The sequence below is a fragment of the Dromiciops gliroides genome, chromosome 6, assembly GCF_019393635.1.
Source record: "Dromiciops gliroides isolate mDroGli1 chromosome 6, mDroGli1.pri, whole genome shotgun sequence".
NCBI lineage: Eukaryota > Metazoa > Chordata > Mammalia > Microbiotheria > Microbiotheriidae > Dromiciops > Dromiciops gliroides.
This window is the reverse complement of record NC_057866.1, coordinates 7898809-7966881: the sequence shown is the minus strand read 5'-3', so window position 1 is coordinate 7966881 and position 68073 is coordinate 7898809. Positions and strand designations below refer to the sequence as shown.

At 51.9% G+C, this 68073-nt stretch overlaps 3 protein-coding genes across 8 annotated transcripts in view; all 3 read left to right on the top strand.

Moving 5' to 3' along the window:
- The window catches only part of GRK2 (G protein-coupled receptor kinase 2), a 24715-nt gene extending 4573 nt beyond the window's left edge, over positions 1-20142 (top strand). Inside the window, exons 2-21 of the mRNA XM_043971176.1 lie at positions 11171-11247; positions 12553-12626; positions 12934-13035; positions 13237-13311; positions 13532-13593; positions 13873-13924; positions 14381-14472; positions 14596-14695; positions 14788-14866; positions 14978-15108; positions 15556-15650; positions 15818-15925; positions 16439-16505; positions 17074-17174; positions 17303-17369; positions 17458-17553; positions 17793-17955; positions 18075-18211; positions 18358-18471; positions 18650-20142. Of these exons, the coding sequence (XP_043827111.1) occupies positions 11171-11247; positions 12553-12626; positions 12934-13035; positions 13237-13311; positions 13532-13593; positions 13873-13924; positions 14381-14472; positions 14596-14695; positions 14788-14866; positions 14978-15108; positions 15556-15650; positions 15818-15925; positions 16439-16505; positions 17074-17174; positions 17303-17369; positions 17458-17553; positions 17793-17955; positions 18075-18211; positions 18358-18471; positions 18650-18814 (1957 nt within the window). The 3' untranslated portion in view covers positions 18815-20142. The remainder of the gene's footprint in view (positions 1-11170; positions 11248-12552; positions 12627-12933; positions 13036-13236; positions 13312-13531; positions 13594-13872; positions 13925-14380; positions 14473-14595; positions 14696-14787; positions 14867-14977; positions 15109-15555; positions 15651-15817; positions 15926-16438; positions 16506-17073; positions 17175-17302; positions 17370-17457; positions 17554-17792; positions 17956-18074; positions 18212-18357; positions 18472-18649) is intronic.
- A 12207-nt stretch (positions 20143-32349) lies between these two features.
- Positions 32350-41229, top strand: ANKRD13D (ankyrin repeat domain 13D). Its single transcript, XM_043969504.1, has 15 exons — positions 32350-32505; positions 33017-33152; positions 33948-34072; positions 34866-34911; positions 35048-35191; positions 35342-35531; positions 36354-36420; positions 36974-37055; positions 37481-37542; positions 37852-37982; positions 38248-38405; positions 39041-39172; positions 39276-39439; positions 39900-39991; positions 40752-41229. Exons 1-15 carry the CDS (start codon positions 32416-32418, stop codon positions 40963-40965), a joined length of 1833 nt encoding a protein of 610 aa, XP_043825439.1. The 5' UTR covers positions 32350-32415; the 3' UTR covers positions 40966-41229.
- An 829-nt stretch (positions 41230-42058) lies between these two features.
- Positions 42059-51708, top strand: SSH3 (slingshot protein phosphatase 3). Of its 6 annotated transcripts, XM_043972551.1 has the most exons (15): positions 42059-42327; positions 42958-42995; positions 43272-43508; positions 43623-43671; positions 45328-45446; positions 45530-45601; positions 46043-46108; positions 46773-46967; positions 47082-47175; positions 47553-47681; positions 47775-47821; positions 49015-49161; positions 49469-49669; positions 49752-50040; positions 50617-51708. In XM_043972551.1, exons 1-15 carry the CDS (start codon positions 42262-42264, stop codon positions 50857-50859), a joined length of 1992 nt encoding a protein of 663 aa, XP_043828486.1. In that variant the 5' UTR covers positions 42059-42261; the 3' UTR covers positions 50860-51708. The 6 variants fall into 6 exon arrangements, with proteins under 6 accessions (XP_043828486.1, XP_043828487.1, XP_043828489.1 ...); XM_043972552.1 differs by lacking the exon at positions 43623-43671 and having other exon boundaries at positions 43268-43508; XM_043972556.1 differs by lacking the exons at positions 42059-42327; positions 42958-42995; positions 43272-43508; positions 43623-43671 and adding exons at positions 44493-44512; positions 44644-45149.
- Positions 51709-68073: the final 16365 nt, after the last annotated feature.

Sequence of the window (68073 nt, the reverse complement as noted above, 5' to 3'; positions counted from 1 at the left end):
TGCCAGCCTGGCTCATTCCATTCTTCCCATCACCATGCCCTTGCACTGGTTGTGCCCCACTCCTAGCATGCTCTTCCAAGCCCTGGCTCTCCCTCCCTTCAAGACTGTCATTATCCTTGTCCTGTGACTGTTGGTGCCTCCTCTTTCCAAACCTGATTTTGTGTCTGTCTGTCTGTCTGTCTGTATGTCAGTTTCCTCAGGTCAGAGACTCATTCGTGCTTTGTGGCTATAATGCTCGGTGCTTAGCGAGTGCTTAACACGTGCTGAGAGAGGGAAGGAGGGAGAAACAGGAGAGAAACTGAGGAGAGAGACAGAGACAGAAATGGGGGGAGAGATGGAGGGGCGGGGAGAGGAGGAGGCAGAGATGGAGGAGGGAGCAGAGCAGGTGCTGCTCTGGGGCCACAAGCTGGGCCCCCCTCAAGGGGAAAGGGGGTGACGGAAAGAGCCTTGGACCAGGAGTCAGATCTCAGCAGAACCACTGCTATCTCTGTGACTGAGCAAATCCCTTGCCTGGGCCTCAGTTTCCCCCTCTGCTAGAAAGTAGAGAATTGAACAGGAGCCTTTTAGATCTCTTTCTTCTCTATGAGGAGGCTCACCCTCTTTCAGTCTCAGTTTCCTTTTCTGTAAAATAAGGGGGTTTGACTAGAAGGCCTCTTAGAAGTTTTCCATAGCCCCCTCCCCAGTTTTCTGTTCCCTCGTCTCTAAAATGTAGGAATTGGAAAGGTGGTCCCTGAGGTCCCTTTCTGCGCTCAGACTCAGTTTCCTTATCTGTAAAATGGAGTCAGACTAGCTGGTCCCTGAGGTTCCTTTTCTCACTGGTTCTCCAGGCCTCATCTGGAAGAGGAGAGGTTTAAAGTGGGTGAGCTCTCTGGGCCCCCCCTTGAAGGCTCCCTCCCTCTCTGAGCTGTACCTCAGCACAGCCCTCCCTGCTTGGCAGAGGCTCCAGGTGCAGTGGGCACGGCTCCTATCTGCTCTGGTCACCTCCAGCCGAATCCAGGGCAGGCCTCATAGTCCTCCCTGTCGGGAGGGCACCAGCCCTTCTTAGTCTGCTGCAACCAGGGAGGGGTCTGCCTCTGCTCCACTGTCCACTTAGAATGAGTTACATTTGTGTGCTTTTGTTCATCTATTCTGGGCCCACAGCATCCTAAAAATGAGCTGAATTCTAAAACACAGATAAAGTTGCCTGGCCGGCCTTCATCTCTGGGCATCTCTTCTGTCCAGAAGTCTCTGGTGCAGCGCTGGGGCCAGGAAGCCCAGCTCCCAGGGATGGGCTTGCCCCCTGCCTTGGCATCACTCGTTCAGCAAAGGCTCTCCACTGAGGTCAGCTCATTGCTCCCTGATGGGTGGCCTATAAGAGCGTCAGGAGGAGAGAGCGCTGCCCCTCAAAGGGGGGGCACGAGGTATTTGGGGACAGGGTCGGCTCACACTTTTTTTCTGACTGGGTTTCCAGATGGGCAGGAAGGTCCCTGAGAAGGTAAGGGCTTCTCCCCAGTCTGCAGAAATGAGCAAGCTGACCATCTGGAGGGGCCTTCCAAGCCTTCTCTCCCCCTCTACCCAATATCCTTTTGTTCAGATTTGTAGCCAGAAGGGACCTACAGCTATTCAGGCCAACCCTCCCATTTTACAGAGGAGGAAACTGAGGCCCAAGGGCCCAGGGCTTACTTGTCCCAGGCTGCACTAGGAGTGTTAGAGGTGGGACTGAAACTCAAGTCCTCCACACTTCAGAGCCTCAGTTTGCTCATCTAGGACATGAGATGGTTCGACTAGCTGGCCTCCAACCTTTTCTTGCTCTAAATTCCATGACTCCAAAATAGGGATTATCGGCCTCCAGGGCTACTTGTGGGGTCGTCCTAGAGAAGGGGACAGGGAGCAGGAGAGTCACCCCGGGATCTCAAGGATGACCCGGATGAGACTGTTTGCATAGCTGGTGCCGTTCTCCCTCCCTCAGCTTCCTTCCCGCCCGATGAAGGGCCCTTGGGTATTCCGTCAGGGCCTCCTCAGTGCCTTGGGACAGCCCCTTCTGCCCCAGGGAGAGTCATTGAGAAATATTAGTAAGAGGTCCCAAAGATGCAGTATTGCTGGAGAGGCAGTGCCTTGGGAGCTCCCCAACCTTCCACAAATTTGCCCTTCCCCATGGGGTCCCTGGATAAAGACGGCAACCATTAGGCTCCCTGGCCTTTTCTCCAGCTCTTCAGACAGAGTCCCTTGAGGTGGAGACTTGGGCTGTTGGCTGCTTCCCAGCCTGGCAGGCATTAGCGCCAGGCACAGTGGTGCCCTGCTGTAAGGACTATGGCTGCAGCCTTGGGAGGAGCCCAGCATGGCCTTGGGGTGAGGGGAATAACCAATCATGAACGTGGATCCCGGAGTCCAAAGCTGAGGAGAGGGAGGCTCTGTTTGCTGCTCCTTCTAAGCCAAAAGGCAGGACAAAAAGGCCAAAACCAAGTGGGTCTCCCCCTTTTATTAAACAGTTCAGTTCTATTTTATTTTCAGTTCTGTGTTTTGTCCCTCACTCCCCTCCTCCTCCATCCTGAGAAGGCAAGGAAAAAACCATCACAAATATGTATAATCATGCAATACAAATTCCGACATCAGCCGTGTCCAAAAAAGAAAAGAGAGAAAGAGAAAGTCATGCTTCAGACTGTGCTCTGAGTCATGGGGAGGTGGATGGCGTGTTCTGTCATGAGTCCTTTGGAATTGTGGTGGGTCACTGCTGATCAGTTGCTGAGTCTTTCAGAGCTGATTATCTTTATGGTGCAGTTGTTGAAATTAGTCTCCTGGTTCTGCTCTCTTCACCCTGCATCAGTTCACATGTCTTTCCAAGTGTCTCTTCATTTCTCCTAGCACAGTATCACCTAGCACATCTCGTCTAGCCATTTCCCAATTGACGAGCATCCCCTCAGTTTCCAATTTGGGGCCACCACAAAAAGAGCTTCTACAAATACTGTTGTCCATGTGGTGCCTTTTCCTTTTTCTTTGATCTCGTTGGGATATGGCCCTGGTGGCAGTATTGCAGGGTCAAAAGGTGTATGCAGTTTAATAGCTTTGGGGGGCATAGTTCCAAATTTCTTTCCCGAATGGCTGGACCAGTTCACAGCTCTGCCAACAGTGCATTCAGTTACCCCTCCAGCACTGGTCATTGTCCTTTTTTTTCATCTTCACCAATCTGAAGGGTGTGAGGTGGTACCTCAGAGTTATTCTAATTATTAGGGACTTAAAGCGCTGGTGTCAAACTCATAGAATAAGATTCCTCCTGTGGCATATTGACTTTAGAAACCACAAATTTGTATTGTCTGTGTATCCTGTTTTTATGTACTTTGTTAAACATTCCCCAGTTCCATTTTAAGCTGATTCTTGTCTCACTCAAGAGTGTTGCTTCTGTGGCCATTGGGCTGTAAGTTTAACAACTCTGCTTAGAGCATTTTTATGTAGCCATTGATTTTTGGCTTTCTTCTTCCGAAAACTATCAATATCCTCGGACCATTTATCAATCAGAGAATGACTCTTTTTCTTATAATTTGACTCCATTCCCTTTCACATCTTAGAAGTGAGACCTTTTTCAGAGGAACTTGCTGCAAAGCTTCCTCCCCTCCAATTTCCTGCTTTTCTTCTAATTTTAGCTGCATTGGTTTTCTTTGTGCAAGAACTCTTCCATCCTGTGTCATTACAATGATCCATTTTGCCTCCTTCAAGCCTCTCCATAGGTATGGCAGGCACTTTCCTCTGATTTGCTTATGCTGTCACACCCCGTATGTCTAAATCACGCACCCATGGAGCTGGTATGCATGGGAAATGTTGATCTATGCTTAGTTTCTGTCAGACTGCTGCCCAGTTTTCCCAGTAATTGTCAGACAGTGAATTCTTGCTTCAACAGGTGGATCTTTGAGTTGGTCACACACGAATGAGCCTGTTGTGCTTTTGTTTTGGGGGCACCTTGTGCATTCCATTGGTAAACTTCTCTGTCTAAACAGGACCAGATTGTTTTGATGACTACCCGGCTGCAGTACAGTTTCAGATCTGGTCATGTGAGGTCCCCTTGCTTCTCATTTTTAAAAATGGACTTACTTATTATTGACTGTTGCGTCACATGGGTTTTGTGATATTTTTTTTTTAGCTCTACAATGTAATTCTTTGATAGTTTGGTTGGTATGGCACTGAATAAGTAATTTAGGTAGCATTGTCATTTTTGTGATGTTGGCTTGGCCTATCCATGAGCAATTATTATTTCTTCAGTTACTTTGGATCTGTCTTTATTTGTTTGAAGAGTGCTTTGTAATTGTGTTCATCTTGTTCCTGTGTGTGTCCTGGCAGGTAGACCCCCAAGTATTTTATGTCATCTGTGGTTATTTTAAATGGAATTTCTCTTTCTATCTCTATCTGCGGGGTTTGTTGGTAACATGCAGAAATGCTGATGATCAGTGTGGGGTTTTTTTGATATATCCAGCAACTTAGCCAAAGTTGCTGATTGCTTCATTCCTTTTTTAGTTGACTCTAGGGTTTTCTAAGTGAGCCATCATCTTCAAATAGTAATAGAGCATTTTCCCCCTCTCTTTCTTGCCTTATTGTTCTAGCTAGAATTTCTAGGACCGTCTGCAGTAGTAGTGGGGCTAATGGAGATCCTTGCTTCACCCCTGATCTTACTGGGAAGGCTTCTAGCTTGCTGGGGTTCTCCCCTTCTCAGTGGCCAGATCCTGAAGCCCTGAGCCCCACAGGGCCACCTGCTTCTGCAATAGTGAGGCCTTCTCTGCCTCTGGGAGACAGGGTACAGGAAGTGCTCATTCTTCCTCTCCCTGCCCCCCAGCAACCCGCAATGGTCCCCCACCCCCTCCTCCCCCAGTCTCTTCAACCACACACTGGGCTGGGGAAGGAGGGAGTCATCTTTTCCCACACAGGCCAGTGTTCTCTTGCTGTGCCCTCTAGCACTGCCAGGGAAGACAGTCCCCACGGGGTCCTTTAGAGCTGGGAGGGACCTTGGGCATCATCTTGTGAATGGGGAGACAGAGGTTCAGAGAGTCCCATGTTTTGTCCTGGACTGTGGGGGTAGAGATCCTGAGTCTGCTTTCACCTGGGGAGGGGGTCATGGGGGTTCTCTACCTGTCACTCAGGCTCCTCTGTAGTAGCATAGAGTGCCAGAGGGACCCAGGAGGAGGGAGCAGACTCAGTGTCTGAAGTCGCTTGTCCCGAGTGCTTTGAGCAGTCACTGGTGTGGTTGAATCTGGGAAGTAGCTGGCCAGAGTGAAGTGAATGTCATGGAGTAGCCGGTGACTGCCCCACTCTGCTGGCGCCTGGCTTGGCCATCAGCCGGACCGCTCGTCAGGTGTCTAATTCTCACTCAGCTCTCATTGATTGCTGGCCTCAGAAAAGGCCCTGGAAGGTGGCATTGCAAATAGAAAAAAAACGTGCCCCCCGCCCCCGCCGCCATGGAAGTACGCAGACGACCTCTGGGCCGCCCGTCTCCTTGCTAGAGCCGGGGGCCCCTGTTTTGCTAATGGGGCGGGCTCTGCAGAGGGGCTGATGGGAGTTCTAACCCAGTCAGTATTTGCCCAGGTTCTCAGGGGGCCCCGGCATGCTTGGGTGTGATGGCAACGTGTCAGAATACAGGTTAGACCACGTGCTTTCTGAGAATTGGGGGGAAGGTCTTTGTTTCATGAATCTTCTGTTTTTCACTCGCTGGCTCCCCAGCATTTGGGTTTGAGTTCCAAATTCTTTCTCCTTCCCCTCTCGTTTCCTTGGGAAAGCAAGCAGTTTGATATAGATTCTACGTGTCCAGTCATGCACCCCACCCCCCCTTGAGTCAGATATCCTCGTACCCCAGAAGGCATGGCAAAACATGGGGAAGTGTGTGAAGCTGTGGGAGGGCCTAGGGAGGCTGCCGGAAACCCTTTCTAGGCAGCTCAGGGCCCAAGAGCTTGGATGGAAGGACAGTGTTCTCATACCCAAGCAAGGACCACCTTGAACATGCCAGGACTCCTTAGCACCGCCACCCGAGGGTCTACTACTATGTGCCCCTGAAGATGCCAAGGCAAAAATGCCCCTGCCTTCGGGGACCTTACCAAACCTGCCTCAGTAGGCATAAACAAAAACAATACCAGGCAGTTGGGGAGTGGGGGGAAGGGGATGGGAAAAGCTTCAGGAAGTTCAGGATTCCCCAAGGCTGAGGGCAAGAGGGTTTGTATCCCACTTGTGCTTGGCAGCCAGCTGGAGTGCTGGCGGGCAAGGGCACTTGAGGAAGGGAGACCAGTCTTGGCAAGAGGCAGTGGGAAGGAGTTGGTCTTTGTGAATGGACAGAAGGGGACAGACGGCCAGGCCTGGCAGCCAGGAGGGCGGGGTGAGGCCAGGCTGAACCTGGGTGACTCAGAGAATGGGGGAGCCCCCAACAGCCCAAAGAGCGTGACTTGGGGGAAGGATGTGAGCTTCGTCTAAAGCGTCCAGTAGGCCGCAGCTCGGGAGAGGCTCTGGTATCGGATGCAGAGGTCATCGAACCCCTGCACATGGGTGACATCCCCAAGTAGAGGGCCCAGGCCAGAGCCTTGGGGCCACCCACAAGCAGGGCAGGAACCTGAGAAGGAGCAGTCTGAGAAGTAGAAGTGTGGTGAAGGCCCAGGAAGAGGGAGGGTAAAGGGGTAAGGGGAGGGGTCGGGAGAGACCTCATGTAGTCAGCCACCACCTTCCCTCATTCCCTGCAGAACCCAGGGCTCACAGCTCTTGTCATTGAATTCAACCAACTTGTGTTAAATCCCTACTACAGCTCCTGAGACAAAGGAAGAAAAGTCCCACCATCCCTGCCCTTGAGTGGCTTATAGTCTAGTAATGTGGGATAAGAAATATAAATGAGTAACCATAGTAAGTGGAAGGTGGGATACGAGACAAAATGCCCTAAGAAATCTGAGTAGGAAGAGCTGGCCTCCAGGTGGAGGTGGCTAGCAAAGCTTAGGTGCAGAGGAGAGGGGAGCGTGGCCCAGCCGGGGAAGCCAAGAATTCATGGAAATGTGTCTTGGCTGGGATCAGGAACAGGGAGAGTTTGTGACACAACACAGTGACATTGGCCCAAAGTTGTTCATTGGAAAAATAATTTACAAAAGAAAGAAAGCAAGGAGGAGCTGGTTATGAGTGGCCTTAATTAGCAGATCCTCAAAGCAAATCGAAGATCAGTTGTTGCTGGTCTAGGAAGGACTGGATCTACTGAGGCAGAATTTAATAGGGATGGAGATCAAATTCTCCTCTTGAGTTTAAGAAATCAGTAGCACAGACACAGCATGAAGAAGACACGGCCAGACAGAACTCTGCTTGGAGAAAAACTCTGGATGTCAGTGCTCTGCCGATAGCCCGGGAGTCCAGACCAGCATGGTGGTCCCCTGAGACCCCTGGTGTCCAGAGTGTGAGTCAGTAAACCGTGTGCCAGGCCCTGTGCCAAGGGCTCAGGCTGCAGAGAAGGGCCAAAGGCAGCCCTCGCCTCCCCAGAGAAGGGCAGCCAGGAGGGTGAGGGCCACAGAAGGATCAACTGAAGGAGCTGCAGAAGAGGAGATGGGGCCGTGGGCCACCCCAAGTATCCTGGGGAGGGAGAGCGGCTCAGATCGGAGCTACCTGGGAAGAACAAGTGCTGTGTGTGTAGCTGCTCAAAGTCAGCCACGGATGGGGACCGTGTTCAGCGTCGATTCCTGTTCACGTGTGGCTGCCAAAGGGCCTCCCAGCCCTGGGAGTCTGAATTATGAGAAAGGGACGTCGCAAGATTTGTGCCTTAGCGAGGTTACGTGGACAGCCGTGTGAGGATGGAGGCCCAGGGCCTGGCCTCGAGGGGCAGGGCAGGTGCTCATGGTATTGCCAGTGAGCTGGCAGCTTGCAAGTAGGGATGAGGCAAAGGTGACCCAGAGGGTGGTGATGCTGGTGATGGAATGGGTGAGGTCACCATGGGAGAGAACAGAGTGTGGGAAGCAGGCAGAGGAATGTGCCAGGAGGGACGGGCACCCTGACAAAGCATGAGCAGAGCCCTGCCCCTCGAGCCACCTTTGGGATAGCGGTGCATTCAGCAGGCATTTCTCAAGTGCCGTCTCTCAGTGAGGATGCTGAGACAAGAGGGAAACGGCCCCAGCCGGACAGGGGCCTACACTTCAATAGAGAAGATGGCATTAACATACAGAATGAGGACAAGGCAGTTTCGGGAGGGTGAATGAGCACAGGCCTCTTCTATACAGTGGTGCTTGAACCAAATCTGGAAGCTGAGGTGAGGAAGAGCATCCCGGGCATGAGGGATGGGTAGTAACAGGACTGGAGGTGGAGTGTCACGTGGGTGGATGGAGTGAGAATACCAGATCACAGTGTCAGAGAGTATAAAAAGGACATTAGGTGTCAGAAGGTTGGGAGAGGAGCTTTTGTGCATTCATGGAAGGCCTCCCCATTCCCCCCCCCCCCCCCCCCACTGCTCTGCCTTGCTGTTGTGACCCATGGCCTGGACCGGTCCTAGCTTCCTAATTGCTGTTCCCATCTGAAGGCTCACTCCTTTCCATTCCATCCATCAGCCAGCTGCCAAAATGCTGTTGTTTTTTTTTTTTTAATTATTGATATATTGATTATATCTTCCCAGAGAGCCATTTCTTGTTTCGATCGTGCCCGACTCTTCCTGACCCCATTTGGGGTTTTCCTGGCAAAGATCCTAGACTGACTTTCCATTTCCATCTCCAGCTCATTTCATATTTGAAGAAACTGAGGCCAACAGGGTGGAGTGACTTGCCCAAGGTCACCCGGCTAGGAAGTGTCTCAGGCCTGATTTGAGCTCAGGTCCTCCTGACTCCAGGCCCAGTGCTCTGTGCACGATGGCGCCATTCTAGACGGCGTTCCACCCCTTCTCTAAAGAACATGCTTTCTCACATCATCTGGGAAGAGCTTTACATGTGTGATCCAGGAGGCCTGGTGCTTACTGAGCAGGGGAGTGATGGGCATGAATGGTGAGGTCGTGGAGGCAAACACGGGTTCTGTTACTGCTCCTGAAGCCACGGGAGCTGGACCCAAAGAGCTGGGGCGGGAGGACAGGAGGGATTCCGTGGTCTCCTGCCAGGTGGAGGCTGGTATTGGAGACTTGATTTCAGTAGGTGAGGACCGAGGCATTCCCTTGGCACTGGCCACCAAAGGGCTTTATTGGTCACAACTGTTTGATGGCTTTGTCCTCAGCAGAGCTCGCTCCTTCTGCCACCGGTCGGGATCGGGATGGAGGAGGAGAAGGAAAGGGTCAGGCTAGGCCGTGACTCGCTGTGCCTGGGCTGCATGGGCTGCCAACCTAGCAGGATGCTTGGAGTGGGGGCCCAGGCTTGCCTCCTTCCTCAGCCTGCACCCTCTGTTGTTTGGGACCCCGTGGTAGGAAGCCATTTTTCAGACTCAGGATGGTCTTTGGAGGGGTGTGTGAGCAGGAAGGTGCTTCTGGTGTTGGGCAAGCCCTGGGATCCTCCCAGCTTTGTCCCGATCCAGTTCAGGTCCAATGCCGACCGGGCGCACGAGGCGCTGGGGAGAGATCTCCAGATAGAGGAAGCAGGCTTCTTGCCTGCAAGGTGCTTAGAATCCAGTAGGACATGGGAGAGCCGTGGGAGGCAAAGGGCCTGGCATTCTGGTCCTGGGAAGAGTTGGAGCTGTTCAAGTGTGGAACGGTGAGGGCTGCAGCCAGAGGACACGGGCCCTGGCTCGGGGCTTGGTCAGGGGGTTTCTGGATCAGGGCCTGCTTAGATGCCATCCCTGAGGAATCTCCCTCCCAGCTGGGGGGGCAGGCAGGCAGGGAGGGGTCCCAGGGTTGCCTCAGGTCCTCCTCAGACCTGCTCCATCTCCTGCCTTCTCATTGCTGCCCCTGTGACCCCCTCCCAGTCACCAGGCCTCCCAGCTGCCCCTGCTGTCCTTGTCCTGATGACTGGCTTCGTGGGCGGCTGTCGTGTTCTGCCCTGGCCCGTTTCAGGGGCTGGCTCAGCTTGGTCACGCAGCCCCCACAAAGGGGCCTCGCCTTACCTTTTGGTGCTTTCCTCGTGGCCCCAGACTCTGGGTCACGTGGCCGATGACACCTCCCCTGTGTCATCGGCGAGGCTTTTTTGGAGTTCCTCCCTGCCCCCTGTGGAAGGGCCCCCTAAGTTCTCTAGCTGGGCCACTGCCGGGCACAGGCAATGCCCGCCCCAAGAGTTTGGGCTCGGCCCGAGGGCAGGATTCCTTACCCCTAGCAGGTGCTCAGCCAGTCTGGGGGGGGGGGGGGTGAGCAGATCCAGCCCTTTCTCAGCACCTTCTCACCTCTGCCTGGTGGCTTCCTTCCAGAATATTCCCATAGCCACCCCTCCTAATACCTTCCCCCTCCCTGAGGGAAGCAGCTGTGTTTTTGCCTTTCTTTATAGAAGCCAGTGTAGTGCCTGGCACATTGTAAATTCCATCAGGGGAGAGGTGTGTTCTAATCCTCCCTCTGGCCCTTCCTGCCTGGGCAGCCTTGGACAAGGGACTAAACCCTTTTCCCTTAGCTTGCTTTCTTCCTTCCTTCCTTCCTTCCTTCCTTTCTTTCTTTCTTTCTTTCTTTCTTTCTTTCTTTCTTTCTTTCTTTCTTTCTTTCTTTCTTTCTTTCTTTCTTTCTTTCTTTCTTTCTTTTTTTTTTGGCAGGGCAATGGGGGTTAAGTGGCTTGCCCAGGGTCACAGAGCTAGCAAGTGTCAAGTTTCCTTAGCTTTCTCAGCCATCAGATGGAAGCGATAACAGGTAGACAGTCAGGAAGCATTTATGAGTGGATAGAGCACTGGCCCTGGAGTCAGGAGTACCTGAGTTCAAATCTGGCCTCAGACACTTAACACTCACTAGCTGTGTGACCCTGGGCAAGTCACTTAACCCCCATTGCCTCACTAAAAAAAAAGAAGAAGCATTTATGAAGCACCAGCTGTGTGCCAGGGCCTGTGCCAAGCACCAGAGAGAGAGGGAAAGACAAACAAGGGGCTCACGTTCTCATGGGGGATTGTTTGGAGGACCAGTGAGCAATGACACTACACTGCCAGTCTTCGTGTACTCTGGTGGCATCCTTTTATCTCCTTTGGGAGTAAGCAGAGCTTTATGGGCCTCTGAGGCTGGCCTTTGGTGCCTTAGCCACAGCTCCGGCAGGCTGGCACTGGCTCTGTGGGTGGGCAGGGGGCTGCCTGCCCTTCACCTGGCACTGTCTCCCCTGTCCAACAGCATCCGAAGTGTTATGCAGAAGTATCTCGAAGACCGAGGGGAGGTGACCTTTGAGAAGATATTCTCTCAGAAGCTGGGTGAGTGAGGATGTGTGGCAGGAGGGGGCCCGTCTGGAGGGGTGGGCCTCAGGGCTGCCTCCCCACTGGAGGCCAGGCAAGTTCCTCCTTGGGGGCTTTTGTTTTTCTGAGTTGCTGCTTCCCCTTGGCCAAGGCTGCAGCTGTGCTAGGGCCCGTTGGTGGACTGACAGGAAGAGGCGGGGCCCTTCCTGTGGAGGGGCCCAGGTCTCTGGCTGCTGGCCGGCCACTCTGCTCCTCCATTAGGCTCCCTGTTCCCTACTGGCTTGGCTCTGCCCTTTAAGGGCCCTCCCATCATTGTGGGTGTGAGCCATGGACTGCTTGAGACTAGAGGGGCCCCTGACCCCCCCCCACCACCACCACCAAGTGCCAAGATCCATTCCCCAGACCAGGCCCTCCCAGACAGCCTTGACTGAGTCTCTCCTTTCCTCCTTGCCACTCCCTGGGAACAAATGGAGTCCAGTCCAGGAGAACCAACCAGCACCTGCGCCCCCTCCAAGGTGGTGGGGTTCACCTCGACTTGACCTAGTAGACAGTTGAGAGCCACTAATGGGCTCACGGGTAGTGCCCACCTTCCTTGAAGAATCTGGACAGCAGTGGCCAGTGGGCTGGAGGTAGTGAGAGCTTAGAGCCAGACATTAGCCCGCAGTGGTGCCTTGGGACTAAGGAAGCTCTGGCCTTGGCCATGCCTCCACTCTAGGCCTGGTGCCTGATTAGAACGATGGCAGCACCCTGTTCCCCTGAGGGGAGGCTGGGCATGGCGCCAGGAGGGAGTTCTGAAGTGAGCCCCACTGAGGCAGTGGTGGGGGGACCCGGGCAAGAGCCCAGGACCTGAGCCCACGTTCTGTCTCGGTGCTCACCAGCTGCACAACCTTGGACAAACCTCCCCCCTCCCTTCCTTCTCTGTCAAATGAAAGGGCTAGGCTTGGCCCCTGAGGCCCCCCTTCCTTTACCCTTTGACCCCTCAGCCCTATCCCAAGGGGCTCGTAGCTCGCTTCAGGGGCCCCCGGCCCCACCTTCCATCCCAAGGTGGCCAGCAGAGAGAGCCACGGGCTGGTATCCACGTGAAGGTCCCCTCCAGTGTGGCCCCTGTAGCTTCCTGGTCTGGCACTGAGAATAGGCCTGAGTCTGTCCTTGCTCTCTGCTGGTGTCCTGGGGCAAACCACTTCCTGTCTGTGGGCCTCAGTTTACTCATATGAAAGTAAGAGAGTTTGACTGCAAGCCGTCTTGGATCTCTGACACATGCTCTACACTCCCATTGGGTGGAGAATCTTTCTCACCTGTGCCCTTTCTCACCTGGATTCTCAGGCTACCTGCTCTTCAGAGACTTCTGCCTCAACCACATGGAGGAGGCCAAGCCCCTGGTAGAATTCTATGATGAGGTAGGTGGGGACCTGGCCTCCACAGAGAGCCATGGCCTCCTTTCAGCTCCGGTGCGGCTGGGGGGGGGGGGGCGGCCTCCTGAGCCTCACGGATGTGGGCCTGCCCGCTGTGTTCATTCCACCTGGCAGGGAACCCTCCCCAGGGTATATGGGGGGCTGTGGCCACAAATGAGATTTGTTCAGACCCAAAAGGACAATATAGATATTAGTGCTAAAGCAAGTCCCAGAGGGAACCTCCTGCTTGGGCTGATGTCAGGGGCAGCCCCCTGGGGGACCCCTCTGTGACTCCCGGGGTCTTGTTGGTCAGATCAAGAAATATGAGAAGTTAGACTCAGAGGAGGATCGTACCATCAAAAGCCGAGAGATCTTTGACTCGTATATCATGAAGGAGCTGCTGTCTTGCTCGCATGTGAGTGCCCACTCAGCCTCTAACCCTCTAACCTGTGCTTGCAACACCCTGGTAGGAGAAAGATCTTTGCTGCCTTGGGCCAAGCTAAGCCAGAATCTCTCCCTCTGAAAAGTGATTTCTCACTGGGAAGGCTGGACTGGGAGTCGGGGCCCAGGGCTCTCCCAGACTCAGAACTGACAGTCGCTCACCTTCCTTTCTTAGCCTTTCTCAAAAAGTGCCACTGAGCATGTACAGAGCCGGCTCCTAAAGAAGCAGGTGCCCCCTGACTTGTTCCAGGTAGGTTCTGTCCTGTGTGGTTCCTGCCCCCACCCCTGCCCCGCCTCAGCGCCCCAGCCTGCATTGGGCCTGCCTTGTCCATCCTTTCTGAGCCCTTGATCCACAACCTTTTACACTGTGTGACTGGAGTGGGGCGGTCCCAGGCTGGGCCTTAGATAGATACCACCCTAAGGCCTGGGGCCTGTATCCTAAGTCCCAGGCTTGGGGCCTCTTTCCTTAGCCATACATTGAAGAGATTTGCCAGAGGCTTCGGGACGACGTGTTCCAGAAATTCATTGAGAGGTAAGTTTGAAGGTCGAAGGGGGAAGACAGTAGAGTCTGAGAGAAGGCAGGAAGAGAAGAAAAGACTGGATGGAGAGCAGGGCCTGGGTACTTGGACCCTAGCTGGTGGCCACGCCAGCCGAGGCCCCGGAGCCATGTCAGCCCTGCCGCCCTGGCCTCTGGGTGCCCCTGCTGACATGCGAGGCTGCCAGAGTCTTTTCTCCACTGTGAGGGGGAGTGGGAAGTAGGCCGGGCCAGCAGCCAGGCTCACTGTGGCCATGACCACCCTCTCTGTTTTAGTGAGAAGTTCACTCGCTTTTGCCAGTGGAAGAATGTGGAGCTTAACATCCATGTGAGTAGGTGCTGAAGTCGTGTGTGCCTCAGGGGCCTTTTGCGCAGGGGTCATGGGATCCTGGCTCTGGAGCTGGGAGGGGTCAAGTGAACCCCCTCACGTTACAGAGGAGCAAACTGAGGCTCAGAGTAGGGAAGGGGGTCACACAGGTAGCTTGTGACAGACAGGATTTGAACCCGTGTCTTCTGTTCCCAGAGCTGTTGCCTGGAGCCCAGGGGCAGCTATTGCTCTTATCCTCCCTTTGGCTTGTAGCCTTGTTCTAGGGGGTCCCAGGAGAGCAAAGGGAAGAAAGAGATGTGCTTCCTTCCCTGTTGCTGGTGTCTTGGAGGCAGGTGGGATGTCAGGGACATAGACCCCTCAGCCTCCTTGGGGCTAGGGCCTCAGCTCGGGCTGGGGCATGGAAACGAGGCCCCACGGGCTGCCCTCACTGCGGCTCTGTTCCCTCCCCTCCAACAGCTGACCATGAACGACTTCAGCGTGCACCGAATCATCGGCCGTGGCGGCTTTGGGGAGGTCTATGGCTGTCGGAAAGCCGACACGGGCAAGATGTGAGTGGCCCCAGCCTCCGATTGGCACGCAGCCTGGAGGGGGGATTGAGGGGACCCCAAAGGGAGACAGTGGGAAGCGCCCCTGGCTCTGGTCCAGCCTGACTGGTCCCCTCCCGCTCGCAGGTACGCCATGAAGTGTCTGGATAAAAAGCGCATCAAGATGAAGCAGGGAGAGACGCTGGCGCTGAATGAGCGGATCATGCTTTCCCTCGTCAGCACTGGGGTGAGCTGGGCATCTGACGGGGCCTGGGAGGGGCCGCTATCTCAGGCCTGGGCTGAGCCGCCTCTCAGCTTCCTCTTCTCTCCCTCCCCCAGGACTGCCCCTTCATCGTCTGCATGTCCTATGCCTTCCACACTCCAGACAAGCTCAGCTTTATCCTTGATCTCATGAATGGTGAGCTTCCCCCCACACACACACCCCCACACCCAGGCCTGGACCTCCTCCTCCCACGGGCCCGGCTACTGGGCCCCAGGCTCCAGCCTCTCTGGGTTCTGGCCTTCCTAGGTGGGGACCTGCACTACCATCTGTCCCAGCACGGGGTCTTCTCGGAGTCAGACATGCGTTTCTATGCCGCCGAGATCATCCTGGGCCTGGAACACATGCACAGTCGATTCGTGGTCTACCGAGACCTGAAGGTGGGTGAAGGTTCCCCACCCTGGGCCAAACCCTTCCAAGGCCAGCCCCACCAGCCTTCTCTGGGGCTTTTCCCGTGTCTTAGCAATACCCAGAAATGGCAAGAGGGGCCTGGGCCCAGCATCACCCCCTGCCCTGCCCCAAGAGCTTCCTTTGTGACCATAGCAGGCCCCCCTCCCATCCTCTGTCCTTGGCCAAGCCAGCCCCACCCCTCTTGTGCCTCAGAGAACCCTCCCAGCCAGGCCAGAGCCTCTGGGGCCCCGAAGCCTCCGGCTGGGTTCTCTCTCCTCCCTTTGGCTTCTGCCCCTCCTTGCCACCAAGGAGCTTGGCTTGTGGGCACCATCCCTGGCCCCCATTTCCCAAGCCTCTGTTCCTGGTCCCCTTCTGCTCTCTCCTCTGCCCTCCTGCCCAGCCCCACAGATGGGGGTGTGTACGTGTTCCCTCTACAGCCGGCTAACATCCTGCTAGACGAATTTGGCCACGTGCGCATCTCAGACCTGGGCCTGGCCTGTGACTTCTCCAAGAAGAAACCTCATGCCAGCGTGTGAGTGTGGGCCCCATTGTGTCCCCCTCCCCCTCCTATGCTCCTCCTCCAAGGTGTCACCGGGCCCCTCCTCCCCGCCTCTCCCAGGGTGTCCTGGACCCCTCCTCCCTCCAGGGCCCTGGCCCCACCCACCCAAGGCTCTCACATTGGGCCCCATGTCCCTACAGGGGCACCCACGGCTACATGGCACCCGAGGTCCTGCAGAAAGGGGTAGCCTATGACAGCAGTGCCGACTGGTTCTCCCTGGGCTGCATGCTCTTCAAACTGCTGAGAGGGTGAGTGGTCAGGGAGAAAGAGGCCCCTGGTGGTCCCCTGGGAAGGACCATCCTGCCCCTGCCTCTGACTGTTCTGGGGCCCCAGGGGAGAAAAACTGGGGGGAGGAGGCAGCGGGGGTGGCCTCCAGCCTCCCTCCCCGTGCCGCAGGACCCTCCCCCTGAGTCCAGGAGTAAATCTGGACTCGGGGTTCTTAGGAGCACTGAGCGTCAGAGCAGACAGGGACCTCAGACGCCATCTAGCCCCCTCTCCAGCCCCACCCCGTCTGCTGGCTGTACAGCTGGACAGAGGAGCCGAGGCTCCGAGGGGAAGCACGAGGTTCAGGGCCAGGCTCCCTGGCGGAGAGACCCAGGAATCAGCACAGGCCCTGTCACTGACCAGAGCTGCAGCTGCTTCTGGGGAAGGAGGTCTCTGGTGGGAGGGCCGGATGGACAGACGGACCAGGGGTGTGGGAGTGTGGGGGGGCACTCAGTAGCCTCCTGACCCGGGTGTGGCCGGCTCCCTTCCCCATGCAGGCATAGCCCCTTTCGTCAGCATAAGACCAAGGACAAGCACGAGATCGACCGCATGACACTGACAATGGTGAGTGCAGGAAGGGCAGACAGGGTGGTGAGCTGCCATTTTCGTGAGCCTCCAAGGAGCCCATGGAGATGGTTGGTCTAAGCCTTTCACCCTGACAGGGAAACCACTAACAGCTGCCCTGAGTGTGGCCACTCATCTCCATGGGCTGTGCCAGGCACCAGGCCGGGCCTCTTCTGCAACATTCGGGTACTGGTCCTGGGCCTCTGATTGTCCTCACCCTCCCACTTACCCACCAAGGAAGATAAAAAGATGCCTCAAGGCTCGACTTCCCAGGGCTTCTGGTCACTTAATCAGCCAGTCCCTGGGAACACAGAGAGCCAACACCTGCACATACTTAGTGCACACAAAATAACTGCCAGTCACTGGGGGGAGTGGCCCCACAGAGACCCTCCTAGGGGCCTGTGGGGTCAGGAGATGAGCCGGTCCTTCGGGGTGTGCCCAGGACATCCTGCAGAGGTGGCCCACGGTGTGGGTCCTGCAGACTCCCCAACAGGTGGGCAGGGGCCAGGTAGCAAATGCTATGTGGTCTGTTGAGAAGCCCCGTGGCCTCCTTCCATCCCCTCTGCAGGCTGTGGAACTTCCAGACTCCTTCTCCCCAGAATTACGCTCCCTCCTAGAAGGCCTGCTCCAAAGGGATGTCAACCGGAGGCTGGGCTGCCTAGGCCGGGGGTGAGTGAGTGCCCGCTCGGGCAGGGGGCGAGCACCTGGCATCTAAGGGGAAGAATGCTCTCTTGTCCCTGTGGAAGCCCTGATCCCCCAGGCTCAAGGTTGTCCTCCTGCTCTCCAATCACCAACAGGGCCCAGGAGGTGAAGGAGGACCCCTTCTTTAAGTCTGTGGACTGGCAGATGGTTTTCCTGCAGAAGGTAAGAGCTTGGACCGGACTAGGGACAGACAGTGGCCGGGCATCCCTGACAGGGACCAGGGGCCTTCACAGCCTTGTCTCTTCGACAGTACCCACCCCCCCTGATCCCACCCCGAGGGGAAGTGAACGCAGCCGACGCCTTCGATATTGGTTCTTTTGATGAGGAAGACACCAAGGGAATCAAGGTAAGAGGCTGGCCCACCTGCCGGGCGGGGGGAGAGACCTAGAAGCCCCTGAGCTCAGGGCTGCCTTGGGGAGCTGGCTCCTTCTCTGGGGGTGCGTCTGCCCCTGCACCGAGCCGGCATGTCCCCAGGGCTCCCGGGGTACCCGGCACCGTCCTTGTCATGGAAGAGACAGAGGCTGTGGCGTCACCAAGCCGGCGCCGGGCTGACTGTCACACGGACGTCTGCCCTTCCTCACGCAGCTGCTAGACAGCGACCAGGAGCTGTATCGAAACTTCCCCCTCACTATCTCAGAGCGATGGCAACAAGAAGTGGCCGAGACAGTCTTTGACACGGTGAACACGGAGACAGACCGGCTGGAAGCCCGCAAGAAGGCCAAGAACAAGCAGCTGGGCCACGAGGATGGTGAGCGAGTGCCTCCCCCTTCCGGGCTGCCCAAGCCCCCACCAGGGGCTGCACAGAGGCCTCTCAGCCAGGAGGCTGGCCTGAGGCTGAAGCACAGCCTGGCTGTCTTGTACCCCTAGATTATGCCCTTGGCAAAGACTGCATCATGCACGGCTACATGTCCAAGATGGGCAACCCCTTCCTCACCCAGTGGCAGCGGCGGTACTTCTACCTGTTCCCCAATCGGCTTGAGTGGCGGGCCGAGGGCGAGGCACCGGTAAGGAAGGTGCAGGGCTGGGCCGGGCCGGGCAGGGCTGGGCAGGGCTGGGCCGGGCAGGGCCGGGCCGGGCAGGGCTGGGCAGGGCCGGGCTGCAGTCTTCCAGACCCACCAGCCTCACCATTCCCTCTCTGGGGCCTCTGCAGCAGAGCCTCCTGACTATGGAAGAGATTCAGTCTGTGGAGGAGACACAGATCAAAGAGAGAAAATGTATCCTGCTCAAGATCCGAGGCGGCAAACAGTTCATCCTCCAGTGTGATGTGAGTGGGGGAAGAGGCCAGGCCAAGTAGCCGTGTGGTGCGGAGGAGGGCCCTTAGCTCCCATGGGCTTCCCACCACAGGGCTGGGGGTGGCCGGGGGTCAGGGAGGGTGTCTTCTTGGGGGTCTCCCTGCCTTGGATGCCCTTGCTGACCTGGGCCTGGGCTGGGCTGGGGAGCAGAGTGACCCGGAGCTGGTTCAGTGGAAGAAGGAGCTTCGAGACGCGTACCGAGAGGCCCAGCAGCTGGTGCAGCGCGTGCCCAAGATGAAGAACAAGCCTCGATCGCCTGTTGTGGAGTTGAGCAAGATGCCGCTGACGCAGCGGGGCAGCGCCAACGGCCTCTGACCCCTGGCCCCACCTAGCCACCCTGCCCCCGCCCAACCTTTTATAAACCTCTAATTTATTTTGTGGAATTTTTATTATTTTTTTCCCGCCAAGCGGAAAAGGTTTTATTTTATAATTATTGTGATTTCCCATGGCCCTGCCTGGCCCTGTGGAAGGGGCCTGCTTGTCCCCTGTGCCTCCTGTCACCAAGGCCGTCTAGTACCACTGCTCTGACTGCATCCCCGGGACCACAAGGTGGCCGCTTCTGTGTCTTTCTGGCAGGGCCAGGCAGGGTTTGATCTGGGGAAAGGGGAGGGAGCGTCAGCGAGGGCAGAGGACAGCCCAGCTCTCCCCCAGCCTGCCCTCCATGCATAGGCCTCTTCCTTTCCCTGTGGAGCAGACAAGGCCACATGCTCTTGATGCCCACCTGGGCACCCCCACAGACTGAGCCGAGCATGTGCCCACAGTTGTGTCTGCTAGGAGAGCTGGTGGGGTGCGGTGCCCCCTCACTGTGCCACTCAGGGCTTGGGTCATGGGAGCTCGCAGGATCGGGGTCCTACCTGAAGTGCCCCCCTCCCCGCGTGCCCACCCAGGAGCTGCCTTTGTCTCCCTTGCCCCTTCCTTGCCCCTTCATCTTCCCACACTTCCCTGGGGTTACTGTGTGGCCTCTTCTGGCCACCTCCGCCAAGGGCATCGGCTTCCGTGTGCCAACTCCTCAGCTCTGGCACCATTCAGGAAGGCAGGCTCCGGCCTGAACTTCAGGAGCCACGCGGCTGAGCAAGATGAACCAGTCTCTGCCAAGCGCCCCTCCCCCCTTGCCAGCCCCTGCCCTCCCGACGCCTCCAGCCTGCTTGGCAGGAGCCTTGGAAGGCTCTCCCAGATTGTGCCAAATGGACTAGGCCTCGTGCTTGTTTCCGGGGAGCATGTCTCGGGCTTAGCCACACATTTCACTGGGAGCACAGGATTTAGAATCCAGACAGCAAGAGGCCCAGTGCCCAGTGGGGACCGTGGCTAAGTGTTGAGCCCCCTTCTTCCCAGGTTGGGGCCCGTGTTACTCGGTCACTGTCTCCCCTGGGGCTGGCCGTGCCCCCCCAGCCCTCCCCAGGTGCCCGCCGCATGTTCCCAGCCTCCCTCGTGCCTGTCCTGCTGCTGCCGCCCGCCGTGCAGTGTGTGATGTCCCCCCTCCCCTCGGGGCTGGGTCTGTGTGTGACGCCCCTGCTACCATCACGCCCACCTCCCCTCCCACTATCACTCCCTGTGCGTTTCTTTGCCGATTTTTGAATGTGATTTTAAAGAGTGAAAAAAAGATTGAGTTTTTATAAAAAAACCAAAAAACCAAAAACCAAAAACGGTGCCTGTCTGTGTGGTCTTTGTGACTTGTGTCTGTCTAATGCTCTCCTGACTGAGGCTGTGTGGGAGGCTCCTCCCTGACACCCAGTGTGTCCTCAGAAGCTCAGGCTTCAAGAGAGCTCAGCCAGGACCAGCTGCCAAGGGGCCTCCCCACTAGTGTGGAGAAGAAAGACTGGCCTGCCCCTCCCCATCTCCCCTGGGGCCCACTAGCTACGGAGCCCCAAGAGACCTTTCTTTTCCTTTATCTGCCCGTTGCTCAGGGAGGAGATGCCAGAGAGTAGGAATACAGTGAGGATGGCTGCATGCTCAAAGGCCCCGGGTTCAAATCCTAGCTCCACTACCTGCAAGCTGGCTCCATGGGGAAGCAGGGTCTCCTCTTGCCTCAGTTTCCCTAATTGTAAAACCTGAGACATGGTGCCAAGGAGGCTTCGAACGACCTCTGTTGACTGCCTTGTGACCTTGAGCAGGCATCTCCTGTGGTGGGTGAAAGATGAAGTCACAGGAAACAGGCTCCATCTTCCGAGCGTGGTTTTATTAAGCCATGCCAATTGCCTAACAGACTGACCAGACCTCCTCTGCTTGGGCCTGGACCCTGACTACAGGGGGAGACAGACGTTTATGCATTAAAAACAATCGAATAAGGCCAACAAATTAAAAGGAAACAGCACAACATTAGGCGATCTGACTTCTAGTTGAAGGAAAGGCATGGGACGGAGAGAGCAAACAGGTGCAATTCCTAGAACTCGGAAAAGAAGGTCTCCCTGTTCCGTTCCCCCCCCCACACACACACACCTGTGAGAGGCTGGAGACAAAGGAACCAGGAAACTAACAGATCGATCCGTATGGGGCGTTTTCAGATAAGACACACGGGTTACTTGAGATGTATAACGGTGAGAAAACTCCTTCCATCGGTCTTCGGATCTGAGTTTCTGTCGGCACAACCGAGGTCCAGCTTCCAGCCCCACAGGGTCAGGTTCAAACAACACAATGAGGTTTTCTCCCACTTCCCACAACGGAAAAAAGATTTCTCACAAGACAGAATCTGGGCCAGACCCATTAACTGAGTAGAAAAAGAACTGGGGCAGCTAGGTAGCACAGTAGATAAAGCACCGGCCCTGGGTTCAAATCTGGCCTCAGGTGCTTGACACTTAACTAGCTGTGTGACCCTGGGCAAGTCACTTAACCCTCATTGCCTCACCCAAAAAAAGAAAAAAGAAAAAGAACTGAGCTGGCTCCGGAATTGAGTCACAAGATGGAGTCTGTGGAGTTCTCTCCTCACACTTCCTCATCTCTGTGCCTCAGTTTCCTCCTTTGTAAAATGGGTTGAATCAGATGATCTCTGAGGTAGCTTTGAGCTCCAAGTCTGAGCCCTGAGCCCTTAAGCCAGACCAGGAGGTAGTCATCTAATTTGTCCTAATTTAATAAGCCTGGCTTAATTAGCATGGGAAGTCTGGGCTGTCCAGCTTTTGCATGTGCTGCTGATAATAAAGTTGCTAGCCATCACTGAAGCCTGCTCCACCCCCAGGGCCCTCCAAGGCTGCCACGTTCAGTTCAGGCTGGGCCCTTTGGGAGAGAGTGAAGGAAGACCCTTGGGGGCAGGGGGGGGGAGGGGGGGGAGGGACTTTTCCTGGGCCTCTGGTTTTGCCGTTTTCAACCTCGACCTCAGAGATCACCTGGTTGGTCAGTGTTCACACACTCCCTTTGAACTCAGGACCATGAGACCCAAGGAAATCCCCGGGACTGGAGTGGCCTTCCTCTCCCATCCCCCAAGTGGCTTGTTGGCCAACTTCCTCATTGATGAGCCCTGCAGAGCCTGCCTCTGGCCTGGACCTCTCCTCCTCCAGAGCCCTGTGGCTGCTGGCTTAGGAGACTGTCAGCTCAGTGAGAACAGGGATCTTCACTTCATCTTTGTTCCCTGCTTCTCGCCTGACACACTGGCTCCTGATTGGTGCTTTTCAGCCCCAAACATTTACAGAGCTCAGGAGAATGGGAGGTCCTTTCCCTGTCCTCAGAGATGAGGTTTTCCTCTGCCCTTCTCATCCCAATCTTTCCTGCTTGTGACTCATAGCCTCACGATACAAGTGGGTATTAAACATCTGCTGTCTGTCATTACATTGACTCCTTCCTGGCCCCCAGCCAGTGCTCTCTGTGAACTCTCCTTTGCAGACAGTCCTGCCTGCCGGATGTTTCCCTTTCACAGGATTCCAGCCCCCCCCCATGTCCTCTCCACATCACCCCTGATAGGAATCCCAGCACAGTCTGGCTCTGTCTCCTCCCAAGATCTCCCCGTGATGTCCCGGTTAGCAGCACTCTCACTTTTGAAATGACCTTGGGTCTTACTTTGCATACGTTTTGAATTTGTTCACTTAGAGAGATGTTCAATCAGACTTCCTGGGATACAACATATATCAGTTTTACTCAGATACATGTTGAAACTTCATCCCTTTTGGAGGGCAGGGACTGTTTTACTTCTGCTATATCCCCAATAACTAGTGAGAGCACAACACATAGCAGAGGCTTAATAAATGTTTGTTGGATTGAATTGAATCTGTGAAACGAGAAAATTGAACTAGTCAGTCATATGGGGTGTATGAGGTGTAAGGAATTAATTGTGATTTGGAGTTTTTTATAACCCCATCTTTGCTTCATAATGGTCAGACTGAAAAGATGCAAGCTTTAAAAACCTAAGAGGGGGCAGCTAGGTGGTACAGTGGATAAAGCACCAGCCCTGGGTTCAGCAGGACCTGAGTTCAAATCTGGCCTCAGACACTTGACACTTACTAGCTGTGTGACCCTGGGCAAGTCACTTAACCCTCATTGTCCCCCCCACCAAAAAAAAAAGCCTAAGAGAAGATGGGTATGTACTTTAAGAGATTATAGGGGCAGCTAGGTGGCACAGTGGATAGAGAACCGGCCCTGGAGTCAGGAGGACCTGAGTTCAAATTTTACCTCAGACACTTAACACTTCCTAGCTGTGTGACCCTGGGAAAGTCACTTAACCCCAATTGCCTCACTAAAAAAAAAAAAGAGAGAGAGAGATTATAGACAAACAACACAAAGAATATTTATTGAGTCAAAGTATCAAACTAAAGTACCCAACCCCCACCTAGGAGTTCCCCCACACCCACATGGGCCTGGCCAAATTATAATGGGGACAGCCCAGGGGGTGTGTTAAACCAATTGGAGACTCAGCCTGGCCATAGAACCACCCTTCCTGTGAGAGAGGCGGGAAGGGGGGGGGTGAGTAGTCAGAGAGGGATGGGGAAGGGAGGTTGAGAGAGAGAGAGAGAGAGAGAGAGAGAGAGAGAGAGAGAGAGAGAGAGAGAGAGAGAGAGAGAGAGAGGGAGGAGCTGGTGGTGTTTTTGATCTTTGGACCTAACCAGGAGACGTTACAAAGTGGATTCTCCTTAGAACTATAGATTCCAGGTGGTGGTGAGTTTGTGTTGTTGAAGCAAGGCTGGCTCATCAGGCCAGCTGAGCTGGAAGCAAGTTTAGAGTTAGAGTTAGTTTTTGCCAGACCCAAGCTTATCTGAGGAAGTAGAGCTTATCTGAGGTAACTGGGGACCTTTTTACCCTAGAGATTTCGATTCTAGCTATCTGTGAAGAGGGTCATATTTTTCCCTTTCTCTATCCCCTTTCTCATCGTCCCTGGCTTTATTAATTCCACTTGTGTTGTAAATTTTGTTCCCATTAATAAAACCTGATTTGTTTGTGAAAGATGCTGTTAATCTCCTTTCTTATCAGTTTGGGAGACATAACTAAAAAAGAGGCAGTTTGGAGGAAACTTTGGACCCAGAGGTCTCTCATTATTTTCTGAACCCCAATATTACGGCAAGCTGCCCAATTAACTCTCCTCATACTAAATTTGGCCCGAACAGAGGTATTCAAGGAGGATGAGTACCTCTGGTGTAAGGGCTGCCAAGTCCTTTTCAGGGCTGCTCATCCACCTTTGGGGTATACATGGCATTAGGAGCAGCTGGGTGGCGAAGTGGATAGAGCACCGGCCCTGGAATCAAGAAGACCTGAGTTCAAATCTCAGCTCAGATACTTACTGGCTGAGTGGCCTTGGGCAAGGCACTTAACCCCAATAGCCTTAAAACATCTGGGGACATCTCCAGTTGTCCTGATATATATCTTGCCACTGGACCCAGACGGCACCGGGGGAGAGAGTGAGGGTGGTGACCTTGAACAACCCTCCCTCACTTCAGTTCAGTGCAAGTCATGACATCACCCCAATGTCACGTTCCTCTTTGAGAACAAAGGACAAACAACAACAACTATCTGGCACTCAACTATCAGCTGTGGCTCCAAGAAACTATAGCATCGTGAACCATATCAGCAGACAGGCTAAATCAGGTTGAGGATAACTGATGAGCACTAAACCCATCAGTGAGTTGGGGGGCTCCGAACAGGAAGACTTCCCTCTGTGGAATGGGTGGATGAGAAGCTGAAGTACTGACTGAGGATCGCTCAGAGCTGGGTCACACGTCAAAGACCCCAAGGTCATCCACTGGAACCGGGGCCATTTCCAGTCATCTTCACTTTTGTCCTGACACAGGACTTCAAGGACTCTGCAAAGGAGGGTGAGGCTGACAGCTTTGTGCAACTCTGCCTCACTTATATCCAGCTCATCCACGAGCCGAGACATCACCACATGACGTAATTAACTGGTCCTCTTTGAAAATGAAGGACAAATAACAACAATTAAGCCTGTGCTAAGTGCTTCACAAAAAGTACATTAGGCATCGCCAGAATTGACTCAAAGAAGGACTGACATACATACCCAAGCGGGTATAGTAATATATTTTTGCCCTGAGGGCGGGGAGGGAGAGGGGAAGGAGGGAAGGGCAGATTGGGGGAGAGAGCAGTAAAAAGCAAAATACTTTTGAGGAAGATAAAGATGTTCTGCATAACGGCACAAGTATGACATATTGAATTGCTTGATTTCATAGGGAGGGTTGAGGAGAGAAGGAGGAAGAAAATTTGGAACATAGAATTAGCTCAAAGACCTTAAACTCATCAGAGTTGGCTCATGGAGGGAATAATATTCACACCCAGTTGGGAGGAGTAATCTATTTAACCCTACAGGAAAATATGAGGGGAAGAGGATAAGGAAGGAAGGGTTAAAAAAAAAAGGGAGTGCAGAGTAGGGGAGGGGACAGTCAGAAGTAAAACACTTTTGAGGAAGAATAGTTTAAAAGAAGAGAGAAAATAGAGTAAATATCATGGGAAGGGAATAGGATGGAGGGAAATAGTTATGATGATTGAATATAATGGCAAAACATATGGTACCTACTTTGCTGGGCTAATATGAAGAAAATTCTTTGTCAAATTTAAGGTACTTTATTTAGGTTATGATGAACAGGATACTATCAGAAAAACCTGGAAAGACCTACATGAACTGAAGCAGAGTGAAATGTACTGTATACAAAATAACAGCAATAGTGGGGGATGATCTGCTGGGAAGCATGTGGTTATTTTCAGCAAGGCAATGGTCCAATATAACCTTGAAGGACTTATGAAAATGGCAACCCATCTACAGAGAAAGAAGTGATAGTATCTGAAAATAGATGGAAAAAAAATTTTTTTAACGTACATTAGTACATTAATGCATTGTTGGTGGATCTGTGAACTGTCTAACCATTCCAAAAAGCAGTTTGGAACTACATTCAAAAAGCTATTAAACTGTGCATACCCTTTGACCCAGAAATTCTGCTACTAGTTCTATACCCCAAAGAGATCAAAGAAAGAGGGAAAGGACCCACATGTACAAAAAATATTTATAGCAGCATTTTCTGTGGAGGCAAAGAATTGGAAATTGAGGAGATGCCCATCAATTGGGGAATGGTTGGACAAGTTATGGTATATGATTGTGATGGAATATTATGATGATGTAAGAAATTATGAAGGGGATGGTTTCAGAGAAACTTCACAAGACTTGTATGAACTGATGCAAAGTGAAGAGAGGAGAGCCAGGAGACCAATTTATGCAATTATAACAATATTGTAAAGATAATTAACTTTGAAAGACTTTGGCAAAAAACAAAACAACCAGGGGCAGCTAGGTGGCGCAGTGGATAGAGCACCGGCCCTGGATTCAGGAGGACCTGAGTTCAAATCCGGCCTCAGACCCTTGACACTTACTAGCTGTGTGACCCTGTGCAAGTCACTTAACCCCGATTGCCTCACAAAAAAAAAAATAAAAACTAAAAATTTTAAAAAAACAACCAAAAAAAAAAAAAGACTTTGGCACTCTGACAATGACCAACCAGAATTCCAGAGAACTCATGATAAAACATGCTACCCTCCTCCTGATAAGGGGGGATGCACTGACAGCACAGATTGCAACATACATTTTTTTGGGACATGTCCAATGGGAGAATTTGTTTTGCTTAACCATACATATTTAGCAGGGGTTTGGTCTTTCTTGTTTTCTCAGTAAGGAAAGGGAAGGTGGGAGGGAGAGAATATGGATCTTCATTTGAAAAAAAAACAAAAAACTAATTGGGAGCAGCTAGATGGCACAATGGATAAAGCACCATCTCTGGATTCAGGAGGACCTGAGTTCAAATTTGACCTCAGACATTTGACACTTACTAGCTGTGTGACCCTGGACAAGTCACAACTCATTGCCCTGAAAAAACAAAATAAAACAAAACAAAAACTAATTAAAATGAAATCAAACACAGGTTTGACCATGTCACTTCCCTACTCATGGAACTCTAGAATCAAATTTCTAGAATTGAAAACCCTTCAGAATCTGATCCCAACCCATGTCTCCAAAATGATTTCACAATACCCTCCTTTGCACACCCATGGATCTAGCAAACTGTCCTTAGAGTTCTTCATGCATAACACCCTCCCCCCCCCCTTACCTCTGCCTCTTCCAATCCTTAGTGATCAGAGCAAGACTCAGGGCTCCATCCTCCACAGGAAAAGCCCCATGAAGCCTTTCCTTATCCCTCCACCCCAGCTGTGAGCACCCCCATCACCTTGTAATGAGAGAGAGAGAGGCAGAGACAGACAGACAGATGGGGGGAGAGACAGACAGAGTTATCACACACACACACACACACACACTATTCCTGTATATGTATATAGGCACATGGGGTCATAGATTTATAACTGGAAGAGTTCATCTGGCCCAACCTCATTTTACAGATGAGGAAACTGAGGCCCACAAGTGAAGGGACTTGCCCAAAGTCACCCAACATTAATGCAGGGATTTGAAAGCCGGTCTTACAGGTTGTTCCCAATGTGTTTTGATCTTTACAATCCAGCAGATGTGGATTGTAAACTCCTCCAGGGCAGACACTCTGAGTCCCCTGAACACAGCTAAACACCTAATAAATTCGAGTTGATTGAATGATAGATGTCAGGGTAATCCAACTTGAAAAGGGTTAAGAAATGCGTGGGAGGGGCGGCTAGGTGGCGCAGTGGATAGAGCACTGGCCCTGGATTCAGGAGGACCTGAGTTCAAATCCGGGCTCAGACACTTGACACTTACTAACTGTGTGACCCTGGGCAAGTCACTTAACCCCCATTGCACTGCAAAAAAAAAAAAAAAAAGAAATGCGTGGGAGAGGGGCAGCTAGGTGGCGCAGTGGATAGAGCACCGGCCCTGGATTCAGGAGTACCTGAGTTCAAATCCGGCCTCAGACACTTGACACTTACTAACTGTGTGACCCTGGGTAAGTCACTTAACCCCAATTGCCCCGCAAAAAAACGCAACAAAAACAAAAAAAGAATGAAAGAAATGCGTGGGAGGTAAGGAAATGGAGTAGAGGAAGGGAAGAGAAACCCTCTTTAGAATCGTTTTCCAAAGGGGAGCGTGTGTTCTGGGGCAACTATCTTAATTTCCACATACTGGTGTATCAGTTTCCCAGAGTAAGGCTACTATAGCTCCTCTTATGCAGTTTTTTTGGAGGGCAGGGCAGTGTGACTTGCCCAGGGTCACATGGCTAGTGTCAAGTGTGTGAGGCTGGATTTGAACTCAGGTTATAGATTCAAGAATCTATAACCAATCTGTCCTTTTCTACCAGTACAGACACGACTATCAGCTCTTCCAAAGATGTGCCAAGAGGTCAAGAGGAAAGCCACACGCTCCAGACACTTAAAGTTCACAAGATCCTCCTTCAGTCAAAGTGGTGGGAAGGGAGGCTGAGGCAAGCCCCACCCCGCCAGGGGTTCCTTCTCAGAGGTTTCTCTGGAACGCTCCTGCTGCCTCACCACTCAGTGGAATCCCCAATTCTAATGAGTGCCCATAAGCCCCAGAAACATCGAGTCCTTAAATTAAGCTGACAACTGCCCTCCCTCCCTACAAAGGCATCTCTACCCAGTGAACTCCTGAGAGGCTTCTCATTTGATAACAACATTGGGGTCATGCTGGTTGGAGTGACTCTGACCGGGAGAAGACTCCAACCATAGCTGTAGGGTGGAAGATGATTTCAAGATGGGGGAAGAGTTGGATGGAGAGGACTGAAGGGAACATGGTTGTGAGAGAAGAGCTGGAAGCCTCTCAAGGCGGGGAGCTGTTCCATTTTTGTCTTTGCCTTTTATCCCCAACACTGAGCACAGGGTCACACACGGACTCCTTGTATGTAGGAACACAGGTTTAGAGCCTGTGGGATCTGATATATCTCTTAGTTATGGGATCTTTGATTTAGGACTTAGAAGGAAACTTGGAGGTCATCTAGTCTAACCTTACCTTCGCTTTACAGATGATAAAACTAAGGTGACAACAACAGAGAGGAACAAGCATTTGTTAAGCACCTACTATGTGTCAGGCACCTTATAACCATTATCTCATTTGATCCCCAATGACCTTGTGAGATAGGCACTAAGATTTTACCCATTTTACAGTGGGGGAAACTGAGGCAAACAGAGGCTGAGCGACTTGCCCAAGGTCACACAGATAGTAGCTGAGGCTGAATTTGAACTCAGATCTTCCTGACTACAGGCCCAGTGCTCTATATATACCCTGTGGCACCACCTAGCTGCTCCTAAGACACTTTACAGAGGGAACACAAAGCAGCTGAGGTAGGATTAGAACCCAGAATTTTCTCATTCTAAATCTAGTCGCCTTTCCAACTGTTCCATGTTGCTTTTAACTTCTTTTTGCAGATTTCACAGAAGCCCAAAGATGTGGTGACTTAGCTACTGTCACACAGCTAGGACAAGTGACAGGGGACAGATTCAGACCTAGGCCCCTAACTCCCAACTCCACACTCTCAATCAATCAACAGGCATTGGTTAAGCACAGACTGTGGGCTAGACACTGGGGATCAGACAAAAGTGAACTGGAGTGCTCTGTCTTCCCTGAGTTCCGAGAGATTGCACGCATGCATATGTCTATGTAATTTTCTATAGACTGCCTCCCAAGCGGAGCTCCCACTCCCCCACAGACACCCTCAGGTCCCCAGGTTTAGGTTCTGAAACTCAGGTGGTATGAGACGGCTGAAACCCACATGTGCTTCTGGAATTGAATGGAATAGCTGCTTTCACAAGCCTCAAGACAGAAGAACTACATCTTTTCCTTGGCTCTGGCTGACCTAGAACTACTTTACAAAAGATACTCCGCAGAGGCAGATTTCAGTTCCCTCTTAGAGTTTCTGTAAAAGGAAGACTGTCCAAGGAGGGGAAGGGGAGAAGTTTGGTCATTAATAGGAAGTAGAATCCCTTGAGGAGGGTTTTTTTTTTTTAATGCTTTTGTCTTACAACACCCCTCCCAACACTCAACTCCTGCAAAGTCAATTGTGGGGAGGTGCTACAGGTACTCAGGTGGGAGGATTGGGAAAAGCCTCACATAAGTGGTAGCAGGAACTGAGCCTTCATCTGAAAACTGTTCATATCTTTTGATCATCTATCAGTTGGGGAATGGCTCTTATTTCTACAATTTTGACTCAGTTCTCGGTTCTCTATTTCAGAAATGAGACCTTTTTCAGAGAAACTTGCTTCAAAATTTCTTTCCCGGTTCTGATCACTATTTCCTTCCATCCTATTTCCCTCTTTGTTTATTCTCTTCTCTTTCTTCTTGCACCATGTCCCTCCTCAAAAGTGTTTTGCTTCTGACCCACCTCCCCCAGTCTACCCTCCCTTCCAATCACTCCCCATCTCCTTTTTTCTTATCTCCTTCTTGTCCTACTTTCCTATAGGGTAAAAGATTTCTATACCCAACTGAGGCTGTAGGTTGTTCCCTCTGAGCCTCAAAGGATAATGGGGATTCCAACTAGGCTGTGGAGCATGGGAGAGTGCATTCCTTTTTTGTTTGTTTGTTTTTAAATTAAATTAAATTTTATTTTTTTGGGAGAGTGCATTCCTGGCATGAGCCATGGCCAGTGGGAAGACTAGACAAGGAGTCCAAGAAGGCCAGTCTGGCTGGACTGTGGAGGGTAAGAAAGGAAGGAATGTGTGAAAAGGCTGGAGAGGCAGAATGGAGCCTGGTCAGGAAGGCCTTTGAATACCCCACAGGAGAGGGCCAGAGCCGTCCACCCTGCTGAGCCTGTGAAAGGTCCAGCCTACTCCAGGCTGCCCTTAGGAATCATCCTCAGCTAGGAGAGATTCTTGTGCTTGGGCCTCTCTGTCTACCCTCTGCTGTGCACATAAGCATTTTCTCTCCTGCATCTTCCTGATTTGTGCCCCGTCTGAGACTCTCCAGGGCAGGGACGGTGTCGGTTTCCATCTTTGCAGCCCAGGGCCTAGGACAGAGCAGATGATGAACTGAACCACAGCAAGGCCCAAAGCCCCTCTGGCTGTGAATCCAAGGGCCACCTCCTAGATTTGGCCAGGCAGCTGGACTCTGGGCCTTGGATACCAATGGCATAGCATCATATAGCTGGAGCTGGAGACCTCAGAGGTCACCAAGTCCAATCTCCTCATTTGGCAAATGAGGAAACTGAGGCTGAGGAGGCGAGTGGCATGCCCAGGATGAGAATGCCCTGAGCCCTAGCTACTCTATCACTTGGCTGTAGTGAGGCCTCAGGCCTGAAGGAAGAGGCCAGGACCCTGTCCCAGGCCTTGGGAGCCATAGGTAGAACTGGGCTAGGATTGAAGCTCAGGCCCAGGCTCCGGTGAGGGCCCCTCACAGGCACTGGTTTCGACAGTCTCCTTCCTCTTGGGCTGAGCAGCAAGGGGCTTTCTTTGCCAAACGGTCTTTCTGTGGTAAATCCCCACTGCGTGAGGATCTGGGTCAGCCCTAGTGCCCATCCTCCACCTCGCAGAAGTCCATGGCCCAACCCGTGCAGGTGCTGCTTCTGATGGCGGGGGCTGCCCCCGCCCCCAGCCCCTACAGCCCCGGGGTCCTTGCCCTGTCACTGCCCTTGTCCTGGGTCCTTGCCCCAGCTGTGGCCCAGGCCCAGGCTGAGGATGTCTCTGGGACTCTAGACTTCTCTGGGGGTAGGGAAGCAAGGGTCCCCTGGGCTTCGGCTCCAGGCTGGCCCTTCCGGGAGGAAGCTGAATGAGCCTGGCTGGGCGCTGGGCCCTGGGTGCTGGGCGGGGGCGGGCACAGCCGGACGGCCCTAGCCCGCCACTGGCAGCCGCTTCCTTCTCCTCCCCCAAATCTGGGGGGCCAGGAGAAGACTAATGCCGCCGCCTGCTGGAGGCAGGCGGGGACGCAGAGCAGCGAGGAGCCCCTCAATCTTCCGGGTCTCCGAGAGCCCCAACCCAGTCAGTCCCGGCGTAGCCGGCTGGCCTCCAAGCACTCCCAGGGCGGGGTCCGGGACCTTGGGTGGGACGGGGGCAGCCTCTGGTCAGTCCGTACTCTGGCTTACTCTGGCGGTCCCCCTCCCCCGAGCCAGGGGACTTGGAGATCCCACCCTCTCTTCTCCACCCGCACCCCACCCTCCGGATCCCTCCTCCCCCCATCAAAGGGCGGAATGCTAGACTGACAGTCCGGGGAACCCGCGGCAGAGCTCGCCCCCCGGCGGCGGCCAGGGGCAGGACGAGGGGGAGGGGGGCCCAGGGGCCCCCGCCCCTTCCCGCCTCCCCTCGGCCCCTCCCCCGCCTCCCTCCTTCCCTGCGCCCGCCCTGACAGCCACAGCCGCGTTGTCTCTGCGGGGCCGCTGCGGCTGCGGGGGCCGGGGGCTGCGGAGCTGCCGCGGGGGCTCCGCTCCCCGGGACCCCAGCCCGTCCAGGGTCAGGGTCAGGGTCAGGGTCAGGGCCGCTCAGCCGCGCCCCCGCCCCGTCTGGCTCCACCCGCCCGCCCACCCGGCGGCCCCGCCGGGGATGCGGCGGAGGCGGCGGCGGAGGCGGAGGCGGTGGCTCTGAGGCCGAGCATGGCCGGCCCCGGCCCGACCTACCCGCTCCACCGGCTCGTCTGGGCCAACCGGCACCGGGAGCTGGAGGCCGCGCTGCACAGCCGCCAGGTGAGGGAGGCCCGCCGGGCCCTGACCGCCCCCTCCAGCCCAGGGCGCCCCCGGCCCCCCACCCCCAACCCTGCCCACCTGCGCCCCCTCCCCAGGCAGCCTCCCCCCCCCCCCGCCAGAAGCCAGGGGTCCGTGGTTCATCCCACCCCGGGCCTCCTCCCAGCCCGCTGATCACCGGACCCGCAGGTCTGGCCGGAGCGGCCGGGGTTCTGGAACCTATTTTCAAACTTTCCATCGCTGGGCGCGGGCGTCCTGCAGCCCCCCGAGCCTCGGGCACCGCCGGCACCACAAACCCTCTCCCCGGCCGGGCTCCCCATCCCAGGCCCAGCCCGGGTACCAGACTGCCCTGTACCCTCCCCCTCTCTGCAGCCAGCCAGGCTGCATGATTACTGGGTTAGGCTTTTGACTTCCTCCGTTGCGCTCCCGGCGGGCTGTGCTAGCCCCCTTGTCCCGGTCCGCCAGCCTCTCGCTGGGCCTCCTCCTCTCCAAAACACTGCCTCCCTCTCTGCAGCACGACATCGAGTTAGTAGATCCTCGAGGTCGGACCCCCCTGGAGTTGGCCGTGTCCCTGGGGAACTTGGAGTCCGTGAGAGTACTACTAAGGCACAATGCCAACGTGGGCAAGGAAAACTGTCAGGGCTGGGCAGGTACCTGCTGGGGAGGCCACTGGGCACTGGCTGGGCCACTTAGGAAAGGGGGGGAGGTTGGGGGGCCAGGAGAGGCCTGCCCAGCCCATCTTTGCTGTCTCACCTCCTCCTTCTCCCCTTGACACCATCCCCCCCCCCCCACCTCCCGGCCCTCAAGTTTGACAGTGAGTGCTAATGGTTATAGTGTTAGCCTTGGAGCCAGGAAAATGTGGATCTGACCCTGCCTTAGATATTTGCTCCAAATGCGGACCTGGACAAGTGACTTGACCTTTCTGGGTCTCAGCTTCCTCAGCTATCAAATGAGGGGGTTGGACATGACCTCCGAGGTCCCTTTCAGCTCTAGAACCATGATCTTGTGAGTACTGGCCCGAGAGTCAGGAGATCCAGCTTCTCGCCCTGCCCTTCCACCCACTTGCCTTCTGGCCTTAGACAAGCCACTTTCCCCCTTCCCTAAGCCGGATTTCTCCTTTAATGTGAGGGAACCGAAATAGGTGGTTTCAAAAGCCCTTTGGAAATTTTTGGAATTCACTGTGCCCCTCAGGAACTTTCTGTCTGGTGAGACCCTCAAGGCACATCTCCGATTTCAGTGGGTTTTTCCCTCCCATAGTTGCCCCCCCCCCCCTTTCCATCTCTCCATGGCCCCGGTCGAGTCCAGCCTAGGACCCTGCCCTCAGGACTTCAGGAAGGACTGCTTGGTTGACTGGGAGGGCCAGCGACAGCATGGGCCTGATGACAGTGGGGATGGAGCTTGGGGGGAGGGTGGCGGGATGCTGAGGCAATGGTTCTGCCCTGTAGTCCTGCAGGAGGCTGTCAGTACTGGGGACCCCGAGATAGTGCAGCTGGTGCTACAGTACCGGGACTACCAGCGTGCCACCCAGAGGCTGGCAGGCATCCCTGAGCTCCTCAACAAGCTTTGCCAGGTACAGGGGAGCGAGCTGGGCAGACAGGGGTGGAGGGGATGTTTGGCTGGGGAGTATGCGCCCAGGGCACTATCGTAAGCATGGACAGTAACAAGACCCTCTTATAACAGCAGTCCTAAGAGGAAGGTCAGGCAAGGCAAATTTCCCCATTTTACAGATGGGGAAACTGAGGTTCAGAGAGGTTAAGTCCCCTGCCTAAAGCCACAGAGCTTATGGGTGTCTGGGATTGATTGGATTCTTCCCTGAGAATGGGTTTTGATGAGAGAAGGGAGATCATTAACTGTGGCTGTGCATGCACACTCGCGTGCACACACACACACACACACACACACACACACAAATACACACACTGGACCCCCTATTCCTATAGGCTCAGGAGTTTACAAATCACTTTTTCTTATAGCTCTGTGTAGCAGGTAATACAAAGATTGTTTTCCTGTTTTATACCTGGGGAAACTGAGGCTCATGGAAATGGTCACTTGCCCCAAATTAGCTAGTAAGTGTAGAAAGTGGACTGGGAACTTCAAGCTTGTCCTGCTGTAGCCCAGAGCTGCTCAGAATGAGAAAGGACTGACCTCTTCCTGGACAGGACCTGAGCAGGAGAAGGCCAGGGAGGAGAGGGGTGGGGTGGCTTGGCGGGAGGGGGTCAGTGTTTGCTGCTGCTTTGAAGTTTTCTGGTGGGGCCAGCTCTGGCCTCTGGAGCAGGGGGCCCCAAAGTCACTTCCTCTGATCCAAACCTGCCCCTCCCAGACTCAGGGAATCCCTAACAGGTGGGGGCCTTCTGTTTATCCAGGCACCTGATTTCTATGTAGAGATGAAGTGGGAATTCACCAGCTGGGGTAAGTGGGCACTGGGGAGGGGGGTGGCCCATTGGGTTGGGAGCAGGAAACCCTGGGCCACTTGGCCAATGTAAGGGGTCCAGCCCTGTGCCCCTTGCCAGGTGGGGCCCTCTAGCCCCTGACCCCATGCCCACAGTGCCCCTCGTGTCAAAGATGTGCCCAAGTGACGTATACCGAGTGTGGAAGCGTGGCCAGAGCCTGCGTGTGGACACCAGCCTCCTGGGCTTCGAGCATATGACCTGGCAGCGGGGCCGGCGGAGCTATATCTTCAAGGGCCAGGGTGAGAGAAAAGGGGACACTGAGGCAGGCGACTCGGGCCTGGAATCCAGGCCCAGGGTGGGCTGGGCACCCTCCCCCCTCCTCTCTCATCTGGCCCCTGGAGCCGAGGCTGGGATCACTGGCCAAGGGCCCTGACTGGAGGTCCCTACAGAGGCCGGAGCCCTGGTGATGGAAGTGGATCACGACCAGCAGGTGGTACGCACTGAGACCCTGGCGCTGGCCCTGCATGAACCTGAGGCCCTCCTGGCAGCCATGCAGCCGAGTGAGGAGCACGTGGCCAGCCGGCTCACCTCGCCCATTGTGTCCACCCACCTGGACACCCGAAATGTCGCCTTTGAGAGGTCAGTCCAAAGCCAAGAGAGAGGGGAGGAGGGAGGGAGCAGCCAGCTGAGTTAGCTGTGGGCGGAGGCATTGGGAGGCCTGGTTTTCACAGGAGCTCTGTGACCCCGGGTGAGTGGCTGCTTTTCTAGGTCTCAGTTGCCTCATCTGTAAAATGAGGATTAAAAAAAAAAAAACCTTGCCCTGCCTACCTTCTGGGGATGTGAATTTTTCTAAACAGAAAGCGTTATAAAGGGGAGACTTAAAAAAACTGATGAGACCAAAGGAAAAACTGAAAGGTCTCGCTTTCCCCATCTGTAAAATGAAAGGGCTGAACCAGGGGGCCTCTCCATTCCCTTCCAAGCTCAAAGTCTATGACCCTCCACTTTACATTCTAGAGCCTTAGTTTCCCTCTTTGTAAAAATGGCCCTGAGGATGCTTCCCGCTCTACTTATCCCATCCTAAGATCTCATAGCCACATAGAGCTGGCTGATGCTGGGGGAGGAAAGGGGGCCTCCAGGCGGAGCAGAGTCCCTTTTCTACCAGGTAGCTGCCCCTGTAGCTCTGTGGCTGAGGCTCTGGAGAGAGGGCTTGGTGCTTGGGGATGGGCAGGATCCTCACCTCCTCCATTCTTACCTAAATTCATTTCACCAAAGAATAGTGGCTAGTATTATAAGTGATGCACTGGAGGCTAGCCCAAACAGGCTGGGGTAGCCTGGAAACTCCACCACCTACAATAACAATGTTTCTATGGGAAAGGGCGTTCGTTCCTGCTTAGGAGACAAAGAAAGGAGGAGGAAGGAGGGACTTGAGCGTCTTCACTGAAACACCTTGGTCTCTTACAGGAACAAATGCGGGATCTGGGGCTGGCGGTCAGAGAAGATGGAAATTGTCAGTGGCTACGAGGCCAAGGCGAGGACTGGGGAGAGGGGGCCACGCCGGGGGAGGAGAGGGGGAAGCGTTTGGAAATCTGCCCAGAGAACCGCAGTCTTTCCACCCTGACCTCCCCACTGTCCTAATCACAGAGCTGACACTAGGTCCAGTCTCATACCAGTGTCACATTGGGGAAATTGTGGCCTTCCCACAGTAAAAATCCTGGCCCTGTCCTTCCTTTCAGGGCTGGTCCGAGGACCCCCTGGGATAACTGATGGGGAGGGGGGTGCGCAAGTCACTTAAACCCCTGCCCTCAGTTTCCTCCTCTGTAAAATCAAAGAGTTGGACTGGATGACTTCTGGGGTCCTTTCCAGCTCTGTCTGTGATTCTACAGTGACTGCTTAGCCCCGAGGCCTAGCCTTCTGTGGCTCCCTCTTGTCCCCTTCATGTGTCCACTCTGGGAATAGCTCAAACTTACCTTGGCCTGGGAGTGTGGGGTGGGGAGGGAAGGGGCCCTGGCTCTGGCCAGAGGCTGAGGGCCCCCCTCAGCCCCTGCTCACGTCAAGGTCTGTTTCCTTTCTCCCACCCCCAGGTATACAGTGCCAACAATGTGGAACTTGTGACAAGAACCCGGACGGAACATCTCTCTGATCAGGACAAGGCCAGGACCAAAGGTAAACCCAGGTGCGCCCACCTGCCTGCCACCTTTCTAGGGCAGGAAGAACCTTGGTCAGGGGTTCTCAGGCCCCTCCCAGCCGCTGATGTGCAGGGGGACATTGGCTGAGGCACTTCCTTTCTTGGGGTCTCAGCAGCTTCATCTGATGAATGGGGCCAATGATAACAACAATAATGCCTAACATTAATAGGGTGCTTACTATATGCTAGGCACTGTGCTAATCACTTTACAATCACAATCTCTTTCTTTTTTTTTTTTTTTCTGGGGCAATGGGGGTTAAGTGACTTGCCCAGGGTCACACAGCTAGTAAGCATCAAGTGTCTGAGGCCAGATTTGAACTCAGGTACTCCTGAATCCAGGGCCAGTGCTTTATCCACTGCGCCACCTAGCTGCCCTCTCTCACTGGCTTTTATGTTCACACAGGGGGAAAGACACCCTTCCACTCCTTTCTGGGGATGGCCCAGCAGCACTCATCCCACAACGGGGTGAGTGAGGGCTGGCCGGGTCTATGGCCCCTTGGTCCATGGGGAGTCAGGGAGGGAGGGTGGCAGGCACTTGGGCCAGAGGGCATTGGGGGCTGAGCCTGAAGGCTGGGGGAGAGGGCTGTTAAGTCTGGGGGTGGGGGCTGTTAAGTCTGGGGGTGGGGCTGTGAAGGCTGGAGGTGGGGGCTGCAAAGGCTGGGGGAGGGGGCTGCAAAGGCTGGGGGAGGGAGCTGTTAAGTCTGGGGGTGGGGCTGCGAAGGCTGAAGATGGAGGCTACAAAGGCTGAGTGCTTTTCCTGGGGGGCTGGAGCAGGCCCCTGTGCTCCAGTCAGCCAGTCCCACCAACCCCACCGCCATCTCCCCGGAAGAGTACTTTGACCCCAACTTCAGTCTGGAGGCTCGGAACATAGGCCGCCCCATCGAGATGTCCAGCAAAGTGCAGCGGTAGGATCGTCCCTCCATGGTGCAGGCCCCTCCTGGCCCCAGACTCTCTCCCTCTTCCCCTTTGCACAGATCCCCAGTTCCACAAATCTGTCCTAAGCACTGCTCTAAGCCCAGCCTGGTGCTGGGCTCTTTGGAGAACAGAAGGCAAGACAACAGGGCTGGGGGCCAGGCCTGGCTGGGTCAGATAAAAGGACTCTGCAGCTCCCGGCTGGGGTTTGGGGTGTAGGGTCTAGGCGGGTCTGATAGGCCAAGGCTGCTCTGGCAGGTTCAAGGCCACCCTCTGGCTGAGCGAGGAGCACCCCCTGTCTCTGGGTGACCAGGTGACGCCCATCATCGACCTCATGGCCATCAGCAATGCCCACTTCGCCAAACTTCGGGACTTCATCACCTTGCGCCTCCCACCAGGCTTTCCTGTCAAGATTGGTGAGGAGGGATGTAGAAAGGTGGGATGGAAAAGGCTGTGGGGGATGGGGTTTCTGCCTGTGTGGGAGCCCTGACTCCCCCCCTCAGTCACTTACCTGTGTGACATGGCCCATCAATTATTAAGCACCTACTGTTTGCCTGGCATTTTACAAGGTCTTGGGGATACAGAGACAAAGAGAAATTGTCCCTGTCCTCAAAGAGCTTAGTTTATCTAGGGAAGACAACATGTACATGTATGAGCATATAAAAGTGACACACAAAATGGATGCAAGGTAATGGGCGGGGCATGAGAAAAGGTCTCAGGAGCTGGGGATACACAAAAATCAAACATGGTTTCCCTCAAACACTCTAATGGGGGTACAACATGTAAGTAACTAGGTCTGTACAAGACGGAGACAGCGGATGATGGGAAGTAATCTCAGAGGGAGAGGCCTCTGTAGGGGGAGTGGGGAAGATGGAGGAAAACACCCCAGCCAAGTGAAGTTTGTGTCAGGGAAAGAAGCCAGGGAGGTTTGAGGTAAGGTTCAGCAGCCTCGTGTCCCTGCCGGCTCCTGACTGCAGGGTGAGCTGCTGGGGGCGATGGTGACGGGAATGGGCTTCTGTTGGCTCAGGGCCTGGCCTTGCTGTCTCCTCAGAGATCCCCTTATTCCATGTCCTCAATGCCCGGATCACCTTCAGCAACCTGTGTGGCTGTGATGAACCTCTGAGCTCCGTGTGGGTGCCATCTCCTAGCCCGAGGTCCACAGAACCCACCTGCCCTGCCGCTGGTATAGCCTGGGAGGGAGAAGGGGAGGATCCCTGTTGGGGAGGACCCCATGGGGTGGGGGAGAGAGAGGGGAGGATGGAGGTTTGGGCCTCTCCTCTCCCCAGGGAGCCCCTTTCCCTGTGAGGTGGACCCGGCCGTGTTTGAGGTCCCCGAGGGGTACAGCGTGCTGGGTGCCGGGCACAATGAGCCCCTGAGGGATGAAGATGATGACCTCCTGCAGTTTGCCATCCAGCAGAGCCTGCTAGAGGCTGGGACTGAGACCGAGCAGGTAAGACAGGCTGGGGCCTGGTGGCCATGCGGACAAAGGCAGTGGGGATCTCTGTAGGCTGGGGGGGCGGCAGGTGAAATGCTGTGGACAGCCCCTAAGGGGCTCCTTCTGTTCCTAGGGCCTTGAGGGGGTGAGCACTCGGGCTCAGGGTGTGAGAGGGATGGAGGGTCCAGGATGTGTGGGGTCAAAGTGAGGCGGGGGGGGGGGCCTAGGTGTTGCAGTGGATAAAGCACCAGCCCCGGATTCAGGAGGACCTGAGTTCAAATCCGACCTCACATACTGGACATTTAACTAGCCGTGTGACCCTGGGCAAGCCATTTAACCCTCATTGCCCTGCAAAACAAACAAAAACAAACAAAACCAAACACAAAGTGAGGCAGGGGACAGATCCCTGACCAAGAACCCTTCCCCTTCCTTTTCTCCCTCCCCTCCTCTCCCCCTTCCCCTCCCCTTCTTGAAGGTGACTATCTGGGAAGCTCTGACCAACACCCGGCCAGGCCCAGATCTCCACTCTCCCCCACCTGAGTATGAAGAACAGCTGCAGCTGGAGCGGTGAGCCCCCCACCTTCCATTCATTGCTGCCACCACCAGCATGGGGGGCCTGTAACTCTCCCAGGTGGAATGTTGTGGGGAAGTACTGGGGGGGTCCCACAGTGCCCCTCATCCTCTCATGATCACCTCACTGTCTCTAGGATTGGGGAGCTTGGGGGAAGAAGGAGGAGATAAGGAAGGGGAGGACTGAGGCTGTCTGGAGTGCCCTGGGGACCAAGGGTGGGACATTTGTGCCTTTGGGGAAAAGGGAGACTGTCTCCCCCTTGTGGGTTTTACTGTTCACCAGGCACTTTGGGTCTTCTCTCTAACATGGGCACCTTGCCATAGCCCCACATCAACCCCATGGTGCCAGGGAATCTGGGGGGTTTGGGCATTAAAAGTAGCACACGCATCTAGAAAGGCTTTGGAGGGGGAGAGCTAGGTGGCACAGTGGATAAAGCACCGCCCTGGATTCAGGAGGACCTGAGTTCAAATGTGGCCTCAGACACTTGACACTTACTAGCTGCGTGACCCTGGGCAAGTCACTTAACCCTCATTGCCCCACAAAAACAACAACAAAAAAGCCCAACAACTTAGAAAGGCTTTCTGGTGGTGGCATCTGGGCAGCTAGCTGCAAGTCTTGCTCTAGATCTTCCCAGCTCAGCGCCCCCTGGGCTGGCCCCAGACCCTGCCGCTTTTAGCCTCCCTAAAGGAGGAGGAGAGGGGGGCTTCCTAGGTCCCCAGGCCCTGTTAGCATTTGCTCCTCTCTGCACCTTGGCAGGGCCCTCCAGGAGAGCCTGCTACCACCTCCAGAACCTGGGGGCCCGGGTTCACCTCATCTGATGCCCCCTTCTCTGAGCCCCCCCAGCTTTGATGAGCAGCTCCGCCTGGCCCTGGAACTGTCCTCCCGGGAGCAGGAGGAGAGGGAGAGGAGGGGGCAGCAGGAAGAGGAGGAGCTCCAGAGAATTCTGCGCCTGTCCCTCACCGACCACTGAACAGCCCAGTCAGGATGGGAAGGACACTGCCCAGGCCAGGCCTCGCTCCTGGCTTTTATTATTTATTTATTTATGAGCAGCTGACCATCTGGGGGGAGGGGTCAGGGGTTGCCCAAGATGGAGATGGGGATGGAAATAAATCAGAAACAAGCCTGTGGCTTAGTTCTGCTTTCTGGGACTTGGGGTAGGGATGGGACCCCCTCCCTAATCTGCCTCCTGAGAACAAAGAGTCATTCATTGCAGATGTTTGTTTGGTGTTATAAAGAGGCTCCCGACTCCCATCAGACTTGCCTGGCTTCCTTCCCCCTCCCCCATCTCCTCTCTGCCCTCTCTTCCCTCCCCTATTGACAGGTGCCCGCTGTGTACAGGGCCAGGGTGGTGGCCGACAGGGTTTCGGGTGTCCTGGCCCCAGCCCTCCCTAAGCTCAGCCTACACACAGGTGTAATTGGATGACTCACTACCAAAAGAAAGGCCTGGAAAGCGGGCCCCGGGGAGACCCTTGGGGTCAGGTCCTGACTGTGAGCAGCTCCTGGCGCTACATTCTAGCCCGGACAGCAACCCGGTTCCAGAGAGGATGGGGGTTCCGTGCACAGTTGGCCAGCCCCATTCCTCTCGGCCCCAGGGGCTTCCCCTAGCGTGCTGGGTTCCCAGATGTCCAGCTGCTGGGGCCTTAGGGGCCAGCGAGGGACTTGAGGCTGAGAGAGCTTACGACTCGCCTGGGTCAGCCGGCACCTAGTCAGTGGCCGGGGTTGGGAGCCCAGGCCCCCCGCCAGGAACATTTTCTTCTCATTGGTCCCAAGCTGCCATCGATGTCACAGGTGGGAGGTTGAGGCTGGGGCCCGGCCTGTGCTGGGGGAGCAGAGCCGGCTGTCGTCATTGGGCTCAGTCAGAAGCTGCGCGTGCCGCAGGACCAGAGCGCCCTACGGAGACGAACCTGGCAGCCCCGGCCCCAATCACCTGGAAAGGGAGAAGGGGGAGGGGGGAATTCGGCTGGCCCCGCCTCAGGGGGCGGGGCCTCGTCAAAGGGAGCCGGAGAGGGAGGGGAGGGGCGGCTGCGGCGCTAGCAGCGCGGAGAGCCTGAGGAGGCCGAGCGGGCGGGGCGGCTGGCCCTTTAAGGGCCGCCCCCAAGGAGGTGCCAGGCCGGAGTGGCTCGGCCCGGCTCCGCTCATTGCTCTCCTTCCTGGTCTGGCCTGGCCAGGCCTGGGCTGGGCTGGGCTGGGCTGGTCCAGTCGGTTCGGATCGGGTCTGTGGGAGGGGGCTGCGGCTGGAGCCCTCCGTCCAGCCGCGCACGCGTGCATGGCCCTGGTCACAGTGAGCCGATCCCCCTCGGGCAGTGGCCACTCCACCCCCGTGGGCCCCGCGGTGAGTCCGCCTCTGCCCCGTCCCTGCCCACGCAGCAGTCTGCCCTCTCGCTCTCTGGGCCTGCCGGAACGCGCACTGGGCAGTGCCCATCTCCCCGGGCACCCCCGGCCAAGCGGAGGTCTGCCAGGGCCCCTGGACCTCCCCCAGCCCGTACGAGAAGTGGGCCCCGGGGATGCCCCCGCGGTACCTACCCTGCAGACAGCTGGTGGCCTGGCCAGGGGTGGAGGGATGGGCCACAGGACAGAACTCCCGGGAGTCTGCCGGGTGGCATGGGGAGCCATGCTGGGCTGTTTGGAGGCAGGAATCTCTCTGCCCTGGCCCCTGGAGCCTAGGGTGGGGGCGGAGGTGAAAGGGAGAAGGGGGAAGCTCCGCTCCACAAACCTTAACCTCGCCCATCCCCCACCCTGTGTGGGCCCAGGAAAAAGAAATGGTTGGTTCCGATGGTCTCCAAGGTGCCTTCCAGCTTTAGCTTCAGATCCTCCACTCTGGTGGAAGGCCTCGCCCCACTCCTCTGGGCCTGGCTCCCAAGAAGGAACAACCTGTTAGGCCTGCAGTGCCAGGGAAGGGCAAGGGAGGGGAAGGGCTGCCAGAGCCCCTCATACTGCCCCCGTGGGGCTGCTTCCCTGGCAGGATGAAGGGCTGAGCAGGAGGAGCCGGCTGCAGCGCAGGTGAGGAAGCCCCCTTCCCCACAACCCAGGCATGGGCTGCCCCACCTTTGTCTCCCCAGGTTAGCTGGGTGTCCGGTGAGATCAGAGGGCTGAGTTGTGGGCTGCTTAGATCCTTTGCCCCATCATAGGACCCGGTCTCTCTGCTCCAATAACTCAGCTCGGTGGATAGGAAGGGAGGGTGAAATGGCCCTTCCTAGGGGAAACAGATGATGTTGGGGTTAAGGGCTTTGAGATCTTCCGGGAGTAAGCAATCTCCCTCCGTTCCTGGCCAGGCAGAGCTTTGCGGTGCTGCACGGGGCTGTCCTGGGGCTCCAAGACAGAGGGGAGCCCAGCCCTGGGGATCAGGACAGGTCAGATGACGAGGATGACCCAGAAGACGAGGAGCCTTCCTCGGACCAACCCGATGGAAATGGCCGGGGGACTCAAGTGTCCTCGGGCTCTGGGAAGCAAGAGCAGAGGAGGCACCTGCACCTCATGGTGGACCTGCTCAGGGCCCAGGACAATATCCAGCTGGTAAGAGGTTGGCCTGAGGGAAAGGGAAGGAAAAGACACCATTTATTTCTGGTTCTTCTCCTCCCTCTCTGATGGTGCCTTCTCTGTCTCCTCTTCCTCCTGCCTCCCCCAAAGGCTCTGTCCTCATCCTTGTGCCCTCCTTTCTCCATCCTCTCTCCCTCGGGCAAGTCCATCTCCTTCCAGGGCTTCAACTCTCCCTTCCAGGAGGAGGATCCCGACCTCCCTCTGTCTCACTGCCTCTGTCAGAACCATCTCCACCAGGATGCCCTGACACCATCTCAAATGCAGCATGTCTCAAACTGAACTCAGCATCTTGCCACCGACATCTGCTCCTTCTGATTCCGCCGATTTCTACACTGCCTTTCTCCCAGTCCATGACATTCCAAACCTCAGGCGTTTGGTTTTTCTTGCTCCCTCTCCATTAACCAGCCAATGCCCAAGTCCCATCAGGCCTAGGTCTCCCAGAGGATTTGGGTTCCTCCTTTCCATTTCCTCCGCTGTCTGCCTAGTGAGAGCCCAGCCCCTAAGCCCTCCCCCAAACTCCGCCTCCAGTCTGGCCAGCCTCTCTGCAGCACCGTTTTTTTTTGTTTTTTTTTTTTTTTGTGAGGCAATTGGGGTTAAGTGACTTGCCCAGGGTCACACAGCTAGGATTTGAACTCAGGTCCTCCTGAATCCAGGACCAGTGCTCTATCTACTGCGCCACCTAGCCGCCCCCCGCAGCACCATTTTTAATAACCCTCTCACTAAATACAAATTTTAGGAAAGTTCACCTTGGCATTCAAGGTCCTCGCCCCACTAGCCTTGCTTCCCTTTCCAGCCTCTTCTCTCTTACAGGAACCCTCTGTTCCAGATAAGCTGGGTTCAAATCCTGTCTCTGATGCTTATACCTGTGTGATCTGGCGCAAGTCCCTCACAATCCCCGGGCCCACCTTTGTAAAATAAAGGAGTTAGACTAGATGGCTTTTAAGGCCCTGCCATCTCCAGATCTATGCTCCTACCTCTCTGTAAGTCCTTTAATACCTCTAGACCTCTTCCTCTTCTGCAGTATGAGGAGGGCTAGACTAGATGCTCTCTAAGGTCTCTGCAGCGCTAGAGCTGTGTGTGATCCCTGGTCCTTTGATGTCCCCCTGCTCAGCCTTGATCGTCCCACAGAGGCCAGTGCATGCATTGGGAAAACTCTCCTGGCTCGTAAAATTCTCCCCATCTCTGAATGCCTGGCTCAGACGTCACCTCCTCTGGGAAGCCTCTGATTTCCCAACAAGATGTAACTTCTCCCTCTCTTCCTCTCTATTAGTACTTTCCATATTCTGTCTAATTCTCTTGGTATCAGCGTCTCTGTCTTACGTGCCCACTGAGAGAGTGCACTGGGAGAACATCACTCCCCTCCCTCTGTCCTACCCCACCCACTAAATCCTCAACGGGAGCTCAGGAAATGTTTGTTCTACTGAACTGGGAGAGGTCATAGTACGGTGAATAGATGTGTTTGAGAGGGAGCATTGCTTAGTGCATAGAGAGCTGGCTTCAGAGCCAGGAAAACCTGGGTTCAGCTCCTGCCTCTGACACACACTGGCTGCAAGGATGACCCTGGACAAGTCACTTCACTTAGTGTCCCAGGCAATTCTAAGACTAAGCACAGAGAAGGTACCCACATGCATGATAGAGGGATTTGCCTACATCTGGGAGTTCCATCAAGAAATCACAGGTCCAACTCCTCCCCGACCTCCACCCTACCTTCAGCACCACCACCCCCATCCCCTGGATATGTATTTAGAGACTGTACTTGGGATGACATCTCTGAATCACATGCTTTCTTTCCCAGGCAGTACAACTGGAGACCACCCGACCTCAATGGCTCAGGTACCTGCTTGTGGTGTCCACATCAGAGCTACTGAGCCAGGATGAGACTGTCCTTCTAGGGGTAGACTTCCCCCAGAGCAGGTAGGGGCACTGCTGGAAATGGGGACACTGGGGAGACAGGAAGGGCAAGGAGAAGCCAGCTGTCTTTCCCTCTGTCCCTCCAGTTCCCCCAGCTGCACCTTGGGCCTGGTCCTACCCCTCTGGAGTGACACACAAGTTTACCTGGATGGTGATGGGTGAGGAAAAAGAGACGACATTAGTGGGAGGGGAAGAAGGCTGTTTGGACTATCAGTGCTTTGGGATTTGGGTGGGGAAAGCACCAGAGTTCTCTGGACCTCAGTTTCCCCATCTGTCCAACAGAGATAACACACTTGTCCTGCCTGTCTCAGAGGGCAGTTGGGATAAGAGCTGGTGAGATCATGGCTAGGGAGGTGGCTCTGTAGAAAGTCTGAAACCTTTGAGGAATGTACTTGTGTTTATGAGCTGAATGACTCATCCTTGTACACTTGGAAGAGATATAAGAGATGACCTAGTCCAACCCCCTTATTTTATTTAGGGAAACTGAGGCCCCAAGAGGGGAAAGACTGTGCCCGTTTAGGTTGCCCTGACTGGAGCCTGGGAATCTCCCAGCTTGCACTGCCCACTCCTGAGGGCGTGGTCTCCCCCTCCTTCTCTAGGGGCTTCACTGTGACATCTGGGGGTCAAGCACGAATCTTCAAGCCTATCTCCATACAGACCATGTGGTGAGAAGGAGAAGTGGGGGGGTGGGAGTGGGGGAAGGGGAGGCCCGGCCTAATGGTGTCAAAGCAGCCACAGCTTCCTTGGACATTCCCCGGAGGAGTTACGAAAGCCCAAAGATGTCACTGAGAGCCGAGGTGGGAAATGGGGCAGCTCAGCCTGCCTCAGGGTCCTCCCCACTCCATTCCGTCCTCCATTCGGCCTTGACAGTGGCTGTCCTGAGCCCAGCTCTCACCATGTCACCCCCTGCTCTAGAAATTCCAATGGTTCCCTATCACCTCCAGGATCCAGTATAAGATCCTCTGCTTCTTCAAAGCCCCTCCTCCCTGTACCCCTCCTCCCTTTCCAGTCCCTGACATGAATGCAGGGAATGAGTGACCCCGGGCTCCTGGCTCTTCCACAGACAATCTCCATCCCCCATGGCTGGAAGGCTCTCCCTTGTCCCTTCTTTCTACTGACCTCCCTGGCTTCCTTCGAGTCCCACCTAAAATCCCACCTCCTCCAGGAAGCCCTCCCCAGCCCCTCTCTCAATTCTTGTCTAGAGCTTATTTGGACATATTTAGACTGGGAGCTCCCTGAGGGCAGGGACTGCCCTTTGCCTTTCTTTGTAGCGCATAGTAGGTGCTTAATAATGCTGAGTCACTTCCTGCCTGCACTCCTCCCACTCAGGGCTACCCTCCAGGTGTTGCACCAGGCATGTGAGATGGCTCTGGGCAATGGGCTGGTACCCGGAGGCAGTGCCCTGGCCTGGACTGGCTACTACCAGGACCGAATCACCTCTGACCAGAGCTGCCTCAATGAGTGGATGGCCATGGCTGACCTGGAGTCCCTCCGGTCTCAGCTGCCCAGTGCGGACTCTAGTGGGTCAGTGCTCTTGGTGGGGGGAGGGGCAGGAAGGGGGAATGTGGCCACTGGGCTTGGAGGAGACAAGGGGAGAGCTGGAACTGGGGACATTGGTCGGATGGGCTCCACCCTTAGGCACTCCGAGCAAGAACGGATGGAGCAACTCATCCGTGATGAGCTGTGGCATGTGTTGGACACCAGTGACCTGGAAAACGTCACTTCCAAAGAGGTAGGGGGAGCCAGACGGGAGGTAAAGGGCGGTCTGAGAGTCCAGACCAGAGCTGGCCCGCTGCCAGCTGGGGAGATCCCAGGCTTCCCTGGGAAGTTTCCTCTGAAGCAACAACTTTCCTCAGGTGCCTTTACCCAAAAAGGCCTCAGCCCCCCTCCTGCCCTGACAACATGTGAGCTTCCAGGCTGTGTCTCTGGGGTTTGGCCATGGCCCCCAATCGCTGTGAAGGGCTGACAACTTGAGTCCTGTGACTCTCTGACCTGGGGCCTGGCCTGCTCCCAGGCCGCCGCCACATCCTGGACAGGCCTGGGGAGTGGGCAGCAGGCCTTCATCCGCCTGCACTAATCTCTTGTATCTCCCTTGACCCCCTTCTCCAGATTCGCCAGGCCCTCGAGGGCCGCCTGGGCTGCCCCCTGCACGAATACCGAGACTTCATCGATAACCAGATGTTGGTGCTCATGGCCCAGCAGGATCGGGCCTCGCACATCTTCCCCCACCTGTACCTGGTGAGCTTGCCACTCACTGGCACTGGTGAGGAATGCTGGGTTGGGCGGCAACATGGGGAGGAAGGGGGCTAGCCACCACTACCCTTTCCCCAGGGCTCCGAGTGGAATGCAGCCAACCTGGACGAACTGCGGAGAAACCAGTAAGCATCAAAGGGCTGAGGGGGACCTTGGCGGTTTTCTGGGCCAATCCCTCATCTTACAGAGGAGACTGAGGCCTGAAGCTCTCCCCCTTTTGAGACTCGCCTTCCCCTTGCCTCCTCCCTCCCCAGGGCCCATTCAGACCCCCCCCCACTGCCCCCATCACAGTCACAGTGGCCCTTTTGCCATTCTGACTCGTGCTCCTCCCCAAGGCAAAGGAAGAACAGGCATTGCTTACAATTCCTAGTCACACTCTGCAGACCCCCAGGGTCAGGGCCCCTGGCACTGCCTTTTTCCAGCAGAAAAAGATTTCTCTTGCTGCCCCCTCTCCAAAGAAGGTGGCGCCTTCCCAAGTGGCATCTAGCCACTTATCACCCATTTACTGGTGTGAGTCCCCATCAAAGCCACCACTTGGCATGGTTACAGAGCTGAGTGAGGCAAAACGCCGAGCCGAGATTACTTTCTGAAAAAGGCCAGATCTCTTTTAGAACCAGCTGTGGAATGTGGGAGCTGGATGAGACCCACCAGAGGTCCAGTGGAGCCTTTTTGTAAAGAAAGGTGGAAAGAGAGGCCCCCAAAAGGGAAGACACTTGACCAAGGTCACTCAGTGTGGCACAAAGGAAGGAACACTGGCTTGGGTTTCAGAGGACCTGGGTTCCAGTCCTGCCTCCCACACTTGTGACCTAGGTGACCTTGGGCAAATCCTTTCCCTCAAGATGCCTCAGTTTCTTCTTCTGTAAAGGGGGGGCGGGGTTGGGCCAGAGAACCTACGAGCAGTGACTAGAGCTTGGGGCTCTGAGTTCCTGGTAGACCAGCTCACTCACCACCGCCACACAACAGCGTCCTGTGAACCCAGGTTTGATCACTGCCCTTTGTTCCTGACATCAGGTTGTTTCTGGGAGTGCGCTGCAACTTTGCCGCACTGAATCTTTTCACTGGCATTTTCAACAGACACTAATATTTTCCAGTTGAGTTCTCCAAGGGAGCTGAGCTGGGCCTCAGGCCTGTCCTGGCTGGGCCCAGGCTCCCTCAGGCCCCTCAGGCCTGCCCTGACCAGGCCCAGGCTTCCTCATGCCCAGGCTCCCTCAGGCCTGTCCTGTCTGGGCCCAGGCTCCCTCAGGCCCCTCAGGCCTGCCCTGACCAGGCCCAGGCTCCTTCAGGCCCAGCCAAACACAGCCTGGCTTCTCCTTGGCAGGGTCAGTCACATCCTGAATGTGGCCAGGGAGATCGACAACTTCTACCCGGAGCTCTTTACCTATCTCAATGTCCGGCTCTGGGACGAGGAGACAGAGCAGCTTCTGCCTCACTGGAAGGAGACTCACCGCTTCATCGAGGCAGCTCGGTGGGTCAGGCTCCCTCCTCCCAGGCCCCTCACAGTTCAGCCACACTCCTCTCCTTGCCCCGATTCAGCCCTGCCCCCCGCCTTGTGCTTCTTCTCCCTCCCTGTCCCGTCCATGGTGCCCCACCTTTCTTAGCAGCGACACACTTCTGCTGTGTAGGGCCAACATCTTGGCCTCCTGCTCCCAGGTGCCTTTCTGGCCTCTGGCCTGTGGGCAGGCAGGCTCAATGTCCCCAGAAGTCAGCTGACACAGCCCAAGGAGCCGGGTCAGACTAGGGGTGGCTGACCAAGAGGGTCCCTTCTTGTACAGGGCGCAAGGCTCCCGCGTGCTGGTACACTGCAAGATGGGGGTGAGCCGCTCTGCCGCCACCGTCATGGCCTATGCCATGAAACAGTACAACTGGAGCCTGGAACAGGCATTGCACCACGTGCAGGAGCTGCGCCCCATTGTCCGGCCCAACCCTGGCTTCCTGCGGCAGCTGCACACCTACCAAGGCATCCTCACAGCCAGGTAGTGCGCACTAGGGTGGCCCAGGGGGGTGGCCAGGGAACAGAGCAGGAAGGGGACAGTCACCACTCCCTCTTCCTTCCAGCCGCCAGAGCCAGGTTTGGGAGCAGAAGGCTGGAGGCAGGACCTCCCTGGAGGAGGCTTTGGCTCAGGATGTGTCCTGGTTGCCTCCCTCACACCCCCTGGAGCCAGGGGACAACAGGGACTGGAAGGCTGCTGGAGGGGAAGAGCTACAGGGAATACCGAGAGAGGGGCCCGGCCTCGGGGGGCCGGGACCCCGGCCTCGCATGAACCTCCGGGGGATCATGAGGTCCATCAGTCTGCTGGAGCCCCCAGACCTGGGGAGTCAGCCTGACACCAGTGATCTGCCTGAGGTGAGGGTAGTGGGGCACCTCCAGGATATCGGTGCCATCATTGCACCATCCTCAGGCTGGAGGCGTCAGGGTGTGGTGAATAGCGAGGCAGCCTCAGCCCGGGGAAGCCACAACGCCTAACGCTCACCTATGGAGCAAGTGTCTGTAACTATGGAGGGAGTTTTCTCTCAGGGAGTTCTCTAGGCCAATGAAATTAGAGGTTGGGACAAAAAGGAGGGAAAGAAAAAGGCCTTACCAAGGGTAACCCCTTTGTTTCTGGAGCTGGGGGTCCACCTGGAAGGTGCCAGCCAGCACCAGACACCCACATGAAGCCACTAGAGAACAGCTTGGGGCCCTAGGTGGGCAAAGGCCAATGTCTTCCCCTCTCATTACCAAGATCAGTGTGGGCTGAAGGGCTGGTGGAGGTGAGAACAGACTGCTGGGAGGTGAAGGGGTGTTGGGGAGGGGCAGGGCTGGCTCCTGAGAGGTGATGAGGTTGGGCCTGGCCTGCTTGGCGTCGTGCCAAGGAGAGGCAGCCTGGGGCCTCTCTTGGCAGTGACTTTTGTCCTTTCCCCTTCTCTTCCTGTATGCTCCCAGGTGTTTGTCTCCTCTCCAGAGAATCCTCTCTCTCAGGCCATGAGGTACCCAGGGGAACCTCGGCCTACCCTGTTCTCCCGAAAGTCTGTGGCTGCCTTGCACAGTGCAGCCCTGGTGGCCAGACGGAGCCGGGCCTTCCAGGATCAGGGCCAGGGGGCGCCTGTGGATGTCCCTAAGCCCAGGGCCCGGAGGATGACGAGACAGGCCAGTGTGGATAGTGGCGGAGAAGAAGGAAGGCCCTGAACCCTTCTAGACACTAGGACGAGGTCACCAACCAGAGGGACCTCACCCCCCACACACCTCACCTCCTTTGTCCCTGTTCCACAGCCCTCTGACTGCCACCGACAGCACACTGACATCTCCCCCAGGGCCAGGACCTCATGCTCCTCTCCACTGTTCATCTAGGGGAAGGGGGGCCAGGACAGAGCATACGGGACTATTTTTGTCAGCTTTCAGTTCATCCCATGAAGGTCCGACCTTGGCCTAAGACTCCCTGCTGTGCCCCAAGCCTCTAGTCATGTCTTTCCCTCCTTTCCAAGGGGAGTAGGCCACCCCCTCTCCTCTCTGTGGCTCCCCAGAGTTTAGCCAGGGTTATCTGCCAGAATCTCAGAGGGTCAGGGGCCTCATCCCCTAGTCCCCAAAGGACACAGGACAATTTGTGTCCTTACTGGCTGGAGCATTTCAGGGCGGGTATCCTGGGGGACCAAGGGCTGAGTCACAGGCCAGCTGCTGCTGTCAGCCTCAGGCCCGCCTTTCACAACTGACTCGAGTCTCTTTTTGTGGACTCTTCATCTTTGGAGGGGCAGGTAGTTCAAGGTCAGAAGGAGAAGTCTACCAAGGCCGACTGGGTTTGGGATTGCTGTCTCCTGCACCCTCCAGCCTAGCCTCCCCAGCCCCTCTGGGCTGCTGTGACTTGGGTCACCAGACCGTGGGCCAAGGCCAGAGCAGCTTTAACACACACACACACACACACACACACACACACACACACACACTCCTCCCCTCCTCCATTCCTCATTAGCTAGCCAGTATTTTCTATGGTCTTTTAATTCTATGGCTTTTTATTTAGGAATAAAAAAGTTTCATATTAAATCATTTTCCATTTTATGATATAAAGTTTCATACTCAAGTGCTTAAGTTGGCTTTATCAGTCTTAGTTTTTTGGATGGTTGGTTTGGGTTTTCTTGCCTCCTGGTCTCCACTTGCATCTTTACTGGCTTCATCCACTCATTTGGCAAGCATTTATTAAGTGCTTACTGTGTACCAGGCATGATGCCAGATTCAGGGAGGACACAAAACCAAAAAAATAGCAGGCCCTGCCCTCTAAGAGCTTTTACGCTACTGGGGGGAAAACCACATACAGATTGGGAAATAGCCAATACAGATAAAGGGATCAGGGCTGAGAGTGGGATGACAGACTCGGAGGCCGGTATTCTCTTTCCTTCCTTCAGGACGGGGATAGCATCTTAGTCAAAAGGGTCTTTGAAACCAACAGTGTGCTTCAGTGGGAAGAGCCTGGATTTGGGGTCAGAGGACCTGGGTTCAAATCTGGTTACTCCTCTGGGTGACACTTTGGGAAATCTACTTCTTCCCCTTTCTGAGCCTCAGTTTCCCCATCTGTAAAATGAGGGGTTTCTTCCAGCTCTAGGTCCATGATCCTGTTTACCTGAGGAAACTGAGGCTCCTCAAAGGCTAAGCAACTTGCCTGAGGGTCCCAGAAGGCCTGAAAACCTCCCCTCTAACAGGATCCCTCCTCTTGAGCTTTCAGGAGAAATGCACATTGAAACTGGTGGTTCTTTTAAGCACAGCCTGTAGCTCTTCAAATTCTCCCTTATCAGAATTAGACTATGCCAATCTGTATGAGATTTTACAAGGCACATAGACTCTTCTGGTTAATGATTACAAGCAATAATAGTAACAGCTCACGGGTTTTAACAAGGCAGCTGGATACAATGGAATGAGCTATGGTTGTACGGGGAATCAGAGGGTCTGGATTCAGATCCTGATGGGATTTGAACAAATCACTTCAACTCTTTGGGCCTCAGTTTCCCCTGTAGGATGAGGGGATTGGCCTAGGGGGCCTCTGATGCCCCATGAAGCTCTGGATCTAGGATCACCTGAACTTGCATTTGTAGAGTACTTCCTAAAGACCTTTCACCCCAATTATCCAGTTCTATACTGCCAAAGTGCCTTGATATAATCCGTGGTCCCCCCTCCCCCCGATTGGGCACATTTTTGAACCCCACCAAGCCCCAGCAACCTGGTAAAGCTCACGCTCCCCTCCACACCAGGAACAGGCATTGCAGGAGACAGACTCAAGGGTTTAAGGCCTGATGTAGAAAAGCCTCGAAAAATCATTGGACTGGGGGCTGAAAAACTGGCCTTTGAGCCCCTGCTTTGGACACTGCCTTTCCTTCGAAGGGAGGATAGTCCCTTAACCTCACAGAGTCTCAGTTTCGTGCCCTGTGAAATGGGTCTATTTGTACTATTCTCTGCCTGCAGTATAAGGAAAGCAGATATTAGTGGGAGTTATTCTGAGCTGGCTCGGCCACAGAGTTCTCTAATTAACCCTTCACTGCCCATCAGACCCTAGGAGAGAACTGACTTGCAGGGACCTTCGTGAGCCAATAGGCCAACTCACACGGACAAATGCTGACCACCAGAGCAGGCATTCCAAGGACCCCATGGCGGTCCACTCCACTCCGGGACAGCTCCCAGCGATAATAGCGTAAGTCCTGCTATCCACCCTCAGTTGACCTTTCTGCACACTGGAGGTGGGAGGCACCGGTGAGGGTGGGGGGAGCATGAGATTAGGAGCCAGGAGGCCAGGCAAGCCAGTTCTCCAGAGCCTCAGTTTCCCCTTCTGTAAAATTGAGATAATAATGCACCGTTCATAAATGGTGTTCCTTAGGACAACTCCGTGCCTCCGGGCGCGTCACTAACTTCTCCGGGCCTCAGTTTCTCTCCCCCCGTCCCCCTTTAAATGAGGACAATGATGCGTTTGTCTCGTAATTGGGCCTCATAACCCCCAATGACCAGTCACTTCACTCCGCCCCGTGGCCGCCTTGCCTCTTCTGGACTGCAACTAGCCCGAAGCTCCGCTCACCAGGGGTTGAGCTCCAGCGAGCCCCGCCCCCGAACCCGCCTTTGACTCCCGCGCCTTTCAAAGCTCGTGAGCGCCATCTTGTGTCAGAACCTCACGGCGGACAGTCCCACGAACTTCATTTCCCAGCATACTCCCGATCCTCGGGGAAGGCGCAGGCGCAAAGGGAGCCCGCTTCGTTACCATAGCAGCCCCGCTGAGGTGCTGGGGAGCCAGTACTTGGACTAGGCTGGGCCAGGGAGCCCGGCTTCGAGGAGCGGCCAGCCAGAGTCTCCTCAGAGGCCGGGAAGGAGGAGCAGGAAGCGGCGGCGGCGCATCCCTGAGCAGACCCACGGGTCCCCTCCAGAATGGAGCTGCTGCAGCGCCCCGTGTGGACTGGAGGGTTAGCTCCAGACCGAAGGGCCCAGAGCTAGCCAGGACTACCTCACAGCCCTTGGGCGCAGTAGCGTCCTCTGTGAGGAGTAAATGAGGTAAGGACCTGTGTGAGGAGCTTTGTGGAAATGTCAGCTGTATTATTATTATCACTGTTGGGAATAGGGCCTGTCTGGCCGGGGATTTCAACAGCAGAGGACATGTCCAGAGGATGAAACTCCTTTTTACCAATGCAAGACAACACCTCTGCAACTTAGATTCTTAGAGACTTACCAGAGAAGCTAAGTCACTCGCCCAGGGACGCACAACCAAATTAAGTCCTGAACAGAGGACTTAAACCCAAGGCTTTCTGCCTTCTTTATACACTAGCTCACTCTGCCTCCTCTTAACAACTGTTATTAACAACAACAACAATAATAACTGGAAATTATCTTAGTGGGCATTTGAGTCACAGAGAAGGAGACTGACTTGAGGAATGTCCCACAAGTAATAAGTGGCAGAGCCTGGACTCAAATCTACGACCTCTGCCTTCAGATCTAGTGAGCTCTCTTAGTAGAGTCCCCACCATTTTCCTTCCATCTTCATACCCATCCCCTGCAGCTCCAGCCTCCTCCTCCTGAAATATGGACTTCTACCTCATGTGGCTGGTGAATGTGCACTTGATCTAGGCCTTGTCAAAGGCCCAGCTCACCACTTTCTATCCATCTCTCTGCTATGCCATTGCTTTTCCCTCCCCCCCCTTTCCTCCCCTTTCCAATTCTAGAAATTCATGTTGTTTTTCCCTTTTAGTTTCTTGAGGGCAGAGGCTGTCTTGTTTTCTTGTATTTCTATCCTCAGTGCTTAGGACAATGCCTGGTACACTGTAAGTGCTTAATAAATACATTTTTATTCGTTCAGTCAGAGTAACTTTACCCTTTTATAGGTCTTGGCCTCATCTTTAAAACGAGAGCTTAGTCCGGATGAAGTCCAAAATCATAAGATCATGATTTTAAGACCTTTAAGAGACCTTAGATGTCATCTGACTTAGCCTCCCCCTCATACACACACACACACACTTAAAGAAGAAGAAACTGAAGCCTGAAGAGCTCGAAGTCCAAGATTCCAGGAGACAACTGAGCTATCTGTTTTGGGATTTGAACCCAAGCCCTTGGACTCCAGATTCTTCGTGGTTGTGTGATGAAATAATGAGATTTAGCAGATACTCAAAGACCTACCTGGAGATTAATCTAGACTGATTGAATCAAGTGAGAGTGATTGACTGCTGATTAAGCCTACTTCAAGTTAATTGGATTGTAATCACACCTGGCTATCCCTTAAGAAGGTATTGTTCTCAGAAGCTAGACTGTGAACTCAACTTGAGAACACCTTCAAAACCAATGGATCTGGATGATGCCAACCAATCAGCTTAAAGCAGTGTGTAAGGACCGCCTCCAGACCTATAAAAAGCTTCCACAATCAGCTTGCTGGAGAGTTCCTGATTGAAGCAGGCTCATGGAAGAGGACTTGAGGAAGAACCCAACCAGGCCGGAACTCTAGGCTAGATAGACCTTTTCTTAACTTTCTGAACTCCTTGTGAATACCTGTATGCTTTAATAAATGTATAATGCCCAAAGACTGGTGCTGAAGCTTCTAATTTAAGGCGACCACAATATAGATTTTAAACATCACAGTTGCTACCAAAAAGCTTTGCTGGCAACATCCCTGTAAAGTGGGAAGCATAAGTAATAATTGAAACCTACCTAGCACTTGAAGGTTTGCAAAGCATTTTTCATGTTATCTCATTTGATCCTCACAACAATTCTGGGTGGTAAAAGTGAATCCCAGAAAGAGAAAGGGACTTACCCTGGGTCACACAACCTGTAAATGTTAGAACAAGGATTCAAACCCAGGTCTCTCAGCACTGTGCCTTCATATAGTAAGTGCTTAATAAATGCTTTATTGATCATCTATCACGAGATTCTCAAGTCTTGTTTTACCTAGTGCACCGATCCTATAGTGTTTTGGCTTCTTCCCCGTTAGAATCTATGATGGGGTTTAAAATTTGTTGTTGTTTGGCCATTTTCAGTTGTGTCTGACTCTCTGTCACCCCATTTGGGGTTTTCTTGGCAAAGATCCTGGAGTGGTTTGCTATTTCCTTCTCCTGCTCATTTTACAGATGAGGAAAAGGAAGCAAACAGGATGAAGTGACTTGCCCAGGGTCACACAGCTAGGAAGTGTCTGAGGCCAGATTTTAACTCAAGAAGATGAGTCTTCCTAAATGCAGGTCTGGTACTCTATCCACTGAGCTGCCCACCTTCTCTGGCATTCAAAATACTTGCAAGAAAGCAAAATAATTAAATTTATTAACCCATGCCATAAGCCTCACGACTTTTTACATTAAAAAAAAACTTTAACATACAGCATGTGTTTATGTTGCAGTCACTTGTTTTCTATTTATTTATTTTATTGTATTGTATTTTTTGGTAGGGCAATGAGGGTTAAGTGACTTGCCCAGGGTCACACAGCTAGAAGTGTCAAGTGTCTGAGGCCAGATTTGAACTCAGGTTCTCCAGAATCCAGGACCAGTGCTTTATCCACTGCACCACCTAACCGCCCCCTATACTTGTTTTCTATTGTTTGGTATTACATTCATAAGATTTTGACACATCCTTTTATTCTTTATCATGACACCATGCTTTTATCACATTAAGCTACCTTTGATAGTCTATATTTTTCCAAGTTTCTCCTTGATTATGTAGCCCATGGGTTTTTAAAAGACATCCTAGTTTGGCAAACCCCCCAAATTGAGCATTTCCATACACAAAGGAGACTAGAAAAGAGGATTGCATATGAAACCGAGAATCCTCTCTTTGGCTGGCCTTCCCCTGCCCCTCTTATCTAGTGCCTTCCCTTTGTGAGTCATTTCCTATTTGTCCAGTGTAGAGCTTGTTTGTGCATTTCTGCTCACTTGTTTCCTCTCCCATTAGACTAGGAGCTCCTTCAGGGTGGGAACTGTCTTTTGCCTCTTTCTGTATCCCCAGAGTGTAGCACAGTGCCTAGCACACAGTAGGCACTTAATAAATGCTTAGTAATGGACCGACAATTTCTAACCCATACCACTTGCTTTTTCCCCAAAAGTACATAATAATAAACCAGTGATATTTTCTAAAAAGAAAAGAAAAGAAAAGAAAAGAAAAGAAAAGAAAAGAACAAAAGTGCATAACACATTCTGTGCTTCACTCTCAAAGGCTGGTCTGTGCTTCTTTTTCAACTTTTTTCTGTTCTCTTCAGGGCATTTTATTTTATTAAACGTATCTCTTATTTTATTTTTCCTTTTTGTCAATTAAAAAGCATTAATTTTCTCTTGCTCCCACATCCTCAGAGTAAGGAAACATTTACTATGCCCCTCATTTAAAAAAAATGGCAAAATAATACATATGCATAGTCAAGTATATCGGGCAGCTAGGTGGCGTAGTAGAGCACCAGCCCTGGATTCAGAAGGAACCTGAGTTTAAATCTGGCCTCACACACTTGACACTTACTAGCTGTGTGACCCTGGGCAAGTCACCTAACCTTCATTTCCCTGCACCCCCCCCCCAAAAAAAATTCTAGGTCAGCACCTTGAATCCAGTAGGCAGGTAACATGTTTCATTGTGAGTCCTCTGCAGACATGCATGGCCATCACTTTGATTAGCATTCTTTTTTTTTTTTTTTTTTAGTGAGGCAATTGGGGTTAAGTGACTTGCCCAGGGTCACACAGCTAGTAAGTGTTAAGTGTCTGAGGCCGGATTTGAACTCAGGTACTCCTGACTCCAGGGCCGGTGCTCTATCCACTGCGCCACCTAGCCACCCCTTGATTAGCATTCTTAAGTCTTTCATGGTTGTTTTTCTTTACCATAATATTATTGGATTGGACTCTGTTTCACAGAAAACTCCGTCAAAGCCTTTCTTTACAATTGCCCCCAAATTGATTGTGCACACAGCACAATGCAAAGAGCCCAATCTCTGTAGGCATAGATCCTGTGTTCAAATTCTGGTTCTGACATTAGCTACTTGTGTGACTTCAGGTGAGCCACTGCACCTCCTCACGCCTCAGTTTCCTTTTCTGTAAAACGGTGTCGGATTTGACCTCTGAGGGCCCTTCCAAGCTCTTGGTCTATGATCTCACAGGCCAGTAGGTTTCAAGTTCTAGCAAGGTGGAGATGTCTGTCAACTGAGTACTGGCTCGCCCAAGGGCAGAGAATCCTGTCACTTTGTGGTCACAGCAGAGGTTGGAGGTACATCATCTAGTTCTCAAAGAGCTGTCAGCCTCCCTCCTAAATGGAGAACCCACTGCCATGAAATCATGATCCTTGGGGAAACCATGGTCCAGTTGGGGACAGGACTAACACTGTGAATAATAACCTCCATTTATTCATTTGGGGGTGGGGTGGGAGGGACAATGAGGGTTAAGTGACTTGCCCAGGGTCACACAGCTAGTGTTAAGTGTCTGAGGCTGGATTTGAACTCAGGTCCTCCTGAATCCAGGGCCAGTGCTTTATCCACTGTGCCACCTAACTGCCCCTCCATTTATTCTTTTTTGTTTGTTTTGTTTTTTTGCAGGGCAGTGAGGATTAAGTGACTTGCCCAGGGTCACACAGCTAGTGTCAAGTGTCGGAGGCTGGATTTGAACTCGGGTCCTCCTGAATCCAGGGCCGGTGCTCTATCCATTTATTCTTTTTTTTTTTTTTTTAGTGAGGCAATTGGGGTTAAGTGACTTGCCCAGGGTCACACAGCTAGTAAGTGTTAAGTGTGTGGGGCCGGATTTGAATTCAGGTCCTCCTGACTCCAGGGCCGGTGCTCTATCCACTGCGCCACCTAGCCGCCCCTATCCATTTATTCTTAAAATATGTTTTATCAAGGCATCAAGTACTTCTCCACCTTTCTCCTGGTATTGCATAGTCACAGCAACTGGTTTTTTTCGCTTTCCAAACTATTTATAATTTATCAAAATGGCTGAATCAATAGGACAAGTTATAATTCACATATTCCTAACCGATAACACAGCCAGTTATCTGGAAAAGGGACATATATTTTAATTAGTTTTTCTAACAACAACAAGAAAGTCTTCTAAGTTATTCCATTTTATTTGTATAAATCGACTCGTCACCATCGTCTTTCCTGGATCTTGGTGGATAATGAAGAAGTATGACTTCATTTGGGCCCTGTCTATTAGTTACTTTGCCTCAGCTCCTCTTGAACTCAATGATGACTGTTGTTCTTCTGCATCATTGCTGAAACTAGGAACATTCTTTACAGCAGCTATTTCTATATACATATATGTAAATAAACTTATAAAATTTAGAAGTATAAGTTTATATGTAAACAGCTGTTGTAACATAACTATGTATGTGTATATATGTAAATGTATAGAGAGAGAGACTGAGCCAGACCGTAGTGTCTACATCTGGTGTGTGCCTTCTCACCGCTGAGGGGAAGGAAGTGTGTGTTCCAACCTCAAGGTGAGGTGGAACCAACCTTGGTCACTTTAGAGCTACCTTGGTCTACCGCAGGTTGGCTGTGCAACTAAGAGCTGTTCCTTTAAACGTGAGGAGTTAGAAGTCACAGGAAGTGACTTGCCCAAGGCCACGAGTGGCTATTCATAGCAAACACTGAGAGAACATTTTACATATGGGTCTTATTTGGTCCTCTCCACAGCTGTGCAAGGGAAGCTGCAAAGGCAAAACACCAAGCAGCACAATAATAGCATCTGACAGTTATGAAGCACTTTGCATACAGGATATTGTCTGACCCTCACAACAGCCTCAGGAGGTAGATGATGAAGCATCATCTCCAGTTTATAGATGAGGAAACTGAGGCACCGAGAGCTCACATTCCTGCCCCTTGGCATTTGGTGGCCCAGCTAAGCCGTACCCTGCGCGCCCCCTGACTCCAGGGCCTTAGCACAGATAGCTCCCCCTGCTGGCATCTTAAGGCTCAGAGCAAGGGCCACGCCTGACATGAAGCCTAATCCCCATGCCCCTTCTCCCCCCACTGCCCATGGATTAGCACACTTCTTAATTCCGAACCTGGGGGCCTGGCCACGGGCCGATGGAGCTCCATTGGCCGGGCTCCTAGCACATGCATATTTTAAAGTTGTGCATAGGTTGTTTCCCCAGCAAAGTGCAAGCCTCTTGCAGGCAGGGACCATTTCATCTGTGTATCCCCCACGCTTGACACCCTGGCAGGTACACAGTAGGTACTTAATGAATGCTGTTTTTATGGATTGATTATCCAAGAATGGGAATGGGGACTTGAAACATAACCTTGGCCTTCAGGTCTAGGCTTCTTTCTGCCCTACTTCACTGCCCCAGGTGTCTGACCACCTGCAGTGATGACCAGCATGGGAGGGAAGGAGCCAGCATGGGGAGGGATGGCCAAGAACCCCACCAGCTGATAGGTATGAAGAGGCACATGAGTTTCTTTAATTTGCATTTCTCTATTTATTAGTGATTTATACCATTTTTATGACTATTGATAGCTTTGTTTTTTTTCTTCTGAAAATTACCTGCTAATATCCTTTGACCATTTATCTATTGGGGAATGGTTCTTATTTTTATAAAATTGTCTCATTTTCCTATAATTTTTGTTTTGTTTTTGGTTTTGGTGAGGCAATTGGGGGTTAAGTGACTTGCCCAGGGTCACACAGCTAGTAAGTGTCAAGTGTCTGAGGCTGGATTTGAACTCAGGTCCTCCTGACTCCAGGGCGGGTGCTCTATCCACTGCGCCACCTAGCTGTCCCTATTTTCCTATAATTTTTAAGAAAGAAGACCTTTATCAGAGAAACTGGCTGGAAATATTTCCTCCCAGTTTCCTGCTTTCCTTCTAATTTTGGCTACATTAATTTTATTTGTGTAAAAGTTTTTTAAGTTTAATGTAACCAAAATTATCCATTTTACCTTCCATAATCCTCTCTCTTTTCTGATCACAAACTCTTCCCTTATCCAGATCTGAAAAATAGTAATTTTTCCCATGCTTCCCTAATTTGTTTGTGATACAACCATGTACCCATTTCAAACTTATCTTAGTAAATAGTGTGAGATGTCAGTCTCTGCCTCATTTCTGCCAGACTGCGTTCCAGTATTTTCCCCAGTAGTTTTTGTCAAATAGTGAGCTCTTGCCAAATATTGAGCTTGAATCTTTGGGTTTATCAAACACTAGGTTACTGTGGTCATTTACTTCTGTACATTGTGTAGCTAATCTGTTCTATTGATCAACTTCTCTATTTCTTATCCAGTACCAGATTCGTATGTTTTGTTTTGTTTTGTTTTTTGGTGAGGCAATTGGGGTTAAGTGACTTGCCAGGGTCACACAGCTAGTGTCAAGTGTCTGAGGCCAGATTTGAACTCAGGTCCTCCTGAATCCAGGGCCAGTGCTCTATCCACTGTGCCACCTAGCTGCCCCTACCAGATTGTTTTGATGATTACACCTATGTTGTATAGTTTGAGAACTGGTATTGCTAGGCTGCCTTGCTTCACTTTTTTTTCCCCATTGGTTCCCTTGGTATTCTTGACCTTTGTTTCTCTAGATAAATTTTGTTATTATTTTTTTCTAGCTCTATAAAAGAATTCTTTGGTAGTTTCATCTGTATGGCACTGAATGAATAAATTAATTTAAGTAATATTGCTGTTTTAATTACAATGGGTTGGCTTACCCATGAGCAATTAAAATTTTTTCAATTGTTTAGATTTGTCTTTATTTGTGTAAAAAGTGTTTTGTAATTGTATTCATCTAGTCCCTGTGTGTGTCTCTTGGTAGATAGATGCCCAAATATTTTATAGTCTAGTTATTATTTTTTTTTGCAGGGCAATGAGGGTTAAGTGACTTGCCCAGGGTCACACAGCTAGTAAGTGTCAAGTGTCTGAGGCTGAATTTGAACTCAGCTCCTCCTGAATCAAGGGCCGGTGCTTTATCCACTGTGCCACCTAGTTGCCCCCTGTCTAGTTATTTTAAATGGAATTTCTCTTTCTGTCTCTTCCTGTTGGGTTTTATTGGTAATATGTAGAAAGGCAGATGGCTTATGTGGGTTTAGTTTATACCCTACAACTTTGCTAAAGTTCTTAATTGTTTCAATTAGGGTTTTTTTTGTTTGTTTATTTGTTTGTTTGTTTGGTTTGTTTGGTTTTTTTTGCGAAGGGCAAGGGGAGTTAAGTGACTTGCCCAGGGTCACACAGCTAGTTAAGTGTCAAGTGTCTGAGGTCAGATTTGAACTCAGATACTCCTGAATCCAGGGCCGGTGCTTTATCCACTGCACCACCTAGCTGCCCCTCAATTAGTTTTTTAGTTAACTTTCCAGGGTTTTCCAAGTATACTGTCATATCATCTGCAAAAAGTAATAGTTTTGTTTTCTTGTTGCCTCTGCTTATCCAATTCCTTTTTCTTGTCATTGCTATTGCTAGTACAATTTCTATTACAATATTGAATAGTAATGGAGATAACAGACATCCTTGCTCACCCTTGATCTTATTGGGAAGGGTTCTAGTTTATTCACATTACAGATAATGCTTGCCCTTGGTTTTAGATAAGAAAAGCTCTATCTAGGCCATTTCTACTAGGGAGCTGGCCCATTCTCGGGAATGTAAATAAAGACCTTTGGAGGGGGAGGAAAGAAAAGCTCTATCTAACTATGCCCAAAAGGCTATACATACCCTTTGTGCATACCCTTTGACCCAGCAATACCACTACTAGATCTGCATCCCAAAGAGATCATATAAAAGGGAAAAGGACCCACGTGTACAAAAATATTTATAGCAGCTCTTTTTTGTGGTGCCTAAGAATTGGAAATCATGGGGATGCCCATCAGTTGGGGAATGACTGAACAAGTTGTGATATATGAATGTAATGGAATACTATTGTGCTGTAAGAAACGATGAGCAGCCAGATTTCAGAAAAACCTGGAAAGACCTACATGAACTGATGCTGAATGAAATGAGCAGAAACAGGAGAACATTGTACACAGTAACAGCAACATTGTGTGATGATGATCAGCTGTGATAAACTTAGCTCTTCTCACCAATACAATGATCCAAGACAATTTCAAAAGACTCATGATGGAAAATGCTCTCCACATCCAGAAAAAGAACTGTGGAATCTGAATGCAGATGGAAGCATACTATTTTCCCATTTTTTGTTGAGTTTTTTTGGTGTTTGTTTTTTTTTATCACAAAAGTATTTTATTATTTTCTAGTGACATGTAGAGATCGTTTTCAACATTTGTTTTTATAAGATTCCTAGTTCCAAATTTTTTCTCCCTCTCTCTCTTCCCTCCCCTCTCCCCAAGACAGCAAGCAATCTGATATAGGTTATATATGTACAATCACATTAAACATATTTCTGCATTAGTCATGTTGTGAAAGAAGAATCAGAACAAAAGGGAAAAAACTTCAAAAAAGAAAAAACAAAACCAAAATAAACATAGAAACAGTATGGTTCAATCTGCATCCAGATTCCACAGTTCTTTTTTTCTGGATGTGGAGAGCATTTTCTGTTATGAGTCCTTTGGAACTGTCTTGGATCATTGTATTGCTGAGAAGAGTTAAGTCTATCACAGCTGATCATCATACTGTTGTTGATACTGTGTATAATGTTCTTCTGGTTCCACTCATTTCACTCAGCATCAATCCACTTAAGTCTTCCCAGGTTTTTCTGAAATCTGCCTGCTCATCATTTCTTACAGTACAATAGTATTCCATTACATTCATATACCACAACTTGTTTAGCCATTCTCCAATTGATGAGCATCCCCTCAATTTCCAATTCTTTGCCATTGGTAGTTGTTTTTTCTTGAGGTTTTTCCTTTTTGTTCTGATTTCTTCCTTCACAACATGACTAATGTGGAAATATGTTTAACATGATTGTACATATATAACCTAAAAAAAAAGAAGAAAACCTTCATTTATTCCTGTGCTTTCTAATGCTTTTAAGAAGAATGGGCATTATATTTTGTCAAAAGCCTTTTCTGCTTCTATTGATATAATAATAGGGTTTTTGATGTTTTTGTTATTGACATGGTAAATTGCACTTATAGTTTTCCTAATATTGAACCAGCTCTGCATTCCTGGTATAAATTCAAGCTGGTCATAGTGTATGCTCTTTGTGATATATGACTATAATATCCTCACTAGGATTTTATTTAAAATTTTTATATCAGCTTTCATGAGGGAAAATTTAAAAAAATTTCTGTAGTTTTCTTACTCTGTTTTTGCTTTCCCTAGTTTTGGTATCAAAATCATATTTGTATCATAGGAGGAATTTGGTAGGATTCCTTCTTTATCATTCTTTCCAAGCAGTGTATATAGTGTTAGAATTAATTGTTCTTTAAATGTTTCATAGAATTCACTTGTAAATCCATCTGATCCTGGAGGTTGTTTTTTTTTTTTTTCCTAGTAAGCTCATCTATGGCTTGCTCAATTTCTTTTTCTAATATAGGTTTATTTAAGTATTCTATTTCTTCCACCAATTTGGATAATTTCTATTTTTGTAAATACTCATCCATTTCATTTAGATTGTCAGTTTTATTGGCATATAGTTGGGACAAAATGGTTCCTAATCATTGCTTTAATTTTATCTTTACTGGTTCACTCTTTTTATTTTTGAAGCTGGTAATTTGGTTTTCTTTCTTTTTTAAAGAAACAAATTAGCCAGTGGTTTATCTATTTTATTGTTTTTGTGTTTTTTTTTCATAAAACCAGTTCCTAGGTTCATTTATTAGTTTAATGTGTGTGTGTGGGGGGGGTTTAAAAAAAACTTTCAATTTTTAGTAATCTCACCTTTTGATTTTCAGTATTTCTAATTTGGTGTTTAATTAGATATTTTAAATTTGTTCTTTTTCTAGTTTTTTTAGTTGCACGCCCAGTTTGTTGATCTGTTCTTTCTTTCTTTTATTGACATAAGCATATACATTTTCCCCTGAGTACTGTTTTGGCATCCCACGAATTTTAGTAGATTGGCTCATTGTCATTATTGTTAATGAAATTATTGATTGTTTCTATGATTTGTTCTTTGACCCACTCATTCTTTAGAATTAAACTATTTATTTCCCAATTAATTATTAATGTTTGCTTCAAATATCCCTTATTGAATATAATTTTATTGCATTGTGGTCCCCAAATGGTGTATTTAATATTTCTGACTTTATGCATTTGTTTGTGAGGTTTTTATGTCCTAATACATGGTTAATTTTTGTAAAAGGTCCATGTACAGCTGAGAAAAAAAAAGTATGCTCCTTTTTATTACCCATTCAATAATCTCTAGAGATCTATCATCTCTAATTTTTCTAAAATTCTATTCATCTCCTTAGCTTCTTTCTTGTTTTATGGCTAAATTTATCTAGTACCAAGTAGAATAAGTTGAGGTTATCCACTAATATAGTTTTGTTTTGTTTTTAATTTTTTTTTGGGGTGGGCAATGGGGGTTAAATGGCTTGCCCAGGGTCACACAGCTAATAAGTGTCAAGTGTCTGAGGCTGGATTTGAACTCAGGTCCTCCTGAATCCAGAGCCAGTGCTTTATCCACTGTTCCACCTAGCTGCCCCTACTAATATAGTTTTAATATTTCCTCCTGTAACTCATTTAACTTTTCCTTTAAGAATTTGGATACTTTGCCATTTGGTGCATAAATGTGTACCTTTTTGCAAAATGTAGTTTTCCTGACTATCTCTTTTAATTAGTGTTACTTCATGATCTCATCAGCTTCCATGGATTTAATGACCATTTCTCTGCTGATGATTCTCAAATCTACCTTTCCCACCCCAGTCTCTCTGCTGACCTCCAATCTCACATCTCCAAATGCCTTTTATTCACCTTGAATTAGGTGTTCAGTAGATATCTGAAACTCAGTATGCATAAAACAGAATTATTATCTTTCCCCCAACCCCTCCCCTTCTCCTACCTTCCCTATTACTGTAGTGGACAATACCATTCTCCCAGGCCTTCAGGCTTCCAACCTAGGAGTCCTCACTATCTTACCCCCTTCCTCACCCCATATCCAAGCTATTGCCAAGGCCTGTCAATTTCACCTTTATAGCATCTCTCAAATACACCCCCTCTTCTCCTCTAACTTTTCCACCCCCACAGACCGTCATCACCTCCCACCTCGGCTATTTCAGTAGTTGCTTTGTATATATTTACTTGTTATCACTCCCATTAGATTGCAAACTCCTTGAAGATAGGGACTGTCTTTTTTGTATCTCCAGTGCTTAGCATATTGTACATACACATATTAGATGCTTAATTTGTTTACTGATTGATTGATTAGGTCTATTTTTGCTTTATCTTTGAGATCTTGATTGCTACTCCTGTCTTTTTTACTTCAGCTAAAACATAATAGATTCTGCTCCAGGCCCTTATTTTAACTCTCTATGGGTTTTTTTTTTCCTGTTTCAAGTGAATGTCTTGTAAACAACATATTGTTAGAATCTGCTTTCCAGTCCATTCTGCTATCCATTTTGTAGGTGAGTTCATATGATTTCATTCATAGTTATGATTACTAACCATGTATTTCCCTTAATCCCTTCTCTTCTATTTAACTTTCTCCTTTTTTACCCTGGCTCCTCCTCAAAAATCTGTTTAGCTTTTGATCACTGCCTCCCTTAATTTATCCCCTTTTTCTCTTAGTCTCTTTCCCCCTTACTTCCCCATCGGATAAAATTAATTTCTATACACACACACACACATATACTGCCCCCCTTGAACCAGTTCAGATGACAGTAAGGTTCAAGTATTACCTGTTCTCTTCCTTCATTTTCTCCTCCACTGTAAAAAACCCTCTTTTATGTGAGATCATTTCCCCATTTTCCCTTTCCCTTCCTCCTTTTCCCCATGAATCCCACTTTCTCACCCCTCCATTCTTTTTCAAGATCATCACAACATAGTAGATTCACATTCATGTCCTCTGTCCATGTAGACCCCCTATAATTGCCCTAATAATGATAGAGTTCTTAGGAGTTATGCGTATTGCCTTACCATTTTAGAATATAAATGGTTTAAGCTATTCAGTCATTATTTCTGTTTCTTTTTTTTTTTAATTCTTCTTTTGAGTCTTCTGTTAGAATGCCTGATTTTCTACTTAGCTCTGGTCTTTTTTTTTTTTTTTTAATCAGGAATGCTTGAGAGTGTTTCTAGTTCATTAAATATATATAAATATATATATATATTTTTTCCTTCCCCTGTAGGATCATATGCAGTTTTTCTCCAAAGGTTATTCTTGGTTGTAATCCTAGCTCCTTTGCCTTCCAAAATATATTCCAAGTCCTCTGCTCCTTTATAGTTGTAGATGTTAAATCCTGTGTGATCCTGACTGTGGTTCCACAGTATTTGAATAGTTTCTTTCTGGCTGATTTTGGTATTTTCTCCTAGACCTGGGAGCTCTGTAATTTGGCTGTAATATTCCTGGGAGGTATGATGAATTTTTTCAATTCCTGCTTTACCCTTTAGTTCTAGGATATCTGGGCAGGTTTCCTTTTTTATTTCTTGAAATGTGAAGTCTAGGCTTTTTATTTGACTATGGCTTTCAGATAGTCACATAATTCTTAAATTATTTATCAATCTGTTTTATAAGTTAGTTCTTTTTCTTAATGAAATATTTCACATGATATTCTATTTTTTCTGTGTTTTTTTTTTACTTTGTTTCTTAATGTTTCATGGAGTCTCTAGCTTCCACTTGACCAATTCAGATTTTTAAGGAGTTATTTTCTTCAGTGAGGTTTTGTTCCTCTTTAAAAAAAAAAATCATTATTTTTACTCTTTAAAAATAGCTTCCTTGGTCACAACACTACAGCAGGATGAAATAGAGGGCCACATGTTTTCTTTGCCTCATGGGTCACCATGGCTGAGGTCATGGCCAAAAGACCAGCCTGTTGGTGATGAGCCTTTCCTTAGTGAGGCTGGTGCCCACAAAGCAAATAAAGTCTTTTGCTGGGACAACAGAGCTTTTCTAGCCTGGCCAAACTTTCCAAAGAACCTAGA

Bases quoted from the DNA above. Each gene is read 5' to 3' on its own strand.
- SSH3 (XM_043972551.1), top strand. From the start codon at position 42,262: ATGGCCCTGGTCACAGTGAGCCGATCCCCCTCGGGCAGTGGCCACTCC. The intron at 43,509-43,622 runs GTAAGAGGTTGG...CCTCCCCCAAAG, and splicing joins CCCAGGACAATATCCAGCTG to GCTCTGTCCTCATCCTTGTG. The intron at 45,447-45,529 runs GTAGGGGCACTG...CTGTCCCTCCAG, and splicing joins GTAGACTTCCCCCAGAGCAG to TTCCCCCAGCTGCACCTTGG.
- ANKRD13D (XM_043969504.1), top strand. From the start codon at position 32,416: ATGGCCGGCCCCGGCCCGACCTACCCGCTCCACCGGCTCGTCTGGGCC. The intron at 34,073-34,865 runs GTACAGGGGAGC...CTGTTTATCCAG, and splicing joins TCCTCAACAAGCTTTGCCAG to GCACCTGATTTCTATGTAGA. The intron at 37,983-38,247 runs GTAGGATCGTCC...CTGCTCTGGCAG, and splicing joins ATGTCCAGCAAAGTGCAGCG to GTTCAAGGCCACCCTCTGGC.